The sequence below is a fragment of the Phocoena phocoena genome, chromosome 1, assembly GCF_963924675.1.
Source record: "Phocoena phocoena chromosome 1, mPhoPho1.1, whole genome shotgun sequence".
NCBI lineage: Eukaryota > Metazoa > Chordata > Mammalia > Artiodactyla > Phocoenidae > Phocoena > Phocoena phocoena.
The window spans coordinates 114,728,162-114,800,250 of NC_089219.1; the positions used below are offsets into that span (position 1 = coordinate 114,728,162).

Below are 72,089 nucleotides of genomic sequence, written 5' to 3' on the forward strand. Positions count from 1 at the left end.
AGTCTACAGTTTGTACATGGCCCACGCATTGACTGTAATGTTGTTCTCCGTGGAGGCGTGACTTTGGCAGTTTTTCCAACACTTCTGGTGGAGTACCCAGCTGGGAGTACACAGGGGCCTTGGAGCCCTTCTGCCAGAGGGCAGAGATTTTTCTATAACATCAACCTTCAGCACCCCCTGACTTCCTTGTGCAAATAGCATTACCCTCCCTAAGCTGGGACATCCCAGAAAAAAAAAGATTGTGGTCTTGAGAAGGTCAGAGCAAGACCTGCTCCATCAGCTGAGCATGTACATGTCACGTGCAGAGACTACTGTGAACACAAGCACCCTGGGCCCAAGGAGGCCGCTGTCATCTGTATACTGGATATCAAACAGCCATCCACAGGCCTCCTGCACTGGCTCAAGTGACAAGATACCTGCAGACCGTGAAGAAGAAAAGGAAGTGCAACTCACCAGTTGCTTCACAGAGTGGAGCTGGGAGAGAATTTAGCAGAGATCAGTACAGGGCAGCAAATCCCAAACATACCCAAAGTTTAACTCCCACGAAGGCTTTCCCAACAACGCACCCTCCTTCTTTTGTGCCCTTCCTCTCTTTTTTCTCTCTTTCCCTCTCTTTTTCTCTTTTCCCCTTCCTATCTTCTTATTTTCTCTCCCTTCCCTACCCTGCTTCCTTCCTCCTTTCTCTCTGTTCCTTTCCCCACATTCCACATCAATCACCTGCCTACAAAATGACACAGAGTTCTGTTTTATGATTGTAATTTCCAATAACTTCTCTCACTGTGGTTATGAGATGGTGCCTTCGTTGTATAACTACTTAGCTGCTCCCTTCCTCAAGCCCATCATCCTCATTCCCTCTCTCAAAAGTCTGATGATCCAGCTCTAGACTTGCTGACTCATGGTAACAGCAGTCAGGCAAGGAGAGTAGACAGGCTTATGCTCAAGACATGATGCCCCTTTATTTAACAACTTCAGGGCAGAGGAGGCATAGGTCCAGAGAAGGACTTCAGATTTCTCCAAAGATTCTCTATTATCCCAAGGATTTGACCATAATATTATGGCATAATGGTCAAGAACAGAAAATCCTGGGGAAAACACAGCCTTTGTAGCCAGATGACATAGACTTGAATCCTGGCTCTTCCTCTTACAAGCTGTGTGACTCTGGGGAAAATGCTTCACCTCTCTGTGCTTTAGTTTTCTGTAAAATGGAGATAATAATAGACCTACCTCACATAGTTTTGTGAAGATTAAATGAATTGATATCCACAAAATGCTTAGAAGAATGCCCGAAATTTATCTAGCATTTAATAAATATTATCTCACTATTATTATCTATTTTAGTTCAGTTCAGTCTGAGATGCCTACTGTTTATATTAAATGTTTATTTGAATAATCAGTTCCTCAGGAAGGAGAAGGGAATCAATGAGGGCTAGCATGAAAATCACATTTTATTTATTCATCCATACCACAAATAATTTTGAGTGCCTACTATATGCCAGGCATTGTACATCACAATTAGTTTGCAGGAATGAACATGAATGACAATCTTTTCTGTCAAGGAATTTACATTATAGTGGGAGAGAGCCAATCAAAAAAATATATATGTAACATGATTTTAGAGAATGGTCAGTGCTCTAAGAAAAATACAGTAGAAAAATAAGTTACAGAGTATCTTGGGATGGTCTTGACTATTTAGATATATGTCAACTGAGTAGAAACATGAATGAAATTAGAGAGCAGGCCTTCTGAGTAGAAACATGAATGAAATTAGAGAGCAGGCCTTCTGAATATTTGGGAAATAGCATTCCTGGCAGAGAAACAGCAAACACAAAGACCTTGAGAAGGAATGAGCTTGTCCAAGGAAGAATCAGAAGGCAGGTGCCCTGGGAACTGACTAGGTGAGGGGAACAGTGGTTGATACTGGTGTGTGAGAAGTAAGAGGGGCCAGTCACAGAAGGCTTTGTGGGCTTGGTAATAGCTTTGGATTTTGTTCATGATGTAATGGAGAACGATGGACAGTTCTGACTTAATTTGCATTTGTAGAATCATTCTTCCACTGTAGAAAGGACAGACTACAGACATGCAAGAGTAGCAGGGAGAACATTAGTGGGAGTTTAGTCTGGAAGAGTGAGGATGGTGGCTCAGGCTAGGCAGTATTGGTGCTGTGAAGGTGACAGATCTCAGTATATATTCGGAAGTAGAATCAATAGGAATTACTTATGGATTGGATATAAAGTGTCAAAGACAGAGAGGAATTAAATATAACTCCTAGATTTTTGGCCATAGCAACCAGAAGAATGGTGGTGACATTTACAAAAATGGAGAAGTGGTGGGGAGAAATAGGTTAAGTCCTATGGTGATGGTGATTCATGTGGAAGATCAAAGGATCTGTTAGGACATGTTGAGTTTAAAATGCATATTAGACAGTTGAATGGCAGTTGAATATATGAAAGGTGTTCAAAGGTGGGATCGAAGTTGGATAAATAAGCTTGATTTTAAGCTGTTTAAACTTAAAGTGACTAAAGTATATAACTTAGGGAATGAGTATGGATGGAGAAGAGAAGTCTACGTACCAATCTTGAGAAACTCAAACATTTCAAGGTCAGTAAAGCAGCAGGTATTAAGTTAGAAAGAATACCAGCAGAATACGGTATTTAGAAGCCAAGTGGAAAAGTATTTCCAGGAGAGGGAATGATCAACTTATGTCAGATACCCCTGAGATGCTGAATAAAATGAGAAATAAAAATTGAATCCTGGGTGAGGCAACAAAGAGGTGGTTGATGATATTAACAAGAGCAGTTTCAGTGGAGTGGTGAGGATAAAGATTGATTGAAGTGGATTCAATAAAGGATAAGGAAGAACAATAAGGACCTAAAACAGTTTAGCAGTTTCCAGGTGTTAGGAATGAGGGAGGAGTTGACTCTAAAGGGATTGAGGACATGAAGGAATTTTTGAAGTGATGGAAATCTTCTGTATTTTGATTGTGGTGGTAGTCATATGACGCTAAATCTTTGTCAAAAATCATAGACATTGCATCAAAAAAGTGTATCTTACTGTAATGTAAATTAAAAATGAATTTTGAAAAGAAAGGATGGGAGGAGAGCAAGTAAAGATAATGACTCACTAAAAACTATAAAAGGATGTGCAGAATGGTGAAGCAAACAGAGGTCACATTTCTATTATTTTAAGATAGAAGATATTATGGCATATTTGTATACTTATAGGAATAATCCAGGATGGAGAAATATTTTGATGATGGAGCAAGGGAGTCTGGGACCCAATGCACAAGTGGAGAGTCCTGTCTTCAATTCGGATGAGGGAAAATATATCCATAATAGGGAGAGAAAAGGCAGAGTATGTAAATGCAGAGGTGGGCAGATTGATAAATACAGCTGTATAAAGATGAGGAAATTTTCTTTTGATTGCTTTTATTTTTCTCACGTTATAAACTAAGAGTAAGAAGAGAAAAGTTTGAGGAGAAAGGAGTGGGTATGAGGAAGTGGTCATCAAGAATGGAAGAGCAGGACTTCCCTGGTGGCGCAGTGGTTGGGAGTCCGCCTACCGATCCTGGAAGGGTTCGTGCCCCGGTCCTGGAAGATCCCACATGCCATGGAGCAGCTGGGCCCGTGAGCCATGGCTGCTGCGCCTGTGCATCCGGAGCCTGTGCTCTGCAGCGGGAGAGGCCACAACAGTGAGGGGCCCGCGTACCGCTAAAAAAAAAAAAAAAAAAAAGAGTGGAAGAGCATTGGCTTTGAAGGAATAGGAGGATTGCATGGCACCCGAGATTGGTGGCCCTACATTTCAAGAAAGATATGTCAGCAGGATTGTACCTTTTGCTTAGAGTCACATTCAGCTGCTTAGGCACAGGTGTGAAGCATGCAGAAAAGTGTGCTAGTCAGAAAAGTGTTATGGGGAAGAGGGATGAAGGTATACCCAAGGGGAGTATTGTGATAAACTACAGAATCTAAGTACTGTGAGAAGTGAGGACATGGAGTGTAGTAATTTGACAGTGGAAACCTAAGCCTGGGGAGGGGAAGGCATGTTGAATATGGAGCATTAGAGAAAGTGAGCTGGAAATACAATGTAGTCGGGTAGGGAGGTGGATGCTGAAGTCAAATATTTTGGAAGTGGAACAGTCGTTGGTAATGATAAGTTCTAGGGTTTGATGGTAGAAATGAGGAAGTCAAGGAAGGATATAGGAAAATCATGTTGATTATAAGAAGGGCAAGGAACTGAGAGGCCAATTTGTTGTTTGAATTATCTTTGCGGCTATCAAAGCCACCAAGAACAAAGTCAGAATCAAAAGTGGAAAGAAAGAGAACACTTCCTATGAGATAAAAACTAAAAGGATAGTTTTCCTCCAAAATCTGGCTTTCCAGTATCTATGACTTTCTGCCCAACTCTAAGCCCTCAGTGGGAAGTAAAGATCTGAGCATGCCTGACCATTGCCCGGCAGAAACTTAGTTGTGAGAAGTCCCAGTGCTCTTCAGGAAGCCGGGCGCCAGGGAATGGAATCCCATACCCTTTTCTGAGTTGTCCTACTCACCACAGATCAACAGCAAGAGCCTCAGCAGCATGAGGACCGGGTCGGGGAACTGGAACTGGAGGTGCTCTCTCATCGAAAAAAGAATTCACCTTAGAATCAGGAGGCAGTGGCTTGTCAGAGGTTTGAGGAAGTCGGGATCAGAAGTCACACAATAGAAAGCACACATTTACAGAAATAGAAGAGGGAACAAGAGCCTTCTGATAGCCCATCTCTATTTCCTCAGCTCTAGAGGCCAAGAAAATTGAATATAATCCTGTTTATAGTTTGGTTCTATTTCCAAAATGTGAAGATAATGCATATTAGTACATCAGCTCCTTCTTCAAGAACACAGGTAGCTCAAAGGAAGTTTCCCAAAGGCAGTTTCTGACTTTGATGAACATCTCATCAGGCAGTGGTTCTGCTGAAATTCAGACGGCATGTCTGTCATCTTTGATAAAGATGTCTCCTCGACCATATCTAATCAGCACATCCTTTTGCCTCACAGCAGCCTCTATCGTAGTCACGCTATGTACAAGAGTCAGTAAGGTGGGGACCGATGGGCTGTCACCCAGGTTATGTGTAATGTCTGACAGTTGTTACACAGGATGATTTTCAGGGTCAAGCTATCCATAAAATACTAGCTTGCATATTTAAACGTTCACAGTGTACCAATAAGTGAGCATGAAACAGCTGAAAAATAAAATCATGGGAAATTACAACCTGGGCAACATTTATAAGTGAAATACAGGAAACAGGCATATGCAAATTATCTTCTGGGCATTTGGGGTCAGTTCACCATTATCACTAACCCTGGCACTTGCAATATTGTTCCCCCCCTCACCCAAAATCAGGATATTTATAATCTCTTCCATTTCTTCCTTGAGCACCTGTGGCTACCAGTTCTCCACACTTGAAGCCTGTATTTAATTCAGATTGTGGATTAGAGGGGAATAAGACATCTTAATTTTCAACATTTCTTGAATCTTTGAGTATCTAGGCATAAGAATGTGTAGAAGCTAAGATATTAAGGACCTGGGAAGAGGCTATTCAGTAATGACTTCCAAGTCCAGGTATCCAGTCCGAAGAGGAAGACTGAGAAAAGAAACAAACGGTCTTGTAATAACCTAAATGGGAGAAGAATTTGAAAAAGAATAGATATATGTTTATGTATAACTGAATCACTTTGAAACTAACACAACATTGTAAATCAACAATAGTTCAATATAAAATAAAAACTTTAAAAAGAAAGAAACAAATGGTCAGTGATGTGCACAGTTGGAGTGAAGAGGGAGCAATGTTGGGGACCAGACCAAAGACCCCTAGGAAATTGCCAAAAACAGGAAAAGTGTGCCACAGCTTTGTTTATTGACTTGGGAAAGCCTGTGTGGGGATGAGTTTGACTGGTTTAAAGTTTCAGGGCCAAGGCATAAAACTCAATGAGAAATGTGGAACCCTCTAAACTCAGAGCATAAGGGTATGTTTCTGCATATACTGTGCTGTTTAACACCTTTTCCTGTGCTCATGTGTGTGCCTTCACAATTTCTTCAGATTAAAATATCTGTTCCAGTATGAAGGTTCCTTAGAAAACTACAAATAGAACTACCATATGACCCAACAATCCCACTACTGGGCATATACCCTGAGAAAACCTTGATTCAAAAAGAGTCATGTACCAAAATGTTCATTGCAGCTCTATTTACAACAGCCCAGAGATGGAAACAACCTAAGTGTCCACCATCGGATGAATGGATAAAGAAGATGTGGCACAAATATACAATGGAATATTACTCAGCCATAAAAAGAAACGAAACTGAGCTGTTTGTAATGAGGTGGATAGACCTAGAGTCTGTCATATAGAGTGAAGTAAGTCAGAGAGAGAAAGACAAAAACTGTATGCTAACACATATATATGGAATTTAAGGAAAAAAATGTCATGAAGAACCTAGGGGTAAGACAGGAATAAAGACACAGACCTACTAGAGAATGGACTTGAGGATATGGGGAGGGGGAAGGGTAAGCTGTGACAAAGCGAGAGAGAGGCATGGACATATATACACTACCAAACGTAAGGTAGATAGCTAGTGGGAAGCAGCCACATAGCAGAGGGAGATCAGCTCGGTGCTTTGTGACTGCCTGGAGGGGTGGGATAGGGAGGGTGGGAGGGAGGGAGATGCAAGAGGGTAGAGATATGGGAACATATGTATATGTATAACTGATTCACTTTGTTATAAAGCAGAAACTAACACACCATTGTAAAGCAATTATACTCCAATAAAGATGTAAAAACAAAAATCTGTTCCTCCTTCTCCGTGGGTTTAAAGATTGCATTATTTATCAAGTTCTCACACTTTTATTTTTATAACATTAATACATACATATATACCAAGAAATGGAACACGCCTTTAAGTTATGCAATACTATAATGAAATGAAAAACCATGAACCAACTCACAAAGATTCTAGTGAAGTAAATGGGGATAAGAGCTGATTCAGGAGGTGGTAAGTGAACAGGTGCACCACTAGAAAGGAGAGGAATGTGAAATCCTCTGGGGGAAATCACTGGGGCTCCAACATCAGGATACGAATTTACACAAGAGGATGCTTCTGTTGGGAAATCAGCACCTTTTGCTCCATGGAGCAGTGATGAGGGCACAGAGGTGATTTGAACTCAAATGCAATAGTTTGGAGAGTGAAGTAACATAGCACAATGCAGAGAAATGATCTACAATGCTCATGGGTCATATCTAACAAACCCCACTTTCTGCAGGGGAAACTGTGATGGTTAATGTTCCATGTCAACTTGTCTGGGCTATAGTGCCCAGATGCGTGGTCAAAAACAGGAATCTTCATTCCAATATATTACAGATGAAGAAACTGTGATCCATAGAGGAGAAGAAATTTGTTTCAAGTCACTGTAATAGATTGGATTACTACTTCCAACTATTTGCTCCCTACTTATAAGAGAATTATATATGCTTTCTCATTGTCAGGTGACTTGCTCAAGCATCCTTTGGGAGAAGTGGACATCCCTGATTCACTGGCTTTTGGCTTGGCTATGGGACATGCCAAAGTGGTGTAAATGTACAATGTATTTGCTGCATCCATTCAGACACTTAATTGAAGTTTCATGGTTTGATTTGACTGCTCCTTCAACACACATCCTAGAATGAGATGACAGAGGAAACTTGAACCCAGCCCACAGCCTGTAGCCAAGCTCAGCTCAGCCCAGAAAAACCTCAGCTGACCTGCAGCCCTCAGTTAGCCTGGGTTAACTTAATAAAAGTTTACATTGTAAGTCATGAGATATCGATATGGTTTATTACCATAGCAAACGCTAACACAGTCACACAACAGGTTTGTGGCTGGGTACTACTAATATGCATTGTCAATTTGATTTCATCTTCAAATTAATATTACTCATTTACTTATTGGATCTCTGCTCTGGACTGTTAGGCGTACACACCTTCTATTCCTCTGTTTTCATAAAAGGAAGAGATTTTCTGTCCATACTTCAGGAAGAATATTATCAAGGAGATGTGATTTATTTGATTGATAAATTTAGGAGAAGCAATTGAGCGAGCTCGCCCTAGTGCCACCTGGGTTTTCTCTTTGTGCTACCAGTCTTCTCCACGCTCTACTCTGCCACTGTCCATACAAAAGGAGTCTGTCCCTGTTGCAGAGGCCCATAGGTGTCTAGACTGCCTGTGGCTGGCATGGTAAATCTGCCTAGTACAGCGGTGAGTTATCAGAGAACCCACTGAGGTCACACAACTGAAGCCACTTCCTCCAAAGTACTCTTTATTGGTGAGAAAGCTGAAGTTTGATTCCCTCTGTATGACTCTTGCTACTCTCAGTTTGTTCCAAAGTTGGGTGAATAAGAAAGGGGTATTACTTGTTGGTCTCTAAAAACGGTAATATATGCCATGCACTGTACTGCATGCTGGGTTTACAGCGATTTTTCTTTAAAGACATGTTTTTTAAGTGCCAGGAACCCACAGTATAGTAGAGAAGAGAGATATATAAGCAAACAAAACACAATGAAATGATTAACATGATGACTGGAATAGTCATGGGTATAGAGGTAACATAGTGGAGAGTCTAATTGGACTTATATCAGGAAAGGGGTGGGGTAAGGGAATTAAGCAAACCTTTCTAGAGCATGTGATGTGTAAGCTGAATTTCCAAGAATGAGTAGTAGTTCAGCTAGCTTCTAGGTAGGGAAGAACATTCTAAACACACAAAATCATCAAGTCATGAGTAGTGAGGCATTTTTGCTGAGATATTTGTAGTTTGATTTTTATTTATTTATTTAATTTATTTTTGGCTGCATTGGGTCTTCATTGCTGTGCACGGGCTTTCTCTAGTTGCGGTGAGCGGCAGATACTCTTAGTTGCGGTGTGCGGGCTTCTCATCGCGGTGGCTTCTCTTGTTGCAGAGCACGGGCTCTAGGAGCACAGGCTTCAGTAGTGGTGGCACGCGGGCTCTAGAGCGCAATCTCAGCAGTTGTGGTGCACAGGCTTAGTTGTTCTGCGGCATGTGGGATCTAACCGAACCAGGGCTCAAAACCTTGTCCCCTGCATTGGCAGGCGGGTTCTCAACCACTGTGCCACCAGGGAAGCCCTGTAGTTTGATTTTATTGGAACAAAATATGAAGAAGTACCAACATGAAATGAGGCTTCAGAGACACAGAGGATAAACCATGAAAGGCTTTAAATGCAATCCTAGGAATTTTGAATGTACTTTCCAGGTGGTGAGTTGGGCCAGGTGGGGCTATGATGAGCTGGAGAAAGAGTTCCTCATCCAAGGGAGCAGTTGCTACTCTGTTTCAGTTGGTCATTGCCAGGAGGTTAAAATAACATGTTGCTAGATCTTCTGACTGTCCAAGGAAATCAGAGTTTGGGAATTTTACGTAAAATCTACTAATTTTTAAATGTTTAAGACTAATTTTAAAAATTGTTTGAAAACAAGCATTTTTGTAGAGCCCCACAGCTTTGTGACCTCTGCTCTAGGTCATGGTCAGGGGACAGACACTACTAATCATACAGAAAATGAATTAGGGAGAGGATAACCTGGACATTATGAAGCTCTGAAGCAGGAGTAGGAGTGGAGAGAAGTGGACTTAGTTAAGGAAATGTTTGAGAGAACTTGGCGACTGGCTGGACGTGCAGGGAGAGAGACTTTTTTTTGTTGTTGTTGTTGTCTTTTGGCCTAAGGTGGAATGACAAGGCCACCAACTAAGAGAGTAATAGGGCAGTAACAGAAAGTTCAGGAAATAAAGAGAAGATATTATAAGTTTTAGATGTGATAAGTTTGAACATTTTGAGGTAGAAAAGTTACTCATTTTACTCATGAGGAATCTACAACTCAGAGATGTTAAGTAATTTTCAGAGTTTTACCTGTGATAAGAACTAAGGCTGATATAACCCCCAATGACTTTATCTTACACCTACATGTGCTGTCACACATAATAGTCACTAACGACGAATGTTTTATGAGCACTTGAAATGTAGCTAGTTCAAATTGAAATGCACTGTAAGTGTAAATTACATATGGGATTTTGAAAACTTAGTAAGAGAAAAAGAGATTGTAAAGTACCTTGTTAATTTTTTATATTGATTACCTGTTAAATGATAACATTTTGGGTATATTGAGTTAAATAAAACGTATTATTAAAATTAATTCCACCTGTTCTTTTTTTTATTACTTTTTTCTAGTGTGGCTACTAGGAAATTTTAAATTACATATGTGGCTCATATTATATATCTATTGGACAGAGCTGCCCTAGACCATGACCCTCAACAAGAAGGTGCTTTCTAACTCTGCCCACAGCCAGTCTATAGAGAACACATGGGCCATTAGGCACATCTATCCCATTATCATGTGTTAAGCCCCATGAGAGGATGCCTTCACCTCAGAGAAGAAGAAAAGAAATCCAAGAACGGGGGGACTTCCCTGGTGGCACAGTGGATAAGACTCTGCCCTCCCAATGCAGGGGGCCTATGTTCGATCCCTGGTCAGGGAACTAGATCCCACTTGCATGCTGCAACTAAGGATCCAGCAAGCCTCAACTAAGGAGCCTTGGAGTTGCAACTGAGGAGCCCGCCTGCCGCAACTAAGGCCCAGCACAACAAAAAAAAAGGTAAATAAATAAATAAATATTTAAAAAAAAAGAAGAAGAAACCCAAGGAGGGGAAAGCATGGGTTAGGGGAAGAGTAAAAGTGACATTATCTAGTTTCCCAAGCATCTCCAAGGAGCGTTTTGGATCTAAGTCCTGCATTAGGAGGACATCATGAGATGAGGACATTCTTACAACTTCAGAGCATCTTCATGAATTTAAATTAAATTGTGGGCCCATCTTACTGATTGCTTTAGGTCTAGGTGACCTTCCCCTCAGAATAGATTACTGGGTGGTCCTGATGAAGAAATACTGAGGACCTAAGTGAATCCCATGAGGCAAGATCTGAGCGGGACCCCTGCGAAGCATCTCGCAATGCTGGGGAGCTGGATATCCACCTTGGTCTCTCTTTTCCTACTGGAGAAACCACAGGCTCAGGGAGACCCTCTCAGTGTGGCACAGTGGCAGCCTAGGGGAGGGATGATGCAAAGTGAAACTGCTCCTTTACCCTTCTAATGTAGTCCCTCTCAGTCTCTGTGGTCCAGGGGTTCTTTTTCAGCCTCACCTCCAGGTTCTGGAATTTTCACAATGACGTTCTTATCTGTGGATAGTTGCTAGTTGTTTTTCTTATGAGGACTGAAGTCTGGAATGACCTATGTCGCCATCTTGATGGCAGTACCTCAATTCATCTGTGTTTTAATAAGGAGGGCATGAGCTATAAATGTCACCTGTGTAAACAAGTTGATTGGTCATCCAACCGATCAGAATCACTCAAGGGTAATATGTTGTAGTGGTACCTCTGTTATAGACCTTAGTCTTCATCTTTTCAGATCCATAAACTTGATTTTATAAATGCAGTGAGAATTGATTCATTACTGATAAATGGGCTTATCTAACTAAACTTACACAGGACAGGTGAATTACCACTTTATTAAGTTAAAACAGGAAAATTGGTTAGGGTTATTTTGGTTAGAAATACAAAAACCAATGAGATAGGGACTTCCCTCATGGTCCAGTGGTAAAGAATCAGCCTTCCAATGTAGAGGATGAGTGTTCAATCCCTGGTTGGGGAACTAAGATCCCACATGCTGTGGGGCAACTAAGCCCATGTGCTGCAACTACTGAGTCCACACGCCTCAATTAGAGAGCCCACATGCCACAAACTACAGTGCCCACATGCTCTGGAGCCTGTGTGCCACAACTAGAGAGAAGCCCACGCACCAAAATGAAAGATCCTGCATGCCACAGCTAAGACCTGATGCAGCCCCCCCAAAAAAAGAAAAAAATGAGATAATTCAATAAAAAATTAATATATATTAATATGTATGCTATAATATATATTACATATCATGATATATAATATACATATATTATAAACCTACAACAGTTTGTCACAGAACCGAAGACCAGGAATGCAGTTGGATTCCAGGAAAAGATGAGAATCAGAAATTGAAAATGTTGTTTGGGTTCTATGTCTCTCACCTATGTTCCTCTCTGTGCATCTCGTTCATTCATTTCATGTATCTCTGTGGAAGGGCTTCCTCTCATTCTCTGATCTATGTGGAAAATGGCCACCTACATCTCCTGGGTTAATTTGTTACAAGTCTAGCTACTTGGAGAAACTAACCTGATTTCAATCAGAGTTCCTGTCTCCTGGGAAGGGTTGATTGCTCTAGCTTGGACATAAGCCCACTCTTGGTATCAATCAACTGTAGCCAGAATGGCATGCTCATATTGTTGAAAAATACTCCTTAGTATTTACCCAAAAGAGTTTAAAACTTATGTCCACACAAAAATCTGCACACAGATGTTTATAGCAGCTTTATTATGATTGTCAAAACTTGGAAGCACCACGATGTCGTTCACTAGATAAATGGATACAAAAAAAAAAGTGGTACATCCAGACAATGGAATGCTAGGGCTAAAAAGAAATGTGGGCTTCCCTGGTGGCACAGTGGTTAAGGATCTGCCTGCCAATGCAGGGAACACAGGTTCGAGCCCTGGTCCAGGAAAATCCCACATGCTGTGGAGCAAGTAAGTCCGTGCACCACAACTACTGAGCCTGTGAGCCACAACTACTGAGCCCGTGTGCTCCGACTACTGAAGCCTGTGTGCCTAGAGCCACCACAATGAGAAGCCGGCACAATGAGAAGCCCGCACACTGCAAATAGGGAAAGCCCACGTGCAGCAACAAAGACCCAACGCAGCCAAAAATAAAAATAAATAAATAAATAAATAATTGAAAAAAAAATTTTTTAAGTAGATTGTAAAATAATATAAAAAAATTTTTTAATAAATAAATAAAAGAAATGAGCTATCAAGTCATGAAAAGACACGGAGGAAACTTAAATACATATTACTAAGTGAAAGAAACCAATCTGAGAAGGTTATATACTGTACAATTCCAATAATATGACTTTCTGGAAAAGGTAAAACTATGGAGACAATAAAAGGATCAGTGGTTGCTAGGGGTTAGAGGGGCATGAGGGATGAATAGGCAGAGCACATAGGATTTTAGGTAGTAAAAGTATTCTGTATGATACTCTAATGGTGAATACACATTTATAAATTTATCCAGACCCATAGAACAACACCAAGAGTGAACCCTAATGTAAACTATGGAATCTGAGAGAGAATGATATTTCAGTGTAGGTTCAAATATACTACTCTATTGGGAATGTTGAGAATGGGGCAAGTTATGCATATGTGAGAGCAGGAGGTGTATAGGAAATCTTTGTACCGTCCACTGTGTTTTGTTGTGAACCTAAAATTGTTCTTAAAAAAAAAAAATAAAGTCTTAAGATACACAACAAATAATGTTGGCAAGGAATTCTCCAGGAGCATCTTGCATAGTTTTTAGAAAAAAACATATGTGGGGGTGGGGGAGTGGGTCAGAAGACCATCAAAAATAAATATCCAAAATAAAATATAATTTATAGTAAAAATAAAGTGAGTGAGCCAAGTCTCACATTTCTTGACTAGCATGGAATATTAGATATCTAGGAGCTTTAGAGGAAGCCAAATGATCATCAGAATTTTTTTTGGTGAGATTTGAAGGAATGCAATTGATTTTTTAAAATACTATTTATATCTGTTTTAGTCCAGCTAAACTAATTGCTGTAAAAACCTCCTCAACACCTCAGTGACTTAACACGAATAAGCTTTATTTCTTATTCACAACACAGTCAGCAGAGTATGAGTCATTCAGAGATCCAGGCTCCTTCCATCTTCTGGGTCTGCCCTCCCCTAGGTCTTTGGGGTCTTCTCTAACAAGCCAGCAGGTAAGGAGAGAAAGAGCATTGAGAAGGCACGCTATTGTTAACTGCCTTGATATGAAAGTGTCATAAATTATTTCCACTGTGAGAATGGGACATATGGTCCCACCTAGATCAAAGGGACACCTGGGAGCCCTAGTTACTTGAGAAGCCTGGGACCATCAGGCAGCAAGTCCAAATGGAGATTGATTGTGGCCAATTTGCAGCTGCAGCCTCAGGGTAAACTCCCAGTGGCGGGTCCCCTCCCCACTGGAGATTATGTAGGTGCTTAGTGTTAGGCTCTAGCTCCACAGACCTGGAGGCCCATTGCTGCCCAGGACTCTTGTAAGAAGGTGTAGTGAGCAAGTGCATGCTGAGCACTTCGTGAGTAGCTAGGGATCTGGAACTGGGCAAGGGTCAGGAGATGTTGCTTACAGGACAGGTACTTGGAGGATAAGGTGTATGCCAACTGGCAACTCCTAAAATACCCAATGGGTAAAATTCTCATTGAATGAAGAGCTCCAGTTTACTGCACTTCCTTGCTAGGGTTGGGGCAGGAGTCTGGATGGGGTATCTTCTATAAGACAAACTTGGGATAGACTAGTGGCATGTCCAGGAAGAAGAAACAAACATGAATATTTGTGAGCACTGTCAGTCATTGTCACTATACTAACTTCTTCAGGCTCTGATGTACTATTTCATCCATGTCCACTTTGGAAATCAAGATAAACAGCCATATTCTTGGGTCAGGGAACAACTTTCTCCTGGACAGTGCTAATAGGCTAGTGTCAACTTTGACTTTCAGCTTCTCAGTTTCCTCTATTTAAGTGACACATTCTTATTAGATGTCCAATGCTACCTATTAGGCTACTGTCATGTTTGCTTTCTGCGTTGGATCACCCGGCCTCCTCTAAGAGGTATTATTTTTATCTAATTTGTTCTCAGGGGTCTTGTTAAGTAGGAATTTTACAAAAGAAATTTTAGTGTAGAAATTAAGGGGAAATCAAAGTTCCTTTTGTGAAATGCCAACCCTGTTCTACTCTACTTAGGATAAAAGAGCTTTTCAATGACTCAATCAAGGCAGTTCAGCAGGCCTCTAGATTCTAGATATAATACTGTGTAGTTTAGGGAACATGATACTAGTCTGTAGGGAAAATCAGGAGGACTTGAGATAACTGATCAGTTAAAGGCAAAATCTCTTTGAGTAGACAGGATAGATCTCAAAATGTCTGTTAAGGCATTTTCTTCTCTTCTATGAAGCTAGGTTTCTTTACATATTTTCCCATTACAGGAAATAGACAGGGAGAAAGTTCTCCATCCAGAGGAGAAGTCTATATTACACATAAGATTGCATCTGCTGGCAGATTGCATCTTCTACCTAATCCTGCCTAAAAGGTCATCCCTGTAAAGCTGAGACACCTGCTTCCTCTTGGGTAGAAAGAGTATATCACAGAGAGAGGCAACTGTTGAGACTGTGAGAACTACTTTATTAGAAAGCATAAAGGTAGGCATATTACAGGTACTCGACTTGGCCTCAGAATCTAAAGTTGTCAGTTTTTAGAATTAAGTCATGATTCTCTCCTTAGTATCATTCTATCTTGCCTCAGACTTGCAGATCCTAAAGTCCGAGTTGACAGAATTAAAATTATATCATCTGGTTGGCATGAGGCATGACTCTGGACCTCCCTAAACTCTGTCTGCATCTTTTCCTTTCCCTTCTCCTAGTGGCAGCTCCATAGCCAATACATTTTTCCTTGGAATAGTGAATTTATGAGATTCTTCTTGTTCAATGTACACCATGTTGGCAAGATGTACATGGATGGTCAACAAAGATATTTTATTATGGGCATTCAGGGAGTGTGATATTTTTTTCCAAGTGTCGTGAAAATGTCTAGGATTACAGGATACTGCACTGCTCTTGAAAGAATGGTCTACTCTCATCAAAGAGTAGGAGAATATTCAGATGTTAATTGTTGTGATCACCTGAAGGTTAAGAAAAACCGTTCAAAAAGACTCTAAGCTTTCCCCCAACTTTCATGTAATTGTTAACCCATATTCCCCTTCAAATGTTCTTTTGTTGTCTCATTCCTTTCATGTTCTTTACAGACATAGATCTTTTCTTGAAAAGGGCCTGTAGTGGTCAAAGTAACAAGCCTGGGGATGCCAGGCTGGTTGAGAAGAAGCAGGAGAGGCCAGAACCAATGCCAAAGGGTCAGCAGCGAGGAGAGGGTGACTGGGAGCTCATCTTCCCCAGCAAGAGAGAATTCAACAACTCATATCTCCAGGCAATGATAGGGGTGCTTGGCTCTGAGAGCAAAGTATAAGCAGAGTGTTCAGATTCCTGCTGAGGGGCTGAGGGAATGGTAGCTAAGCCTGCAGACTCAGTGCTCATGCCAGGCCATTCTGGCCCAGGAGAAATCAAAAGACACTCAGGGCCTGCAGGGATCAGGTCAAGCATCAAGAAGGCCAGGCTACAGTTCTGTAAAGAGAAGAAGAATGTACAGTAAGGATGGGGACACGCCAAGAGGGGATTATTTCATTCAGACCCAAAGAGGCCAAGAAAGAAGACTGGGTTCCAGAATAGGAAACAGAGACCCTCCCAGACCTAATCACACACATATCTCACTCTGATGTGGACCATGTCAGAATCTGGTACAGTGTCCCAGGCACTTAATTCAACCAGCTCCCCTATGAGTCACAAAGAGTATTCACATATATTAACACTTCTCACCCTCACACAATCACAAAACTCTTCAAGAGGAATGGGACAAGTGTCTCCCTTTTTAACAGTGAAAATACTGAGGTCTTGAGTAGTTAAGTGACTATCTAAGATTAACTAGCCTCAGAATGGCAGCAGCAAGGCTCAAACCCTAGTCTTCTGTCACTAAAGCCCTCCTTTTCTGGGCACTAGCTGCTCTTCATATCTTTGGTCCATTATCAGCTCTTACCCAGTTCCATAGCTGAGCATTTAACCAGGCAGCCCTGCATGCCAGTTTCCCACCCTGATTAAAAAGCTGGGCTTCAGAACTGTGACTCTCTTGAGTCAGTCACCCAAAGGCTATGCTTGCATTTCCGGACTCACATCGGGACAGGATTTCTTCCTTCACTCCCCCATAGAGGTCTACAGTTCAGGATTAGTATCCTGGCTTCTCTAGAAAGACACTCATGGGAATTCCCAAAGAGCCCCCTACCCCAGCCCCATTCCCACAGGTTAACTTAATATCTGGGGAGTCACAATAGGTAGAATGAGATGGGACAATTTTCTATAGTTTAAACTTAGAGTTTGAGGACTGAGGTCATCTAAGACAAGTAATCCTGAGTTAAGAGTCAATACTGGTCATCTTAGTTCTGCCCTATCATTTGGAAACAATTTTTATGATTTTGGAAAGTTACTTATTGACTGACTCTTACTTTCTTCATGTTTAATATAAAGGTGTTAATTCAATAATTTTCAAAATGCTTTTTGTTCTCATATTCAATAACTGTATGGTATGGGAGTTATTATTATTCTTATCAGTCTATTCACTACTAGAATGTCTCAATTAAATCCCTTGAAGAACACATAAAGTAGGTGACAATTATGGGCAGCTGTATGGCACTGGTAGAATAACTCTTATCCTCAGAGTTCACCCCCACCACACTCTTCTTCACCTCCCTCAATGTCAGTCCCCTTGGGTTCCATCTACAGGACTTACCTAAGCAGGTCACGGCCACATCTTCCTTGTGGTTGCAGTTGTGATGCCCCCAGAACCTGTGCCGACACTGTTCCAGGGACTGCTCCTTCCCTGAGCAATGAACATCATCTAGCCAGATGCGGCCAGCTCCAAGGCCAAAGTTTCTCCGGGCTTTGGCAGATAGCAAGATTGACTCCCCACAGCCCAGTTGCTTGCACACCACCTTTTCCTCCTTTTCTCCCCAGCCATCATCACAGACAGAACCCCATTCGCCCTTGTGCAGCACCTCCAGTCTCCCAGAGCAGCGGGTGTCTCCTCCTACCAGCCTCAAGTCAAAGGGATCTGCAGGGTCAGGGGATGGAGAGAGACATGAAAAGAAGAAAAAATAACATCATCTACATCCTCATTCAAATCCCATCAGCACTTTTGAAACTCTTTACCTGTGTTTCTGTGATTATATGATTAGTTTCTGTGATTATAACCCTTGCTCTAGGTTCCAATTCATGTGGCCCAGGACCGTCTCCTTAACTAAGATCTTTTCACTTTCCCATTTATTTTATAAAAGTCTAATATTTATGAATGACTTTCTAGTTGTTTTTTAAAATTGGAGACTTCAACAAGTACATGGAATGGTGTGTCTTTTCCTATTATATAGAATTCAATATAATAATAGTTCATATTAATTCATTGCTTAATATCATTTAAAGCATTTTCATATACAAAGGTAAGCATCATTATCTCCATTTTAAAAACAAGACAATTGATGAGCAGCACACTTAAATAACTTTGCCATGGTTATGTGATGCATGAGTAGTTCTTTGTAAACATTGGTTGAATAGAATTCCATTTAATCAAATTCATGAATGAACCTAGTCGCTGGACTTATAGGCATTACCTTCGCATTCGACACATGTGTCCTCATCATGGGTGCAGTTATTCTTCCCCCAGATCCCAGAAGGGCAATCTTGAAGGCTTTCTTCTTGTCCTGAGCATGACACCTTACTCAGCCAGATGGGCCCTTGGCCCTGTGTATCCTTGTTGCAGCATCTTTGGGTAAGTGTGGCCCTCCCACACCCCAGCTGCCAGCACACCACCTTCGCGGCTGAGAGATTCCAGCCTGCTTTGCACACGGTGCCCCATTGCTCTCGGTGCTTCACCTCCACTCGCCCTTTGCAGCGACCAGGGCCACCAACCAGCCGCACAGTCTCTGGAACTATGGGAAAAGAAAGATGAAGCATCTGCTCTTTGTAAGAACACATCCTTCCCAGAAAAGGGGGCTCCTAACACTGAATTTTTCTAAGAAATAAGAATGAGACCTCAGCATCAGGGCGCAAGCATTTAGTGATTGTTTCTCTGATAATAAACTGTGGGGTAACAAAGAGAAGACATGAACTAGTCCCTTAGCCAAATCACAGTCTAATGGAGGAGGAGATAGACACAGAGAGAGAAATTATTAATACATAGAAAGCAAATATATGAATGGCGCAAAGGAATACAACAACAACAATTATATATATATATATATATTCACATATATATGTATGTATGTGTATATAGATAGATAGATAGATATACACACAGTTGTTGTGTATTGGTTTCCTGTGAGTGTCTCCTGTCTACCTAGCTAGATGGTGGACTCCTTGAGAACTGAAAAAGCATGCATTATACTTTGGGAGCTCATTTCTTCCCCATAACTCCACCTGAGCTCTAGATGCAAATGTTTAGTGGTTGTTGGATTTGTGCATGTTTGTGTGTGTGAAGAAGAGAAACAGGTTCTCATATAGATTGAAACTAAGAGAAAATCATTAGCTCAACCAAGGATGAGTAGCAATTCTACCTGAGGATAATGTTTGTCTCCAGTGTCCACAATTGAGGAAGTGTAAGATGTGGAGGACAAGGAGCTAATTAGCCATTAGTTCATGGTGGAGAATAAGGACAAAGAGTGGTCATGTGGGGTGTGGGCAGCTGGCAGATAGTCCTTGAGCCCTGCCATACTCACTTTCACACATAGCCCCTGCATCCTCATTGTGGGAACAATCAAAAACATCTTCCTCTTGCTCACAGTGAATCAGTTTACTTTCCATCCCACTGCAGTTGACCGCTTGGATGAGGACTTTTTGGTCTTTTTCTGCCAATGGCTTATATAAAGTACCACTGGGTGTCCTTGTGGCTGCTCCACAGCCCAGCTCCCGGCACACCACTTCCACATCTTTCATGTCCCAGCCGTCATCACACACGGTGCCCCACTGGCCGTTCCGTTCCACTTCCACCCGCCCTTCACAGCGATGGTGACCTCCCACCAGTCGCGTTCTGGATGAAGACTCTGCAAAGAAATGAGATATTGGCTGGAGATCTGGGAGGAGCCCAGAGAGTAGTCAGGCATGTATGCAGTCTTCTTAGAACTCTTCCACCACTTCCAGTGCATGGAAAATTGAGGGATGAGAAAGGATGGGCCAAAAGAGAAGAGGAGGAAGAGGAACTTCAGGACTCCATCTCTGAGTTCTAGCCCTGCTACACTCTTAATTGTACCCTACCAAGAAACTCCACTTCAAGACACCTAGATATGACTGCTAGTTTTTGAAAACCAGCAGTCATATCTAGATGTTTGAAGATTAAGAGAAAGATGTTGGTTGAACATCCAGCAGAGTTTTTAGAATCTTTGGTGGTCAGGATAAGAAGGATCTATAGAGATCATCAAGTCTACCCCACCATTTCACTGATGAAGAAAATGATCCTCATGAAATTCAAGGTCATGTGGTCACACTGTCAAATAGTGGAAAACCCAGGTCAGAACAGGAGTGTAGAGATGATATCTGTTTTTGTCCTTTCTTCCTCATGACTCTGTCTCTCCCCATGGCAGCTAGATTGAGACAAGGTGTCTGGATATAATTTGGGCTGAACAACCTAAATCTCTCTCCCAGTATCAATGATCCACTACCACTCATCCTTGCTACTTCTATGACATTTTCCCATGTCCAAGAACCCAGCTCAGAAGAAATATAGAGAATACTGGGCAAAGGAAGAATCAGACCCTCAGAGTCTCAGGGCCCCAAAACTGAGTCTAGAGGATTCTAGGGGTTGGGAGTAGGAGATATGCTTCACAGAGCCTCCAGATAATTTCTGAGGAATCCAGGATGTGTTTCTGCTTCTTGACTACAACTGTGAGGTAGAAAAGACTAATAGAAATTATTTCCCTTCTACTAAGACTTAGACATGGAGTAGAGATGGTTGTGTATGGAGCCCAGGGAAGAGCCCATCAGGAAATAAACTTCTGGATACTACATTCCAGGTATTGTTTTATGAACTCAGAGAATAGTGATGACAAGATAGTTAGCATTGTTGCCCTCAAAGAGATTATATTTAATAGGCTTGAGGCAATCCCGCCAAGTCCCCTCAGCCCCAGAGTGATAGAGTGAGAAAGAAAACCTAAATTTGCCATGCATCCATGGAGAGGTCTGTTGAACCTGGAGGGGCCACATTCAGACTGGTGGTCTGTGATCTATTAGAATATGAACAGTATAACATGTGACAACATGGGTCACATGGAATGACCCAGATCCCAGCAAAAATGGAATACAATTTCTCAGGACAAGATTTTCCACTGCCTACCTTGTCTCAACTCTGCATAAACTCCCTAGAACTTGGCATCAACCCCAGAAAAAGCTGTTGGGTGAAAAAAGTCTGACCTGATTTTAAATCACACTGGGAAGTTTATGTTTGGTTTGTTCATTTGTTTTTGTTCTTCTCCTTTTCTTCCATAATTTCTTGAGGGAAGCAATATGAAGAATGGAGGTTAGAGATAGAAATTAAAATAAAACTATAAAAAATAAGAAAAGTCTCCATTTTTGCACACCAAAGTTTAAGGCATGTATATCTGAATACAAATATAATTCAAGAAGAGTCATCTAGAAATAACTTTTGGGTCATTGTAACTAAGATTAGAGCTTGGATAGGCATTATTGTGTACTCCAGCAAATATTAGTTATCAGAATCATGCATATGTTATTTCATTTTATTTTGAGTGATAAAACTCTGGTTTTAAATAAATGTTCATTTTCATGAAGTGGAGGACTAGAACACCTCCTAAGAAAGAAGAAATATGTTTTTAAAAAGAGACAGAGAGACAGTAAGAGAGAGAGAGAGAGGAACACAGAATAAGTATAAAAGAAATCCAGCTTGAGGGGAGAGAAGGTCTGAGGAAAGATTTGAAAGCTAGAGAGAAGAACAGAGGGGCTCATCAGGGCAGTGTGTCCTAGGCAGTGTGTTAGCTTACTTTATTAGCTGAGGTCTTGAAAGAGGGACCCCGGGGTGGAGGAGAAACATCTTAGGATGTGAGAAGGCTATAAAGAGAGCAGGTGTCTCCCGGCACTTGCAGTAAGGGATAGCCCTGGAGGTCAGAGAAGAAAGACCAAGTAATCTGAGTATTGGACTGAGACCCAGAAGCAGCACTCCTTTAAGGAATCAAACTGCATCTATCAGGGTGTAAAATCCTCTATATTCATAGAGGAGTTTGTAGCTGCCCCTCTCTGGTAAAGCCTCTACTATCAAGAGAAAGACTAGGCTGAAGGGATAATGTCAAAGAAACTCATAATCCACAGCCAATCCCCTTGATTTTGGGTCATCAGAGCCTTCCTCTCCCACAGACTAATTCTCTCTTTGCAGCCCCTTTCTCTCCTCAGTTGAGCTGTTTGTGCTCTGCCCAAAGACTCCTCACAGAAATGGCCAGTGGTGGCTGAAATCCAACCTGCACTCTGCTGGTGGAGCCATATGCTGCACAGAAGCTGATGCATTTCTAGTTCAATGGTACCATTAAAGCTAGCAGAGAGAACTGGAAATGGTAGAATTCAGCAGGGCAAAAGGAGGTTTGTTTCCCAGGGGGTGAGGTGTCTTCTGAGCCTGAAACAAAGCCCTCTGCTACTTAGATGTGGCCGAGAGCCTTGGGTCACAGAAGCCAATTGAAGAGGAATCCCCTTGCAAGATAAACCACCCAACTTTTTTCTTATGTGGAAATCTACCCACATAAGACTGAGTGGGTGGGTTGGGAAACCAGAAAGGAAATCTACTTGGGCTGTTTTGAACCAGAGGCTCTCTCCATGGCCCAGAGAAGTTTCAGAATTTCCACTCTCCAGAGCTTAAAGTCCTCCCTGTTAGGAACCCAAAAATCTTACCTGAGAGGCCAAGTCCAGTACAAAAGGCTGAGGAAAAAAGAGAGAAGTGAATGAGATCATGTAGTCAATTTCCAAGGCTTTGTTCAAAAATGCAACTCTCTAGAAAGCCTTTGCCAAACTTTGTGGGACAGTTAGAGTGGTAAATACACAGCCTCCAAAGTTAGTCCTTCTTAGGACCTTTTCTTCCTGGAATGACCAGTCTCAAAGGACACATGGGCACTGACTAGGAACCACAAAACCAGTTCTACCATAGCTAACTGACCCATCATGTTCCCTTTACATCTGATATTGGCTTTACCCCAGGCATGGATGGATTTGGTTTTCTATTCTAGTCAATTAGACTGATTGGTGATTACCACCTAAAGTAAAAGTGTGGTGATGCAACATCTGCACTCAAAAGGAAAGCATGCTAGAGGCCTCTGGGCAGACACACTGGTTGGGGAAGATAAAAATGTCATAGGAAGCAGCACAGAGCATAGGGAAAAATGGCAGGATATGTATGTGTTCACTGACACTGCATTTAGACCAGGGTCAGCAAACTTCTTCTGTAAAGGGACAGATTGTAAATATTTTAGGCTTTGTGGGCCATATAGTCTGTTTTAACTACTCGACTCTGTCATTGTAGCATTAGTGCAGCCATATATATATAAATGACTGAGCATGGCCGTGTTCCAATAAACCTTTATTTATGGACAATGAAATTGACATATTTTCACGTGTCACAAAATATTATTCTTCTTTTGATTTTTTTCCACCATTTAAAAATGTAAAATCCATTCTTAGTTTGCAGGCTGTAGTTTGCTGAATCCTGATTAATAGGTCAGAAAGCAGTTCTACATTGAGTTCCAAACTTCCAGGTTTAAGCACCAGCACATCTTTGAACCACCAGAGTTTCTTCCTACAGGATATCTACATGATCAGACTCTTCTATTCATTAGGCTCCCTCCTAATGCTGTAGAGAGAGTCCTGAAACCTGTTGAGTGTCAGTGGCCTTTGAACTGCAGAACTCATCATTCCCAACCCCTGCCTGTCATCCCATCTTATAGGATCTTTCTGAAGGAGTTAATATCTTTGGACTTCCAGCCTAGAGCTTTTTAGGTAAATCTATGTATTTCATTGGCTTGTCCTGGAACATTTTCTTCCAAATACTTGCTTTCCAAATAATTTCTTAATAACCCCATGTCCTTAGTTTTCAGGATATGGCCACTCCCAGACTCAACGAGACCTTGTGTGCAATTGTCTAAAACTCAAAATTATATTATACATAACACCCTACATGTCTAATAAAGAACACAAAACATGTGTACATGCAAAGGAAACTGAATGTGATGAACCTGATATGTAGGTGTGAAAGTGACATAGCCCAAAAGTAACTTGAATACTCTGTAGCAGGGTGGATGACTATGGGTGTCACAGATAAGGAAAGCTTCATGAAGGAGGTGTGACTGAAGGTAAGTCTGAGAAATTCAACAGCACCTTCATAATGGGTGGGACTATCTGTTAGGTGATATAAGGGGTATATAGATGTTTAAGCATGTGGCCAGCACCCTGCATAGAGCACACAAGTGTCCAACTGAGAAACCAGTGTGGGCTTCAGTGATGTACTGGATCAACAAGATAATTAAAATGGATGTGATTGATTAGGGAAGGGACCTAGCAGGCGCTGTTATCTTGTGAAAACGTGCCTAACAGACATCTGAGGATGTTTATCTTTATTTCATAGATGAGAATGAGATTTCAGAAAGATACAGTAACTTTAAAATTCAGACAGCTAAGAAATCAAAGAACAAGGATTGAAACTCCTATCTCTTTGATTCCAAAATCCCCATTTACTCTAAATTAATCTAAGCAATAAGAAACTGGGAAAAACTAGGGAAACATTATATGAAACACATTTGATAAATGAAACACAATATGATAAATGAAAGTTGTTTGTCCTGCAGTTCTACTTCCTTTTCTTGCTTTATCTGCTGCTAACCTTGGTCCATTTATTTGTCTTTTTATAAATAGTGCATTTAGGAAAATTTATGTACAAATTTGTTAGTGCAAATATAGGGAAATAGGAAATTTTTTGGTAATCAAGGTGGATTATAAATTGGGTATAAATTAAGTGGCTTTGGGGATTTAGAATAATTGCCAGGTATAGAGAAAGGAGGAGAGCAAGGAAGAGCCTTTCCTTGAATGATACCTAGATCTGCACCAGATGGGCAAGGAGAGGATTCCCACAATCAAAGTTCCAGAGTATTCTGAAGCCTAGACCAAAAGGAGCAGAAATACTCACCAAGGATCAAGAAGAATAGCAAAGCCATGACCCAGGTAGCTGGAGATGGTGAGCTGAATTGTAAGGCTGGCAGGAAGTCCCAGAACAGCAATATTCAGCTTTGGTTGCAAGTGTGCTGGGAGGAGGGAAGGAGGAAGGTCCTGCCTGTGGCAGAGGCTTTATCAGATGACCAGAAACCAATGGGCTCAGGGGGCAGAACTGATAGAACTGGACTTGCTGAATTCAGCATGTCCCCAGAGGAAGGGAGGTGGCCAGAACTGACAGAAAGATGCTGAAAACCAAAGAAAACAAACAAAATATTCCCAAGCTGTTATGATTTGGTTCAGCTGTAATCCCAGCTCCATCAGTCTCTGCTTCAGTCCCTTCACTATGTAAACAGGGGAAACAACTCCCATAAGGAAAGGCAAGTACCAAGAATGGGGTCACTTCACATTAGAATATCAAGCAATGCTTGTCCCCTATGTATGGTGTGTGGGGGGCAATAGGCCAATTTCAATTCTCTCCTTCCAGGTGGAAGTGACTAGAAAATATAGAAGCCAGATATCACAGAACAACTCCAGAGTTGCCCTTGCGGGCACCATAATCCAGAGTCAAGATGGTAATCCAGAGTCAAGGTGTCAGTCTCTGCAAATAGGGCTGGATTTATTTCCTTCAAACCAGGTTTTCCAGTGTTAAGCAGAGGGCCTAGGACTTGGATCTGCTTTTCTTCTATGCTTGTCCTCATTTATGCCCATCTTTGGAAGTTGAAGGGAAACAGGTCCTTATGGTAATGAAATCAAGTCGTTCTTAAGTCTAAGATATGGTGGGCAGGGATTGAGTAGCAAGACCCTCAGTATTCCCAGGTCCCCCTGCCTTGCTATTAAGTATAGCTTTTTTGTTTTTGTTTTTGTTTTTGTTTTTGCGGTATGCGGGCCTCTCACTGTTGTGACCTCTCCCGTTGCGGAGCACAGGCTCCGGACGCGCAGGCTCAGCGGCCGTGGCTCACGGGTCTAGCCGCTCCACAGCATGTGGGATCTTCCCAGACCGGGGCACGAACCCGTGTCCCCCGCATCAGCAGGCGGACTCTCAGCCACTGCGTCCCCAGGGAAGCCCTTAAGTATAGCTTTGCTTCAAGAGCTACTCAACTCTAGACTATTCAAGAACTCAACTACATATACTAACATCACTCCCTACTATTTCAAACAGGGTAATTTTGTCTCTCTAATGAAACATCTTAGCTTCTTTGTAATATTCGGATCACTCTATACAAAGATTACTTCATTATAGGTATTTATTTTTAATCCTGTTTTTCTTCCTATAATTTCCATATTATTATATTCAGTAGAAAGTTTTTAGCTGCCATATGTGTTAGGTGAATGCGATGGGTCAAGGGAGTACACTGATGAATAAGGGAGAGTTTGGTGCTGCAAAATGACATGGTCTAGTAATTGTAATAGCACATAAAAACAGCTGTAAGAGAGGAAAGTATAAGAAACTTTGGGAACACAGTGGAGGAAATGGTCACCTTTACTTGGTGCAAATAATAGACTTTAGAGAGATGATGACACTTGAACAGGAATTAAAGGATGAGTAGCATGGAGAATCAGAATGGGAAAAGACTTTGCTGTGCATAAACAGACAAATGAAACAGTATTACCTATTTAAGCAATGACAGGTAGTTTGAAATGGCTGGTCACAGCCTGCTTGGTGGTCAGGTGTCAGGAGATATTGGTGTTGAAATGTGAAGACTATGTAATATGAAGGTATCAATAGGATCCAGATGATGGAGAGTCCATTATAAATGTCTTGTAAATGCTAATTACTCACATTCCACCCTCGGCAGATTCTGAAATGTTGCAGTAAGAGACACAGAATTCAGAAAAGGCTCAAAACATCAGCTTTACTTTGAGGAATCTAGATTAGTTTGCAACTGGGATCCAAGATCCTATGTTTTTACCTTCAGCCTTCAGAAGTCAGACCTGCCCTACTGAGTTTACCCGTGGAGGAGAAAAGACTTCATGTGGCCTGTGGGCAGACAAATCCACCGGAGAGCTCAGGCTTCAAGATTGAGATATATTTCTCCACATATAATGTAGAAGATTAAGTGAAAGAAAAGGAGAGAAAAAAATAAAGACAAAAGCTTTCTCCCAACTATAGTATTTTATTAACAGAGTCAAGAACATGAAGAAAGGAAAAGGAAGCTTTTTCAATCAGAAAGAGCATTATGCTAAGGGAACAAAAAACTATTGAAGGATGGTATGCATTTTAGAGCATGCATTCTGACTGCAGCTTGAAGGAGAAATTGGAATGGGGGAAGTCTGGAGTCAGGGAGATTCATGAAGAGACCACTGCACCAGTCCAGAGAGCAAAAGAGAGTCTAAACTGCCAGGGTGCCAAAGGGTGTCCAGGGGAGGGGATGGATATGAGAGAGAGTTAATTGTAGAATCTGTAAGAAGACTTTGCTCTTTGGATGTGACCATAAGGAGTAAGTAGTCATTTAAGATGATTCCCAGATTTCTGGAAGGAAAAATTGTGACAGAAGGAGAAAATAAAAATAAATGTCAGCTACGGTAGGTAGAAAGTAGGGCACTACACCTCATAGTGTTTTGGGGGTGAAATGGAAGATAAGTTGCTTAATAGGAGCCAGGGAGTCTGGATTGGAGAGGAAGCTTCTGAAAAATGGTAAGGGTCTGAAATAATCACTGAGGGGGAAGGAGACCCTGGATAAAGACAAGCACTGGATTGAAAACCTGCATTTGCTAAGCGGCACCAACGTGCCCTGTCAAGCTACAATCAAGAGGTCAGTGTGAGATTATCAGCCTGACCAATTCAAAGTTGGAGCCTTGTAAGAAAAGTATGTTGGGAGCCTGACAGAGTCAGGGAGTTTGAGATGAGAAAGCAACTCAAGTGGCTGGCAAGACTTAGAGATCAGGAAATGGGTTGATAAAAAGTGAAAACAGAAATAAGTGGTAGGAAAGAGGATCTTACTGAGGAAGGGCTGGGGAAAAGGAAAGTGCTAGAAAGTTCAAGTGATGGAAATTTGTTCAGAGATTTCGAGAGGAGTGGTTAGGGTTTTAGAGGAGAAGCAGTTCTGGGCAATGACAAGTCCCAAGTCAGGGAACTGAAAGAGAATGAAGGTAGAAGTTTCAGAAGCTGAGAAGTTTAGGGAATTGAGAAGGGGTTATCAGTAGAAGGCTTATCCAGGTGAAGAAGATGGGGTGGGATGCAGGGAGTGGTAAGCCCAAAGCAGTGTGGAAGTAGATAATTGTCCGGAGAACATCAGTATATAACACACATAAGAGCATAGAAGACCCTCTCTGGGATACTGTAATGAAGGATGAGCTACATGCTCTGCTGGTTTAGCATCAAGGTGAAATCCCTCTGACAAATAACTGAATATGTCAATTATTAGTGGTCTCTGTGAGAATAGGAAACCATCTGAGTTGTTCCCCTTGCATTCCCAGTGTTTGACATGGAATAAATGATTGTTGACTCTGTGAATGAATAAATGATTATATTATCAGGCAAAGAATATCATTGAGCAGTTAGAACCATAAGAAACATCGTCTCGGGACTTCCCTGGTGGCTCAGTGGTTAAGAATCCTCCTGCCAATGCAGGGGACATGGGATCCATCCCTCGCCTGGGAAGATTCCACATGCCATGGAGCAACTAAGCCCATGTGCCACAACTACTGAGCCTGCACTCTAGAGCCCATGAGCCACAACTACTGAGTCCACGCACCACACCTATTGAAGCACACATGCCTAGAGCCCGTGCTCCACAACAAGAGAAGCCACCACAAGGAGAAGCCAGTGCACCATAACAAAGAGTAACCCCTGCTTGCCACAACTAGAGAAAGTCCACACACAACAACGAAGACCCAATGCAGCCAAAAATATAATTAATTAATTAATTAATTAATTTAAAGAGAAAGAAACATCATCTCTTGTCCATTATGTCCACATTGTCTTGTGTGGGCTGGGGGATAGAGACTTTAGAGTCCCTAAGAGAAAAAAATGGCATGAAATAAGTACTCTGTCTATCTGGGGTGTGCATAATCAAAGGATGATCTGAAGAGCTAATAGGATACTAAGTCAATCAGGTGTCTACCACCATAATAATGGGATAGATATTTTCCAGGAAGACCCATTTCAGTCACTCTTGGTGGGACAAGGTTTTTAATGGGCACCTATCTCACGCAGGATTGGCTTTAGAACTGGGTGGGGCTGAACTCACAGGTGAGAGTCACTGGCGTGTGCTTCCTGGGTGGGAGAAGGTAAAGACTGACATCCTGAGATGGTTGTCAGAATGACTGGGGCTCGTGGGCTGCCTTTCTATAATAATTGATCTGAAATCAGGCTTCTGGTCGGTATGGCTGTCCTTTCCTGTGTACATCTGTAAACCCCTGTAAATAGCACCACTGATTGCCTTCTGCTGCTCTCATTTGTTTATCTGCCTCCCTCTCCCATAGCAACCAGGATGGAGGAGGAGCTCAAAATAAGGAATAGATCCAGGACTTGGGATGGAGGGAGCATGAGCACAGTCTTCAGGTATTTAGAAGAAAATTTCTTTGTGGTGTTCCTGAGGAGATAACAAGACTTACATATGGACACTTCTGGAAAACATTTATTTTCAACTCATCATGAGGAAAATCTGAAGACAAAATAGATTGTCCCAGAGGACGTGATCTATAACTGCAGATGTTTATTCATATGGCCTGTTAATCGATTCCATTATTTATGGTTGGGTGATTATTATTAATTATTTTGTTGTCACCAAGTCTCAAAATTGCAAAAGTATTCTAAACATGGTCAGGGAAGAGATCCTAAATCCTTATTAAAATACCAGCATCACCTCTGTTGGGCTGAGGGTCCTTGTTCATGCTGAAGGACAGGCAGGACACCTGGGCTGTGGCCTCTCTCAGGATATGATAAAGGCTTTATGGCCTCTCACTCTTCAGGTACCAGAAGCAAGAAATCCAAGAGAGAGGAGAACGGGTGATGGCAGCCAAAAGAGTAGAGTATGCAGGGAGGAAACCCTGTAAACCTGGCTGTCCTGTGTGTATCCTTCCTGGCTGTCCACTTCCTGCTGGCAGAAAACTGGCCCTAGCTCTTCTTATGTCCTTGGTGTGTGCTCCGGCCAGGGCATTTCAACCTGCTTTTCTGGACTTTCCTGGAATCATCCTTAGAAAGAGGCATTACAGTGCAAAGGCTAAGAGCATGTGCTTTGGAGGCAAGTGGACCTAGTTAAAATTCCATCTCAGTCACTTAATAACCATGTGGCCTTGAACAAGTTACTTTGACCATTTGGGGTAGTTCTGTTGAAGAGGATTTATACCTTTTTTGCTAGAATGATCAGTTTTCATTTCTGCCTTTTATTGAATAAATATTTAACTAATTTAATCTTGCTTAATCTACTTTCATGTTCCTTTTTTAAATGGGAAATCAAAAATGACAGCAAAGCAAGTAGCTTATAGAGTGACTCCTCAGATAAGCACCAAGCACAGAAGGCCAGCTTATTTCCTAATAATAATTAGCCTTTATTAGTTTTTCTGTGCCCCAAAGTTGGTTCCCTGGACATCCCTGATCCTAAACCTAGTCCCTATGAAAGACAGACATTCCCATGTTTTAAAAAAAAGCCCATATTCTGGTAGCATAAGGATAAATGGTCAGTATGGGGCCCACGAGAAGACAGCAAGAGGAGCTGTCTGATGAACCAGCCACAGATTGGGCAGTTTCCCAGGGGTTACTAGACATCACTGCACTATGCTGCCTCATCACTATACTTCAGTAAAAAAAAAAAAAAAAAAAAAATTTAAAGTATATAACAATTGTAAATATCTATGTAGCCAACATTGTAGCACCTAAATTTATGATATAAATATCTACATATATGAAAGGAGAATTAGACAGCAAAACAATAATAGTAGGGGGGAATTCCCCAACAGTCCAGTGGTTAGGACTCCACTCTTCCATTGCAGGGGGCACGGGTTTGATCCCTGGTTGGGGAACTAAGATCCTGCATGCTGTACAGCATAGCCAAAAATAATAATAATAATAGGGGACTTCAATACCCCACTTTCAACAATGGATAATCATCAAGACAGAAAATCAATATGGAAATATCAGATGTAAACTACACATTAGACCAAATAGACCAAACCTAATAGATATATGCAGAACATTTCATTTAACATCAGAAGAAAGCACATTCTTCTCAATAGCATGTAGAATATTCTCCAGGATAGAACATATATTAGGCCTCAAAGAACTAGAAAAAGAACAAACTAAGCCCAAAGTTAGTAGTAGGGAAGAAATAACAAAGATCAGAGCAGAAGTCAATGAAATAGAGATTAGAAAGGTGATAAAAAAAGATTAATAAAACTAAGAGCTAGTTTTATAAAATAGATAAACAAAACTGACAAAACTTTTGCTAGATTAAGGAAAAAGAGAGAAGACTCAAATAAATAAAAACACAGATGAAAGAGGAGACATTACAATTGATAACACAGAGATACTAAGGATCATAAGAAACTACTATGAACAATTATATGCCAAAAAATTAGAAAACCCAGAAGAAATGAGTAAATTCCTAAAACATACAACCTACAAAGACTGAATAATGAAGAAATATAAAACCTAAAGAAACCAATAGCAATGGAAAAGATTGAATCAGTAATCAAAACTTCCCATAAAGAAAAGTTGAGGACCAGATGGCTTTACAGAAAAATTCTACTAAACGTTTAAAGAAGAATTAATACCAATCCTCCTCAAATTCTTCCAAAAGATTGAAGAGGAGGTAACACTTTCAAATTCATTTTATAAGGCCAGCATTACCCTGAGACTAAAGACAGACAAGGAAACTACAAGAAAAGAAAATTACCAACCAATATCACAGATAAACATAGATGTAAAAATCCTCAACAATTTATACTAGCAAACAGAATTCAACAAATTATTAAAGGATCATATACCATGATCAACTGGAATTTAGCCCTGGGATGCAAGGATAGCACAACATTACACAAATCAATAAATGTGATACAGGGACTTCTGTGGTGGTGCAGTGTTTACGAATCTGCCTGCAAATGTATACAAAAAGGGTTTGAGGCCTGGTCCGGGAAGATCCCACATGCCGTAGAACAACTAAGCCCCTGAGTCACAATTACTGAGACTGAGCTCTAGAGTCCGTGAGCCACAACTACTGAGCCCCTGTGCCACAACGACTGAAGCCCACACGCCTAGAGCCCGTGCTCCACAACAAGAGAAGCCACCACAATAAGAAGCCCACACACTGCAATGAAGAGCATCCCCTGCTAGCTGCAACTAGAGTAAGCCCGCACGCAGCAATGAAGACCCAACATAGCCAAAAATAAATAAATTTTAAAAAGAAATATGATACAGCTCAGAAACAAAATGAAGATTAAAAGTTGTCTGATCATCTCAATAGATGCAGAAAAATCATATGACAAAATTGGATATCCTTTCATGTTAAAAACTCTTAAATTAAATATAAATGGAATGTACCTTAACATTAAAAAGGTCATACCTGTCTATCTATCTATCTATCTGTTATATATATGTGACATATATATATATAAATATATATATATATATATATATATATATATATATATGAAAAACCCACAGTTAACATCATATTTAACAGTGAAAAGCTGAAAGTTTTTTTCTCTAAGATCAGGAACAAGACAAGAATATATAACTGCCCCACTCCTCACAGAAGACTTTGTCTTTTTTCATTAACTCTTCCTACCCTGCTCCTCCCTACTTCCTGAGGGGTCCCAAAGAGCAGCTAATGTATCGAGAAGAAAGTGAAGCAAAAAAGAAAAATGACACTGATTACATCTCATTTCCTTGCTGCAGACTTCCAAATGGGAGTCATCCCTAAGCTGAGAGAGGGGTGAGGAAGACACCATCAGATGAGAAAGTCAAGTTCTAGAATGGACCAGATATGTTCTATCATTTTCTTTTCTTTTTTTAAAAAAAATAAAAGAATTATTTATTGATTGATGTTTATTTTTGGCCATGCCATGCTCGGCGTGAGGGATCTTAGTTCCCAGACCAGGGATGGAACAGGTGCCCTCTGCAGTGGAAGCCTGGAGTCCTAACCACCGGACTGCCAGGGAATTCCCCATCATTTTCTTTTCTTCTCTTTCTTTTTTTTACTATCTGAGGAGACGACTACTTATTGATACCTGAAAGTGATTGGAAAATTTAGAAGATGTGCTAGAGATTTCTTTTAGTGGTGAAAAACCAAAAGATTCAATAAAGTTAGGGTAAGTTATTGGAAATAATAAAATTAATTTGTTTGCACCCTACCAAGAAATTTCATAAACTGAACTTTAATAAACTCAGTAAAGTTATACTCAATAATGCTTTGTGGAGAGGATGTTTACTTTGGAAATGAGAAGAAGAGATGAGTACTGTAAAATTGGGCATTGGGAGAACAAAGTTTGCAGCAGAGATGACCACCATCCAGGTCACAGGGGAGAAAAGGACAGGATACAAAGTGCATGCTGATCATAATGTGACTCCCATTCAAAATGAAAACTCTGGTTTATGCTAATAAATGTTTATTTTGAAAACACATATAGTCTGATATTGGGTACTTTACACTGAGTTTCAATATCAGACATATGTGAAGGATAGAATAAAACTTTCATACCGCAACTCAGCTGTGAAAGAATTTAAACCGTCCTTTTTATCTATATAACCGATCACATCTTAATTTTGAGTTCTCAGCCTTGATAAAGTCATAAGAAAAATTTATGTTTGATCCGAAAATCAGTGTGGTTTTGGTGAGAATGAGCCAACAGTGAACACTGTCTTCTCTATTGGGTAACAGAGTAGCAACAAATTTTACGTATTTCTGTAATTTAGCAAAGCAACTGGTTACTAGGGAAATCTTAGGAGAAATTTGTACCCAAGAAATTCTAAACATTTTCACCACATTAGGGCATGATGTGAATTGTAGATCCAAGGGAGATAATGGAGATGTTTTGGTGGCAGCTGGTAGCAACAGGGTAGTCTTTTTGCCTCATTTGTATGGAAAACTTTGCAAAGGCTCTGTGCTGCCTGCCCTGAGGTAATTCAGCAAGCCGGGGGACTTCAAATCTGAAAAAGTTCTATCCAGTCTTGGAGGCTCTGATATTAAGAACTGGAGATGGCAAAGTCCATTTAAGGCCCAAATCTCACTCAAAGTGAAGCACACCAACATAAGAACCACACCCTGGGCAGGGTCCAGCTGTGAAGGCTCAGATCCAGAAGATTGTTCCTAAGAACTAACCATGTCTGCACCTGCTCCAGGAGACTTCCTTCTTCTGGATCTTTTCTCCAGAAGTTGTGCAACACTTGAACAACTCTAATCTATAAATAGCTTATAATTGCAGAGCCCTTAACAAATGCCAGACACTGTTCTAGGAGCTCTATATGAATTAACTTATGTGGGTAATTTTATTACCCTATGATAAGCAAACTTGGTGTAGTAACTAACAGACCTTAATTAGATGAAAGAATTTCAAACCTCCTAAGGACCAAAGGGAAGATCTTCCCACATATTCAGAATATTGGAGCTGGAAGGAAACTTAGAAACTAACTGGTCCAGGGGTTTTATTCCACCAGTAAAAGAAGGACTAGGTTCAGCCTTGTAGAAAAGAAAGTGCTGATGATATTTTAGAAGTGGGGGAAGAAGAAAGAGGGAAAGAATAGGAGAGATTTTTGAGTCAGAGAGCCCTCCCAATGGCTTATACATTACTGTTTCACTTCTTTTAAGGGGACTATATGGTGGTTTTTAGCCTATAAACCATCCATTAAGGTCTCTTGGTCTAATTCAGGTCCCTTCTCTTCAAATGGAAACTGAAGGCCATAGAGGTGCAATGATGAGGCGAGGGTCACACAATACAGCAGTGGCAGAGTTGCCTCTAGAGCCCTGGATTCTGATTTCTTCTAGCACACTGTGGTACATTTTCCCCACGCCCTGTTACACAACACACAACTGTAGGTGGGTCTTCAACAGATTTGCATTAACTGACCAATGTAATAATTCTAACATGGAGGGAGTGTTCTGGGTCAGGGAGCACTGGTATAGATTTGTGGGACAGTGACCACAAATGTCCACTTTTTACTCTCTTCTCTGTTTATATTACAGTCTTGCATTTACACTGCTTCTTCTGAGGACATATCAAGTGTTAACAGCTACTGCGTTGACATGTATGATCTTGAACAAGTTAGATAATCTCTTTGGACCTTAGTTTTCTCATTTAAAAAAAGACAAATAATACAACAAGCAAAACTCTTGATGCTTCTCTCTGCTAAGGTCTGTTCACTTCTCTCCACCAGTCAGATCTCTCACATGGATGACCCATATGGGGTTCAGGGAACATAATTCAAGCATTCTTTATTCCCACACACTCTAGGAGAATAAGATCCAGAGAGTGGAATCCTCTCAATAGCTACGTCTAATCTCAATACATAATTAAAAACAAAACCAAAAACTCTCAGTAAACTAGAAATGAAAGAAAATTTCCTTAAGCTGATAAAGGATAACTTTGAAGAAACTGTAGTTAACAGTCTACCTTCACCACTTGTATTCTACATTGTACCATCTTTCCTAGCCAGTGTAATATGACAAAAATGATAAAAGGCATACAAATTAGAAAAATAAATCAGTAAAATTATTGCTTTTTTTTTTTTCCGGTACGCAGGCCTCTCACTGTTGTGGCTTCTCCCATTGCGGAGCACAGGCTCCGGACGCGCAGGTTCAGCAGCCATGGCCCACGGGCCCAGCCACTCCGCGGCATGTGGGATTCTCCCGGACTGGGGCATGAACCCGTGTCCCCTGCATCGGCAGGCGGACTCTCAACCACTGTGCCACCAGGGAAGCCCCAACTATTGCTATTTTTAAACAACATGATTGTGTCCATAGCAAGCCTATGTAACCTACAAAAGAAAAACACCTACTAGAACTAATAATTTAATAATACTAGAGGATTCAAGGTCAAAATACAAAGTCAGTTGCTTTTCCATATACTAGGAAAATAATGGAAAATAAAATTTCAGGGAGTGGTTAGGTCCATTGGTAGGGCTTGGTGTTTTCACTGTTGTGGGACTAGGTTCAATTCCTGGCTGGGGAACTGAGATCCCACAAGCTGTGAAACGTGGCCAGAAAAAAAAAAAAGAAAGAAAGAAAAAAATTTCGAACAACACCATTTACAATAGCATCAAAATACATTAAGTACCTAGTAAATGATTTAATGACATATATAGAACACCTCTACACCAAAAACTACAAAATATCACTAAGAGAAATTAAAGGCCTAAATAAATGGAGAGGTAGACGGTGAAAGGGTAAGCTTTACACTGGTAACATGTCTATTTTCCCTAAAGAAATAGAAACTTGAGATGTGTCACAATCTTAAACATAAAACACAATCTGTCAAACTTCTGAAAGAAAACTTAGGAAAATATCTTCATGACCTAAGATCTGCTTAGAGACTTCTTAGGACACAAAAAGCTCTAACCACTAAAAACATTTGATGTTAGACTTTATCAAAATTAATTTTTTGCTTGTAAAAAGACACAATTAAGAAAAAATAGACAAGGCAGAATAGGAAAAAAATGTTTGTACCTAGACTCTACAACAAATTGTCACAAAAAATTAAAAATGAGCAATCCAATTAAAACTGGGCAAAACCTTTGAGCATGATTTGACAAAAGAAGATATATGAATGATCAATATATGCATGAAAATGTGCTTAAGATCATTCATTAATCATTAGGTAAACTAAGGCCACAATAAAATATACAATGAAATACTTATCAGAATGCTAATAATTTTTAAACTGATAACATTAAATGTTGGTAAGGATGTGGAGCAACTGGAACTCTCATACATTGCTAGTGATAGTATTAACTGATCTAATTACTTCGAAGGACCATTCAGCAGTTTCTAAATTTAAACACACATCTACCTTTTCACCCAGCAATTATGTTCCTTGATATTTATCCCATATTCCATAAAAATATATGTCCTCAAAAAGACTTGGGGACTTCCCTGGTGGCGCAGTGGTTAAGAATCCATCTCCCAGTGCAGGGGACACGGGTTCGAGCCCTGGTCCGGGGAGATCCCACATACCACAGAACAACTAAGTCCATGTGCCACAGCTACTGAGCCTGTGCTCTAGAGCCCACGTGCCGCAACTACTGAAGCCCACGTGCCACAACTACTGAAGCCCACATGCCTAGAGCCTGTGCTCCACAATGAGAGAAGCTACCGCAATGAGAAGCCTGCGCACTGCAACGAAGAGTAACCCCTACTCGCTGCAACCAGAGAAAGCCCGTGCACAGCAACGAAGACTCAACACAGCCAAAAATAAATAAATAAATTTATTTTAAAAAGACTTGTACAAGAATCTTTGTAAGGATCTATTCATTATAGCCCCAAACTGAAAACAACCCAAACATTTGTCAACAGGAGGATGAATAAATAAATGATAATATATTCATATAGTGGTAAAATACTAAGCAATTAAAAAACACAAAGTACTGATATATGCAGAAACATTTATTCTTCTCAAAAATATTATGTCAAATTTTTTTAAAAAAGAAAAAATAGAAGATAATGTATGATTCTATAATATCCAATACCAGGCAAAACTAATTTGTAGTGGTAAATCAGAAAGAGATTGCTTTAGGATGGGGATTGTACACTGATCAGAAAGAGGTATATGGGAACTTCTTGGGGTGATGGATATGTTCTATATTGGAGGGGAGATGGATATATAAGTAGATACAATTGTCAAAATACATCAAACTGAACATTTGAGATCTGTGCATTTTATTCGTCACTAATAAGTTTTTGTAGATTCTCATCATTAAAACAGAACTACGTTCATGTATAAATGAGTGTCACAAATTATAATGTAAAAAATCAAAAATACATGTGAATTTAGTATATGGTAATGATGTAATATTAATGGGGGAAAGATTGATTACTCAATTAATCAGATTGGGAACTCTAGTGGAGACCTGAAAAGAATAAAATTGTGTCTAAATTGGGGGGGGGGAAGCAACAAAATTAAGAGACAATTTAAAAAATTAAAAATATCTATGACACTCAGCTTCAGTCATATTAGGAAAAATGTAAATTAAAATACATGAAATACTATCAGATTTGCAAAGATAACAATCTTTTGCACATGGGGAGAGGGAAGGGTAAGCTGAGAGAAAGTGAGAGAGTAGCATTGTCATATATACACTATCAAATGTAAAATAGATAGCTAATGGTAAGCAGCTGCATAGCACAGGGAGATCAGCTCAGTGCTTTGTGACCACCTAGAGGGGTGGGATAGGGAGGGTGGGAGGGAGACGCAAGAGGGAGGAGATATGGGGATATATGTATACATATAGCTGATTCACTTTGTTATAAAGCAGAGACTAACACACCATTGTTAAACAATTATAATCCAATAAAGATGTTAAAAAATATATGCAGTAATATCTTGAAAGGACTCTTTTTTCTGAGCAGAAGGTCTCAACAGTGAGCTTAAAATATTCAGTAAACCATGTTATAAATAGATGTGCAGTCATTCAGGTTTTGTTGTTTTATTTACAGAACACAGGCAGAGTAGATTAATCACAATTCTTTTTTTATTATTAATTTTTATTGGAGTATTGTTGCTTTAGAATATTGTGTTAGCCTCCACTGCACAACAAAATGAATCAGCCATACACATACAGATATCCCCTCCCTTTTGGACTTCCCTCCCATTTAGGTTATCACAGTGCATTAGGTAGAGTTTCCTGTGCTATACAGTATGTTCCCATCAGTTGTCTATTTTATACATAGTATCAATACTGTATATGTGTCAATACCAATCTCCCAATCCCTCCCTTCCCACCCCTTCCCCACTTGGTATCCATACATTTGTTCTCTAAATCTATGTCTCTATTTCTGCTTTGCAGATGAGATCATCTATACCTTTTTTCTAGGGTCCACATATATGCATTATTATTATTATACGATATTTTCTTTTCTATTTCTGACTTACTTCACTCTGTATAACACTGTCTAGGTCTATCCTTGCCTCTACAAATGACCCAATTTCACTCCTTTTTATGGCTGAGTAATAGTCCATTGTATATATTTACCACATCTTTATCCATTCCTCTGTTAATGGACATTTAGGTTGGTTCCATGTCCTGTCTATTGTAAATAGTGCTGCTATGAACATTAGGGTGCATGTGTATTTTTGAATTATGTTTTTTTCTGGGTATATGCCCAGTAGTGGGATTGTTGGGTCATATGGTAGTTCTGTTTTTAGATTTTTAAGGAACCTCCATACTGTTTTCCATAGTGGCTGTATCAATTTACATTCCCACCAACAGTGCAAGAGGGTTCCCTTGTCTCCGCACTCTCTTCATCATTTATTGTTTGTAGATTTTTTGATCATGGCCATTCTGACTGGTGTGAGGTGATACCTCATTGTAGTTTTGATTTGCATTTCTCTAATAATTAGTGGTGTTGAACATCTTTTCATGTGTTTGTTGGCCATCTGTATGTCTTCTTTGGAGAAATGTCTATTTAGGTCTTCTGCTCATTTTTGGATTGGGTTGTTTGTTCTTTTGATATTGAGCTGTATAAGTTGCTTGTATATTTTGGAGATTAATCCTTTGTCAGTTGCTTCATTTGCAAATATTTTCTCCCATTCTGAGGGTTGTCTTTTCATCTTATTTATGGTTTCCTTTGCTGTGCAAAACCTTTTAAGTTTAATTAGGTCCCATTTGTTTATTTTAATTTTCATTACTCTAGGAGGTGGGTCAAAAAAGGTGTTGTTATTTATGTTGGATTAATCACAATTCTTATGGGCCCTAGGATTTTGGAATGGTAAATGAGCATTGCCTTCAACTTAAAATCACGTTACATTAGCCTCTAACAAAAGAATCAGCCTGTTCTTTGAAGCTTTGAAGCCAGGTATTGACTTCTCCTCTTTAACTATGAAAGTCCTTTATGGCATCTTCTTCTAGTATAAGCCTGTTTCATCTACATTAAAAATCTGTTGTTTGACTAAAAATAGAGTCACCATATGATCCAGCAATCCTACTTCTGGGCACATATCTGGAGAAAACTATAATTCAAAAAGATATCTGCACCACAATGTTCATAGCAGCATTATTTACAATAGCCAAGACATGGAAGCAACCTAAATGTCCATGGACAGATGAATGGGTAAAGAAGATGTGGTATATGTATATGAATATTACCCAGCCTAAAAGAGAATGAAATAATACCATGTTGAGGCAACATGGATGGACCTAGAGATTATCATGCTAAGTGAAGTTAGTCAGACAGAGGAAGACAAGTAATATATGATATTACTTATATGTGGAATCCAAAAAGTGATACAAATAAACTTACTTACAAAACAGAAATAGACTCACAGACATAGAAAACAAACTTATGGTTACCAAAGGGGTTAGCAGGACAGGGAGAGAGATAAATTAGGATTTGGCGATTAACAGATACACACTACTACATATAAAACACATAAAAAGCAAGGACCTACTGTATAACATAGCAGTCCATTTCCTGATCTCTAAGCCTGAACCCATGGTAGGAAACTTGAGTTGCTCTCTCAACTTGATCCCAACTTATGGGGTATTTGCTTACGCAACATCCTACCTTTTAACATCCTTAAGAAGGCAATGAAGTAACATCTGCATCTAGACTCTTTTACTCTTAATTCAAAATCTGATGGAGCCCAAAACTGGCACCTACTCATCATTCCTAGCCTTAAATCAGAGCCAAGTGTTTCATATATACTCAAATCTCAAGATATCAGTCCTAAAGCAAGGATATCACTGACATTTCCTACACTGCACTTGGTTAAAACACTACCTTTAAAACTCCCATAAATGTAATACTTACTCTATTATTAGAGTTTACCTGAATCTCACTGAAAAGTTGAAACCCCATTCTTACATCTGCAGTGATCCTTGAGTTGTCAGCAACATAAAAGTGAGTTTATTCTGATACTAGACTCATTTAATTCAAAATCACATGGAAAACTTTCTAATGATCCTGTTCATTAATATCTTCTAGAATAGATTTTGATGCCAATCCAAATGCTAATCTTAATTACCATGAAATATACTGACACCAAAATGATTTCTGGATGATTCCTTTTCAATTAGATTTGTAACCAGATGTACAGAATAAAAATAGAATAAGTAATAAACTAAAATGTACAACAATGATAATTTTCTCTTATTTTTTATAATTTAACTTCTATTTCTAATCTCCATTCTGCATACTGCCAAATAAATAGTCTTTAATCTTGCCAATTCTGGCTAATTTCAGATATATCAGTTTTCTCACTCAACCCAATACTTCCCCCTTCCACTTATCTCTGAGAATAATTCCAGGATCAGGTGTGTGTGTGACACAGTGCAGAAAGGTGTATATTGGTCTAGTCCTTTTTTAAAAGTCCCTTTTTAATCCATGTAGACATCTGGTTCATACCATTCGGTCTTCAAGATCATTCCTCTATGTTGGCATCTCTTAAGGTGTCCATATTTCTATAGGTTTCAGATCATCATTCCATGCACTTTGCTTCTTTGTCTCAAATACGGTCCTTGCAGGATACTTAGTGTGCTACCTTAAGCTCACTAAATATAAGCTCCTGAGGGGAAGGAATGCTGTCTATCTTGTTCTCAGAACATAGAATAACACCTCAAATAAAATACATGCTCAATAAATGTTTGCTAGCTAAGGGACTTTTTGTTCCTTGATGTCCCCACCCAGCCGTCTCTAACCTACTTTCGTGCTTTGGTAGAATAGAGAATTTCTATCATATTACTTATATGTATGTCTCTGGCCATGAATCAGCCATGAGTATTGGATTTCCCACAACTTATCTGGAGGTTTATGGAATCTACCCCACAATTGTGTCCTCACTGAATTCCCTAGAACAGATGTTGGGTACTACAAGTCATGACACTAGTGTACCCCAATAAATTGGGCTTCTAATATCTCTCAATATCCATTTTGGCAATTTGGCACTTTCAAAAAATACAGAAATTTAACCGCTCAAATTATCAAACAGTAACACAGACCTTTATAGACTATCTCTTGAGTAGGTGGCAAGAGTGGGGAGCAGTAAGACGTGATGGATATTGCAACATACAGCACACAGTAAAACTTTCCAAAATTCCCCTTTAGAGATCTCTCTCCACAATGTGCATTAATCACAGCATCTGCCTACCCCATAATCTTTAGATTTTTCCCAAATCTCTAGTCTCCTGATCTCACTCATGACCATCTTTCCCAATTTCCTTACTTCTCTTGCCCCTTGTCCTACCTTCTAGAGCTTTTTTCTATATCTTACCTTTGTGTACCTTCAAGTCTCCTCTTTTCATTAGAAAGACTCTAGAAGCTGTGGTTTCAGATACAGAAGCTGACATGTAAGACATACTGATTACAATCATATGCTATCCAAGTATCTATGAGAATTGTACTCCTGCCAATTAAAAACATAGAGAGAACCTGGAATGCAATTAGTTGAATCCAATCTAATGGCAAAGAGGCCTGATGGAGGACCAGTGGTTGGGGGTGGTCATAAACCCAAATTAGGCTTGAAATTTTGTCAAGATGAATTTAAGGACAGTGAGCTGCAAGACTATCCCATTTATAGGGCATGGATTTGAAGTATCTATTGGCATGGAGAGTGTAACACAAGGTTTGACTAATTTTTCACAGTTTTGAGAAAATTAAACCTAGAGGTCTGTTCCATATGCAATATCAGTTCACCTACACCATAAAGCTAAGGTGCTTGACAGGTTATGGCAGAGACTGCTGGATGCCCACCAAACGTTCACTCTCTCCTTATTCAGTAACAACATGGGGCAATAATGTGTCCAGATGAACATCCAGATTCCCCACCCACTCCCTTTGCAGATAGGAGTAGTCATATGACTGCAGTTTGGGCAATGGTATGTAGGCAGAAGTTGTTGGGTGGTACTTCTGGGAAAACTCTTCAGAGAGGATGAGGCTGACTCAACAGGGAAGGCTTTCTGTTCTTCTTTCTTCCTACTTCAAATGGGAAAATTATTGCTACAACCCTGATGCAACCTTTAGGATGGAGTCCATGTGCTAATCATGACAGAAAAGAAAGCTAGAAGGAACACAGAACGTTGACAATTTTTTAAAAGTCAAATTCAGTAAGAGGAAGATAATATCATGAGTGAAGGGTAGAACTTGAAGTGGTAGGGACCCTTCATGGCCCAATTAAATTTTGTCAACCCCCTTGCAAAGACTTAATTTTTGCAGGGATAAGCATCTTTTAGGTAAAGAAAAACAAATTCCTCACATTTTTAAGCCATCATAATTTAGGTTTCTGTGACTGGCAATTAATCAAATTCCTAATATTTAGTAACTTCAAATTATGTCAATATGTTAAAATTGTTTCTTTAATGGATATGGGGCTTTATTCCAATAAAAAGAGAAGGATTGATATGATAAAGTTAAAAAAACATTATTTTCTCTGTTGAAAAATAATCTTTAGCTATTTAGTGTTTAAAACATTTGTAATATTTAAGATAATATGTATATTGAAATGTCTAACAACTATAAGACTTCAATATTTAAAATGTGTAATAAGTAAATGATTTAGAATTGGAGGTGGTGAGAAAAAATAAATATTTATTTGAGTTCTAATGTGTTTTGCACCTAATTCTCTAAACATTTTCTAATTAAGGAAGAATATTCATTATAATCTTAGGAAACAGCTCCAAATACTCCTAAATAATTGGCATATTTTCTTGAAGACAGCACATTTTTTTCTAATATTCCATGGATTAAATCTGATGATCTTGAAGTGATGACTTGTGTGTGTTCTTTTTCTCTTCATTGTGGTTCTCATTTGTCTCTTCATTTAATAATTTATACAAGCTGTCATTTTTCTGTTTTATATCATAAAGAATGGAATCCATAGAATAGCCAAATTCAACAAGAGCATAAACCTTACCTCTGAATTTATAAGAACACCCAGTGGAATGCAATCAGCAACTAACATGCCAGATGTATTAAATGCAAGGGATCCAGGGGACCTTTAGAGAAACAAGTATCATAACAAAGTGTGTCAGAGCTCCAAACCTCTATTAGAAATTTTCTTTGGGTAAACATAGGGTAAGCATGATAAGTGGCAGCACAGGATCTGACCAACCCAGCTTGATAATGCTCTGGATTTAGAGAAACAATAACACAACCATTTATTTCCTTGATCAGACCTCCTGGGAGACCAGTTAAGTAAGACAAACCACTGAATGATTGAGAGAGAATTTGTTTAATAGAATTGTTGTTTTAAGTTGAATGTTATGAGAGAATTTTACTGTTGTAAACATCAATGAGGAGAACATCAGAGTCACCATACTTTTAAGAGCAATTTATTTGATTTGTGATTACTTAAGTACATGAGAAGTTTTGTTAGACTGACCATTTACTAGGAAAGAAAAAAGAATATAGTACATTAAATTTATCAATGCAGTTGAAAATGCCTTGGAAATATAATTAACTAAGCTATAAAAATCCCACTTAAAAATACTTGTTAAATTTTCATTAACATAAAGTTACATTGTTAAGTATCACTTTTGTTTTTCTGTTGCTTTTTTTCCCCTATTGTTTGGGTTTTTTGCTGTTGTTGTTACTCAGTATATTTAAAATATCTAACCATAAATATCTACAAAGTATTTTATGTGTCCTCAAGCTACTTTCAGTAAATTCCAAAATTCACATTGACACTCTCCTTGGATTATATTGATCAGCCCAATAGAGCAGTGCAAACAAAGAATTTCTCACAAAAAGCAAGGATGAGGGAAATGCCAGAAACTGCAACTGTAGGTTTTGTCCTGACAAATTTTCTACCCAGGAAAACTATTATAATCTTTTTAAAGAAGTTTAAAAAATCTCATTGGGTCTCTTAGAGTCCCTTCAATTTCAAACTTCATTCTCATCCTTGATATTATCTTGCTCTTATTGGGTTTTCATGGATTCTCTCTATCATTTTAGGGGTGGTTTTGACTAATTTAGCCCAGATTTGTCAGCAAAATTTGTTTTAGAAAACTTTATATTTTGGAAATTTTTAACAGTCTGGAAAAAATACATTACCAGGGAGAGGGCAGACAGCAGAAGCAGGAAGAACTACAATCCTGCAGCCTGTGGAACAAAAAACACATTCACAGAAAGATAGACAAGATGAAAAGGCAGAGAGCTATGTACCAGATGAAGGAAAAAGATAAAAACACAAGAAAAACAAATAAATGAAGTGAAGATAGGCAGCCTTCCAGAAAAAGAATTCAGAATAATGATAGTGAAGATGATCCAGGACCTCGGAAACAGAATGGAGGCAAAGAGAAAGAAGATGCAAGAAATGTTTAACAAAGACCTAGAAGGATTAAAGAACAAGCACCTAGAATAATTAAAGAACAAATAAACAGAGATGAACAATACAATAACTGAAATGAAAAACACAGTAGAATGAATCAATAGCAGAGTAACTGAGGCAGGAGAACTGATAAGTGACCTGGAAGACAGAATGGTGGAATTCACTGCCACAGAACAGAATAAAGAAAAAAGAATGAAAAGAAATGAAGGCAGCCTAAGAGACCTCTGGGACAACATTAAATGCAACAACACTCACATAATAGGGGTCCCAGAAGGAGAAGAGAGAGAGAAACGACCCAAGAAAATATTTGAAGAGATTATAGTCAAAAACTTCCCTAACATGAGAAAGAAAATAGTCATCCAAGTCCAGGAAGCACAGAGAGTCCCAGACAGGATAAATCCAAGGAAAAACACACTGAGACAAATAGTAATCAAACTGACAAAACTTAAACACAAAGAAAAATTTTTGAAAGCAACAAGGGAAAAATGATAAATAGAATACAAGGGAACTCCCATAGGTTAGCAGCTGATTTCTCAGCAGAAACTCTATAAGCCAGAAGGGAGTGGAATGACATATTTAAAGTGATGAAAGGGAAGAAACTACAAGCAAGGTTACTCTACCAGGCAAGGATCTCATTCAGATTTGACGGAGAAATCAAAAGCTTTACAGAGAAACAAAAGCTAAGAGAATTCAGCACCACCAAACCAGCTCTACAACAAATGCTAAAGGAACTTCTCTAAGTGGGAAACACAAGAGAAGAAAAGGACCTATAAAAACAAACCCAAAACAATTAAGAAAATGGTAATAGGAACATACAAATCGATAATTACCTTAAATGTGAATGGATTAAATGCTCCAACCAAAAGACACAGGCTCACTGAATGGATACAAAAACAAGACCCATATATATGCTGTCTACAAGAGACCCATTTCAGACCTAGGGACACATACAGACTGTAAGAGAGGGGATGGAAAAAGATATTCCATGCAAATGGTAATCAAAAGAAAGCTGGAGTAGCAATACTCATATCAGTTAAAATAGACTTTAAAATAAACAATGTTACAAGAGACAAGAAAGGACACTACATAATGATCAAGGGATCAATCCAAGAAGAAGATATAACACTTATAAATATATATGCACCCAACATAGGAGCACCTCAGTACATAAGGCAACTGCTAATAGCTATAAAAGAGGAAATCAACAGTAACACAATAATAGCGAGGGACTTTAAAACCTCAATTACACCAATGGACAGATCATCCAGACAGAAAATAAATAAGCAAACAGAAGCTTTAAATGACCCAATAGACCAGATAGATTTAATTGATATTTTTAGAACATTCCATCCAAAAACAGCAGATTACAGTTTCTTCTCAAGTGCACACAGAACATTCTCCAGGACAGATCACATGTTGGGTCACAAATCAAGCCTCAGTAAATTTAAGAAAGTTGAAATCATATCAAGCCTGTTTTCTGACTACAACGCTCTGAGATTAGAAATCATTACAGGGGAAAAAAACCGTAAAAAACACAAACGCATGGAGGCTAAACAATATGTTACTAAATAACCAAGAGATCACTGAAGAAATCAAAGAGGAAATCAAAAAATACCTAGAGACAAATGACAATGAAAACATGAGGATCTAAAACGTATGGGATGCAGCAAAAGCAGTTCTAAGAGAGAAGTTTATAGCAATACAAACTTACCTCAAGAAACAAGAAAAATCTCAAATAAACAATCTAATCTTAAACCTAAAGGAACTGGAGAAAGAAGAACAAACAAAACCAAAAGTTAGCAGAAGGAAAGAAACCATAAAGATCAGAGCAGAAATAAATGAAATAGAAACAAAAATCAATAAAACGAAAAGCTGGTTCTTTGAAAATGACTATACTACCCAAAGCAATCTACAGATTTAATGCAATCCCTATCAAATTACCAATGGTATTTTTTACAGAACTAGAACAAAATATCTTAAAATTTGTATGGAGACACAAAGGACCCTGAATAGCCAAAGCAGTCTTGAGTGGAAAAAACAGAGCTGGAGGAATCAGACTCCTGACTTCAGACTATATTACAAAGCTACAATAATCAAGAGAATACGGTACTGGCACAAAAACAGAAATACAGATCAATGGAACAGGATAGAAAGCCCAAAGGTAAACCCACGCACCTACGGTCAACTAATCTATGACAAAGGAGGCAAGGATATACAATGGAGAAAAGACAGTCTCTTCAATAACTGGTGCTGGGAAAACTGGACAGCTACATGTAAAAGAATGAAATTAGAACACTCCCTAACACCATACACAAAAATAAACTCAAAATGGATTAGAGGCCTAAATATAAGGCCAGACACTATAAAACTCTTAGAGGAAATCATAGGAAGAACATTCTTTGGCATAAATCACAGCAACATCTTTTTTGATCCACCTCCTAAAGTAATGGAAATAAAAACAAAAATAAACAAATGGGACCTAATGAAACTTAAAAGCTTTTGCAAAGCAAAGGAAACTACAAACAAGACCAAAAGACAACCCTCAGAATGGGAGAAAATATTTGCAAGCGAATCAATGGACAAAAGATTAATCTTCAAAATATGTAAACAGCTCATGCAGCTCAATAATAAAAAAAAAACAACCCAATCAAAAAATGGGCAGAAGACTTAAATAGACATTTCTCCAAAGAAGATATACAGGTGGCTAAGAAGCACATAAAAAGCTCCTCAACATCATTAATTATTAGAGAAATGCACATCAAAACTACAATGAGGTATCACCTCACACCAGTTAGAATGGGCATCATCAGAAAGTCTACAAACAACAAATGCTGGAGAGGGTGTGGAGAAAAGGCAACCCTCTTGCACTGTTGGTGGGAATGTAAATTGATACAGACACTATGGAGAACAGTATGGAGGTTCCTTAAAAAACTAAACATAGAATTACCATATGATCCAGCAATCCCACTACTGAGCATATACCCAGAGAAAGCCACAATTCAAAAAGACACATGCACCCTAATGTTCATTGCAGTGCTATTTACAATAGCCAGGTTATGGAAGCAACCTAAATGCTGATCGACAGACGAATGGATAAAGAAGATGTGTTACGTATATACAATGGAATATTACTCAGCTATTAAAAGGGACAAAATTGGTTCATTTGTAGAGACTGGATGTATCTATTGACTGTCATACAGAGTGAAATAAGTCAGAAAGCAAATAACAAATACCGTATATTAATGCATATATGTGGAACCTAGAAAAATGGTACAGATGAACCAGTTTGTAGGGCAGAAATTGATACACAGATGTAGAGAATAAATGTATGGGCACCAAGGGGGGAAAGTGGTGGTGGGCGGGTGATGAATTCGGAGATTGGGATTGACATATATACAGTAATATGTATAAAATGGATAACTAATAAGAACCTGCTGTATAAAAAATAAATTAAATAAAATTCAGAAAAAAATTACATTACCAGATATATCTGGCTCCTATTGTATGAATATCTGACAATATCGGGCCTCTTGGTGAGTGAGGAAGAGGATCTGTTCACTTTTTTCTTCATGGGTGCCACCAAGTGTCGCTCTTCTCCAAAACTAAGGTTAGTGCTAATGCAGGTACCCTTAGCTTCCCAAATCCTGGGACGTCCAGGATTTGTTACCAAATCTGTGCCAGTCATGGGGGGCATTGCAGGCATCAACAGGGCCTTGCAGAATCTCACTTAATCTGCAATATTTCTTTACCTCCAAGGTTGGCCAACCTGTAAACTTCAGCGGGGTACTTTTACCACTACTCCGTGTCTTCCTCTACCATCTCCCTCCATGAGTTTCTCTCGTCTATGGTAGCACATGGTCTCTACTTGTGGTTCCAGTATTTGTTTAATGGTGCACACAACAGCCATTCAGTCCCCAGAAGGCTTGTCTTACATGGTGCAGAAGGGCAAAGAGGTACCCAAAATCTTTCTCCTTATAAGAAAGACTCTATTAGGAAATTGTATTGCCATGGTAGAGAGTTAAAAAACAAATTCCTGTAGGGGGAGTTACTTAGACTTCATATGAAAGAACTCACTGAACACTGTAATTCTGGTTCTCCATCTCATATAAGCAGATCTAAACTGCAATTATTTCCTCAATGAGCATTATTAAGATATCTTAATTTTCTCTACAATATCCTTTTAAATTTGAGGGTGTATTTTGAAGACCATTGTAACTTAATGGGGATATATTTCTATTTATTTATACTATAAGCCAAAAAGTGTGGGAGTCATGATGAAGGTTATCTCTTTCCTAACTACATTTTTAAAAATTTCATTGCACAACACAAAGTCAGCCTTTCCTCAGTATCTTGTTTCTATATCTTTCTCCCTCAAAATTGCACTCAGCATAACAGCTATTCCTTCCAAAACTTTTCAAATATCTCTTCCAACCCTGTTTCCCCTAACTCTTCTATTTCATCACCTCTTCTCCTTTCTCTAACCTCCCACTCTCTTTTGTTCAGAATGTTTTTTCTACTGTGTTCTTTCTCTGGAAATCAATCACTTCCCTCTCAGCTTCTTCTAGTTCCTGTGACCTCAATCAGGCCTAGACACTTAGCAAAGCAAGCAATGAATTTTACTTAGAAAGAAGAACTAGAGGAAGGGCATGTATAGTTATATTTCAATATCTTCCTAGGCACAATGTAGTTAAATTAACAAAAATCAACATAAAGAATACATTGCAGTGATAGCAGATTGTTCAGAAACACATATATCACTAGTGGCATTGGAAAATCATAGTTTTTCAGAAAAATAATCTTACAATATGTGAAAGGATTCATGCAAATTCTTTCTGATTCAGTGATTCCATTTCAGAAATATGCCCCCAAGAGGAAAGTAAATGTCAAAATGTATAATGATGTTTGAAGCCGTGCACTGTGAAGTGAGGTAACAGAGGGTGTCATAAATACGATACCTGATTCACTGTCAAAATAATAATAGGAGCTGTCTATATAGGATGTGGCCCCAGAATCTGAATAAAAATAAAGTACTCCCATGCTGTGAAATGTAAGCAAACAAGATTCAACATATAACAGAAGGAATATGCCATGGTCTAGTTCTCCCCAACAGGAGTCCAGAAGAGTCATTTGTAGATTTGTTTTGATAAGGCTTGGTAGTTCCCAGTTCCCAAGAGGGCGCCTAAAGTGTACCAAGTGGCAATCAGTGAGCTATAATGTTGGAAACCATAATATCAAATAGCAAGTAAAATATCTGGATTGACTATCAAATAGTTCTCAATCATTTTTGCTCCCTAATACTTTTAATGGATATCATATGCTCCAATCAAGCAGAGAAGCTCACTAGAACTAGAAAAGTTTTTCTCAATTAGTTGGATGTGGCAAGGATGTGCAAAGATGGGTAGTAGGTGGAAGGTAAAAAGAGAAGAGAGCAAATTAGTCTCCTTGAGCTTCTAAGACCTGTGTAGTCAGAAAAATCCACTTTCTTCCAAGATTTTGATACTGATACAAACCCGCAGGTCACTTCACCACCACCCTACTTAGCCATGGAGAATCACTGTCCTACGCTAGGATCAAAGTTTAAGCATGTGTATACGCATCTCCAGTACAATTTGTAGAGAAGAAACATCCTTCTCAACTGATACAAGACAAAGTTAGAAAAAACTTGTACTTCCAGTCAATACTTCCAAAAGTATTCCATGTCATGATATTTTGGGGGTAATTTGGTATAAACTGGAGGGGATCTGAAGGCCCTAGTGAGGCTGCTGCAGTAGGAAATGAGTGGTCTAAGGGTTCCAACAACTTCAGGCACCACCCCAATCAACTAAGGGCTTAGGGGATCAATATCTCACCTGGAGCATTGGGTCACAGTATAACAAAAGTTGGGAAAGTCTGTTTAGAGGAGAGAGGATCAAGATCTACCACAGTCCAAGTGACTTATCTATCATAAGCCCTTTACTCTGATTCTATGTCTTTTAAACATTCCAATGGCTGGATGAAACACCCCAACACAGGGTGTAGGAGGAGCAGGTAAATCCTCCATCCCTCGTTGTTCTCACAGACCACTTGGTAGCAAGATGTTTCACTGCAGCCTCTCCAGAGAAGTCTTGCCAGCCAAGTGGCTGTACCTGTTTTGTGACCTTACTGCGTTTCTTCACGCCTTTTTATGATCAAGACCAGGATGACAATGTACCACTTCATGGTCTCACATCTCTGCTGGTCTCATGCCCTTCTCCCAAGCCCTTGTCCACTTGACTTAATGCTGCTCAAATAAAGGGTCAACAATTTAATCCTTGCCTCAGGTTCCAATGTCTAGAAACCTCGGGCTAAAACAGCCATTACACTTTCTCTCCTGTTTTCTCTCTTTTTACCTAAGCTGAGTTGTATTTTTCTCACTTGCGATCAAGAACCCTGACAACTGTAAGCTCAGTACAAATGTTTACACCACTGGATTTGCTCCTAGCACCCTATAATATTTCTTTGATCACTTTATCTCAATTTTTAATGTCTGTCTTCCTGCATTAGACTCTAAGCATCATGGGAATAAGGACCATATATTTTTTGTATATTACTAAAAAGTCAGCATCTACCACCGAATTCAGCATAAAGTAGGCAATCAGTAAATATTCAAATTTTTTAATGAATAATTGAATGAATGAATTAATTCTATCTTTCAATTACCTTGGGACTAAGTTATAATAGTTCAACCAAGTGGGGCTTCCCTGATGGCGCAGTGGTTGAGAATCTGCCTGCTACTGCAGGGAACATGGGTTCGAGTCCTGACCTGGGAAGATCCCACATGCCGGGGAGCAACTAAGCCCGTGCACCACAACTACTGAGCCTGCGCGTCTGGAGCCTGTGCTCCTCAACAAGAGAGCCTGCGACAGTGAGAGGCCCGCGCACCGCGACGAAGAGTGGTCCCCGCTCGCTGCAACTAGAGAAAGCCCTCACACAGAAGCGAAGACCCAACACAGCCAAAAATAAATAAATAAATATTAAAAAAAAAAAAAATAGTTCAACCAAGTGTTCTAAACCTTGAGTGATATATTCAATACACAAAACTTTTAAAAATTGATATTTCGGTTTGTAAATGTGTCTTCTGTGAGTCTGGCCAATGAGAATTAATCAAGCTGTATGTGTTTAGCTCTGAAACTAATAAATTTGAGTTACTAAATCTAAGACATACACAAACATTTTTTAGTAGTTACCAGCTCTGAGATTTGGGGTATGTCATTGAAACTCTCGGATATGATCTTTTCATTCACCAAATGATAATGAGTGTTTTCCTCTGCCAATCTTATAGGCCGTTCTGAGGACCCAATACTTCAAATGATGTGAATGCTCTTTATACCTGTGAAACGCTGCATATATGTTGTGTTTGTCATGAGTATGACTACAAAGGACAACCACCACATAAGGAAGTTCCAGCCTGAAACAATGATCTCTGACTTTCTAACCCAGCAATGAGAAAAGCAACTGTATAATTTTTTGAAAATGATTTCCATATTGCTTAACTTTTTATTGTAACATTCAGAAGAATTTTAACTGTTCTGTCTACCTTCTACTACCTGGATGTGGCATTAGGGTGGAAGTGGGGAACGTGATAAGTTTCTTAACATAATCAAGGAGCACAGTAAAGTATTTTTCTCTAATAAAAGAGCTGTTATCTTCCTAAGATAAATTTTGTTTCCAATCTCTAGACTAATTGATATAAGTTGATAGTGACCTTAAGTTGAAATTAAATAGTAATTTCTTCAAAGGCATGTAATAGGATCAGACTATAATGCTGCTTTATAATCTGCTTTTGTTTGCTTAGTTACAAAACAAACATGTATAGCTCTACATCAAAAAAAATGATTTTTACTTCATACATAACACCACATTTTTTTTTTTTTTTTTTTTTTTTTGCGGTACGCGGGCCTCTCACTGCCGTGGCACCTCCCGTCACGGAGCACAGGCTCCGGATGCACAAGCCCAGCGGCCACGGCTCACGGGCCCAGCCGCTCCGCGGCACACGGGATCCTCCCGGACCGGCATGTAGGATATTCCTGGACCGGGGCACGAACCCGCGCCCCCTGCATCGGCAGGCGGACTCCCAACCACTGCACCACCAGGGAAGCCCCACATTTCATTTTTTTAATGTACAATAATTAATCTAACCAATTCCCTAAAATTAGACAGTTTCATTATTTTTAGTATGATTAATACCCCAATAATGAAGTTCTTTTGCAACCACCTTAGCTTGATATATTTTGGATATTTTGGGATTAAATGCAGCACGTATAGTAGTTTAGATTTTTTAAGTTAGGAATTTACAAACATAAAGACACTGTATTTAGGGGCTTCCCTGGTGGTGCAGTGGTTGAGAGTCCACCTGCTGAGGCAGGGGACATGGGTTCGTCCCCCAGTCTGGGAAGATCCCACATGCTGCGGAGCGGTTGGGCCCATGAGCCATGGCCGCTGAGCATGCACGTCCGGAGCCTGTGCTCCGCAACGGGAGAGGCCGCAGCAGTGAGAGGCTCGTGTACCGCAAAACAAAAAAACAAAAAAACACTGTATTTAGCATCAAGTTTTTAATCAGTATTTTTCCATGAAGGGAAAGCAATGATAATTACCTATTCAGAAGTATCTCCCTAGGAAAAGATACAACTCATCCCTGGAAATCCCATCTACCCAGTTACTAATGCCTCTCCTAACCCATGGTTTCTGTCTCTAGATGACAGTTTTCAAAATTTATCAGTCCTGACCCAACAAAAACCCTGGCTCCAAGATCATCATGACTACTTTTTGTTAGAGTGAAGAGGGAAGAAGTAGAGCGGCTGCAGGGTCCCTGAGCTTCCTCCTTCACACGCAGCCTCTCACAAATCAGAAATGCCCTTGTTCCTTCTGGGAAACTACAGAAGCTTTATTCAGAAACACAGAAGTTGTGTACTGGTTCTGTATCCAGATATTTGCTTCCTGTGGGGTAGAGAAAAGGAAGTGGTTTCAGCAATACCTCCTGACATCTGTGCCTCTAGTCCAATCTACTCTCTTGTGCTACACTAGTCTCTGTCAGCAATTCATATGTACTGTCCTTTCTTCTCCTGTCTAGGCCCAGAACACCTCCCAGGTAGAAAGAAAAAAACAGAGACACCCTGCATAGGGCCATCTGAAGTAACATATGGAGTTTAACATAGCTGAAGTGTAATCCTTTTCCAAGTCAGTGAATTGAGGGTACAATAAGACTAAACTCTCAAACACTGATATTATTCATTCTTTCCACTGATGTTGAGCATTTGCATGTAGGAGGCACTATCAGGCATGGATGATATAACAGGAAACAAAGGAGAAAGTCTTTGCCCTTGTGGAGCTTATATTCTAGTGGGGAGAGAAAATGTAAACAAAATATATAACACTTCATATATTGATAAATGCTATTTTTAAAGAATGTAAAGGAGATGGAGGAGAGAGTTGCTATTCCACATGAGTTAGTCAGGCAAGGCCTCACTGATAATGTGCCCTATGAACAGACATGTGAGAAAATGAAGGGCTAGACCACACGGTTATCTAGGGGGGAAATAGTCTAAGCAGAGGGAACAGGCAGTGCACAGGCCCTGAGACAAGAGTGTGTCGAGCATTTTCACAGAATAACATGAAGGTTCCTGTGGCTGAAGTTGAGAGCATGAGGGGAAAGCATTAGGAGATGAGGTCAGAAAAGTGGATCTGGATAGCTAGATGACATTGGTAGTCTAATAGAACACTGTGAAAACCTTTGTACTCTTTCTCCAATGTGAGATGGAAAATCACTGGGTGCATTTTAAGAGAAAACAAACATAATCTTTCTCAATCCCTTTTCAGCTGCTTGAGTGTAGGCTTTCCTGCATGCCACAACTACTGAAGCCCACATGCCTAGAGCCTGTGCTCCGCAACAAGAGAAGCCACTGCAATGAGAAGCCCACGCACTGCAACTAAGAGTAGCCCCCGCTCGCCACAACTAGAGAAAACCTGCACATAGCAACGAAGACCCAATGCAGCCAAAAATTAATTAATTAATTAATTTAAAAAATAATAATAATGCTGACAGTTCTAACCACTGCAATAAGACAAGGGGGAAAATGGCATACACATTGAAAAGGAAAAAATAAAACTGCCTCTGTTTGCAGATGACATGATTGTCTACATAGAAAATCCCCAAGAATATACAGATAGAAAACCCAAAAAACAAACACACAAACAAAAAAACACCTCCTAGATCCAATAAATGAGTTCTGTACAGTCAATGAATACAAGATCAATGTGCAAAAATCAACTGCATTTCCGTATACTGACAGCAAACAGGTAGAAATATAAATTTAACACATGCTATGTACTTACTAATTTGTTAATAAGTACAATTTGTTAATTGTTCTGGGATTGTTTTTGCAGGGTTTTTTTTGTTGTTGTTGTTTCTTTCTTCTTCTTTTGCTTTCTTCCCTGTGGTTTGATGACTATCTTTATTGTTATGTTGGTTTCCTTTCTCTTGTTTGTGTGAGTATCTATTACAGATCTTTGGTTTGTGGTTACCATGAGGTTTATATATAGCGAGATTTTATATATATATATGATTATTTAAGTTGCTAACTCTTGAGTTCAAATGCATTTTAGCCCTTCATTTTTACAACCTGCCACACATGTGTTTACTGTTTTTGACATCATATTTTACATCTTTTTATTTTGTGTATCTCAAATATTTATTACAGATATAGATGATTTTATGACTCTTTAACCTTCCTACTAGACTTATAAGTGATTAATTTACTACCTTTACTGTATATTTTACCTTTACCAATGAGATTTTTCCTTTCATAATTTGTATATTTCTAGTTGTGGCCTGAACATCAGTTTAAATTTTATTTTGGTATCTCTACTCTTGGAAGTGGGACTTTGATACCCCCATATTCCAACATGACCTCATCTTCTTGGACAATATGTATATGACACCTGCTTCTGCAGCCTGACTCAGAGCCTTTGGGCTTGTACTTATACCCTTTCCTGATTGTCCTCAGTCCTGGAGAAAGACAGAAATTCCTACTAGTGCAAGGAGGCATCAGAACATTGAGGATTTAGGATATTACTATAAACATGACCTTGCTATAGTCACTGAATTCACCAAGGGTCTCCCCATGTTTACTTTAGGTTAATGGCCAGATCTAGAATACAACCTAGAATACATCACCTACTGGCCAAAGGTACCACAGATTCCAGGCTGACCTTTCACATTCTGTACTAGACCTTGAGATACCACTCCAAAGGGAAAAGGAAGATTTTGAAATTACTTCTATGTCAGCATCAGTGACCTGGGTTAGGTGGAGGACAGGAGACCATTGTAGGGAAAGCACCAATAGAGACTGGACATATCACTCGTAAAGTCTGCCACCTGCAGTATTCCTAGATCCTAGGAAAGATTACTTCTCTCTCAAATTTCCCTAGAACCTGAGAGGAGGTTATTTCACATTTAATTGGATCTTTTCCCTGAAGCTCCACAGTCTCTCTGCTCCAGTGGGTATGATAGACCTGCCAAACAAGGTCTGCTGTCAAGAGAATTGACTCATTGCCTTCATGACTCTTCCCATTCTCCTGGCAATCTCCTCCATTCTGGAGACGTGGAGGCAAGACAGGTAAACATTCACAACATTTCTCAGAGCATTGCAAGATTTAAAGTTTGAAAAGTCCTTCCTATGCTAATTGCAGAACCTTCACCCCCTAGTGTATAAATAGTTTCATGAGTTCCCCTCCTCTTCATTCTTTTGAACCTCTGGGTACTATGGCACCATAAGACAGAAATCTATCAGATGCCTCTTTCAGTGACAATTGACTGTCCAGTTCCTTTTGCCAAAGTTTGCAGGAATAAGCTCTCCTGCTCTCCAGGTTATGATTGCTCTGAGGACATACTAGTCCCTACCTCTGACATTTGCCCATTCTCTTGGTTTTAAGTGAGGTTTTCCTCACCCAGCCTGGGAGGGTTGCCACATCTATAGAGAAGATGTTGTGTGTGGAGCTGGAGGATGTGGGGCTAAAAGATGCTCCAAGATCTCTATTTTCCCTAGCTGGGTGTCCTTACCAAGAGGGATGAAGGATGCTCTGGAGAATAGGAGCCATGGCAGCTCTGAAAGCTTAGGAGTCCTATGTTCTCTTATTTGGATAATAAACTGGCAAAAGCAAACCAGGTTTCTTTTCATGTCTTAAAATTCTAATTAACAAAGAGAAGAGCCAGCTTTTACCATCCACTAAGAAAGTTGTATTTTTCAGGAATTTGTCCTTTGTGTAATAGTCCATCTCTATCTTGGCTAGCCTTTGTGCTGCACAGCAGTAGGCTAGTGGCTCTTAATCTGATGTCCCTGGATCATTTATGAAAGTTTTGAGCCTCCCAAGTTATCTGAAAATTTTCTACCTTTGTGTCTTTGTATATTTGAGAAGATAAAGTGTCCATATATTATAGTAAGATCTCAGAGGAACATGTAATAATGAATATCCATCAAGTTTGCAGTTCATCTGCTCCTTAACTGTCATGTCTTACTATTAAATCCTTGATTCATGGTTGGAATGTTCCAGTGGCACCATTTCTTCTCTGTCTCTGGTTCTGTCATTCATGCCCATTTTTGTCATATAATCTTGTTCTTTCTCAATCATTTTGACTTAAGCCACCTTTATATATCTACCTCTGAATAAAAGCTTACCTAGAACATTTATTTGTCACTCTTCTAGAGGGTGAAATATCAAAGGCGTTATAAAACAGAATGTATATGTATCTATATGGATGGAATTTCTTTGTTACCCTCTCTTCTTCCATATATTCAACAAGGCAGGGCTGGAGTCTGTGCCCTCCAGGCTGGAGTCTGTGCCCTCATATGCTGCCTCCTCCAGCCTCCTGATCCTCACAGTTGCTAAACATAAACAAATCAACAGAGAAAGACCTGTACCTAGTAGCTTAGACAAGCTCTAGCTTGTTTCAACACTTATGCACACATCTGTATTCCAGGGGTAGACTGGCTCAGGGAAAAGGCTTTGTAAAGTCATAAAGGTCTATAGCATAGGCTAAAAAGAGCTACCTTTGGAATCTGGATCTGAAATTGTGTTGGAGGAGGTAACCAAGAGGACGTGACCTCCAGTTGACCTGAGACCTGGACCTGGGCAATCAGAAGCTCTTCATGCCCTCCACTGTATTTGAAGTGTACGTCCTGCCCACTGTCTTCACAGTGGGAGCTGTTTTCAAGGATACAGCTTTGACAGAACAATGTGTTGTTGAGAGCCTCTGGAGAGTATACATGACTGAACCCAGTTAAGGCCTCTATATAAACTTATAAGATTTGGCGAGAGGGTGCAGAAATCTACTCGTCTTGTAGCCATCCAAGACAAGCCTCCTAAGTAAGTTTCCTTGCTTGTTAAACTTGCCACCTACCAGTCTGGAGTCCTTTGCCTCTTTCTTCTGTCTCTCCTTGCCTTCCGTGTATGGGGGTCAGTTTGTGAACCAACAATTGGTGAGCCAGCCAGGAGACCAACAAAATGGGCCTTGGGAAACTGACATCTATGGGGGAAATCCTGAGTTGGCCATCGACCTCTATATGTGGAGGGGTGGCTTCTGTGTTAGATGTGTGTGGACTGCCAAGTGAGTACAGGGATGCCCTGAAAATGCCAACTGCTTTAATACATTTGTTTGAGAAACTACACACAGTGAGTGCACTGTGGCAAGGAAGAGAAATGAATGGCTGCTTCAGTGGGCTGGCCTCTACTTGGGCAGTTAGGCTGGCCACCAATACCCAACTGGAAGCTGAGGCCTGAATTAGAAAGTTGGAACAAGAGGTGAAGTTAGAAAAGAATGTGCTGTTGTCCACTGCTCTGCTAGCTCAGGGCTGGCAGAAAGGTGGAAGAGCAGAATAATCAGTTGGAGAACTTGATGCACTGTTTTACAAAACTAGGAGGGCACAAGCTGCCACAGGTTAGGGTCCAAGTGCTTGTGACAAAGCCTGATTAAGATGCTAAGAGGTAAAATCCCTGGGAAAGTGAACAGAACAAGGGGAAGGATATTATGATGATTGACCATAAAACAGACCATGCCATCTGAGCCCCCATACAAAGGAAAATTTTAAATAACAATTACTCTAGACTTCCAATAATAGAGAAATATAGCCCAAAATACCTAGGAGGAAACTTGCATTCTTTCTCTGTCCCTTGAAGTTGTAAATCTTATCATGTCTTTAAAATATAAACACCCAGGAGATAACTAAAACACTGCCCAACACAGTGGGCAAATACTGAAAGAAGGCTGGGGAGGGGGGACAGAATTTTTAAAATACTGAAAAAAAGCGGGGGGACAGAATTTAAAAATTTTTTTAATTCTACTGCTATAGAATCTCTCTTGCTCAAAATCTAATCCACAGCCTCCATAAGGTTATTCATCAAGGACAAATACAAATCTTAAAAGTCTTCCCCAAAAATACTAATAAAAATCATTTGCCATTTAAGTGGGTACCTGATTCATGGCTAAAGTTTTTGAATAAAAACTGTGGGGTCTATGTTTAAATTTCTGTGTATGTTTACATATATCTATGGCTATATGTTATGTATATGTGGTATTTTTCTACCTCTGAAGGATATTGCCAAAATTATTTTTAAGAGCTCTATTTAACTGACATAAAGAAAAAATGAAACGATGTCAGTAATATACTTACGTAAAACTGAAACTTCATTTTATTTCATCTACTAAAAGGACAAAATTTTCTTATATTATTGGTCAAATAAAAATTGATGCTAAACTTTCTTTAGGTTTATTTTATATAAATATATGTTATTAACATAAATGTTCTTACAAAAGTGCTTCATCTTCAAGAGACTCATGAGAAAGATATCTTACAAATAAGGTTTCTGATAACGAAGATCATTTTGCTTTCACATGGACCTTTCAAGAACTTCCTCAAGGTTACCTGCACAGTTCCACAATATGTCACGGGATGATAATTCAAGATCTGTCCTTCCTTTTCTTCCTCACATCAGTAAAATGGGCCCAATACATTAATAATATAATGTTCACATGAAGACTTGCCTCTGCTGCAGGACACTCTGTAGGCTTTGCTGAAACATCTGCAAGACAGAGGATAAGCAGTGAACCTGCAAAAATTCAATGCCTAGGCACTACCATGAAGTTTTGGAAGTTGTCTGGTCAGGTAAGATGTGCGCTGTCCCAGAAGCTGTAATTGATAAGATGCAAGCCTATCAAACTCCTAAGAATGTAAATGAGATGAAAAGCTTTGAAGGGATTTGGGGGTTTGGGAAGAGTTTTATTCCACCTGGCACAGTGCCTCTGTCCCTTATACTTCCTAGTAAAAAGAAGGCATAAGGGGGGCTGAGGATCAGAGCAGCAAGCCACCTTTGAGAAGGCAAAAATACTAATGAAACAAATTAAAGCTCTGGGCATCACCCAAGCAGGGCTACCATTTGATTTAGATGTATCGGTGATTCTGGAAGGTGTGAGTTAGGCACTGTGGCAGAGACAAAAGAAGGAGAGAGTATAGTTAGGATTCTGGAAGGGGGCAGAAACCTGATAGACTCCCACAGAGCAACAGCCCCTAGCAGTGTACACAGCATTCCTCAAGGTACGGCATCTCACAAAGGAACAGCACATCATGGTAAGAACTTCCCTTCCTATCAGGGGGTGGATTAAAAATATGTTCCAGCAACCCACCTCCGCCATGGCTCAAACCCCCACTCTAACTTAGCTGCAGCCTATTTGCAGCAAAGGAGCACCCTATCTGCCAGCCCACTGTCTCTAAAAATGTGGGCACTACTAGGCCTTGTAGAGTATGTAGATTCTCCAAATACCACCCCTCTATTCCTGTGGTAGCCCCCTGAAGCCTATAAAAAGTGAATGAAAAACATTCCCTCTATGTCTGGTATTCAGATGCCTGCAAACACAGCAGCCAGTGGGCTAGCCTCAAGCAGTTTGGCTGGCGGAACTCGGGCCATTAACCCCTTGTACTGACTGTTGGGCTTTTCTAATGGGGTTAACCCTATGGCTTGAACAATGGGGAGCCGAGGGGTGGACGATCATAAATAAGCCCTTCGGGGTCAGAGTATGTGGAAAAACATTTGGGTTCACCTGCAAGAGCCTGAGGCCATCCTCACTGTCTTCCATGTTCCAGCTCATCAGACACTGACATCTCTTGGCAATCAGGAAGCTGTTGCCCTAGCTTAGGTACAAGCCCTACAAACTGACCCTTCAGTAGATACAGCAGATTGAGTGCACAAAAAGAGTGGCCACCGCAAAACCTGGATAAGATGGCATAGTGTCGAGGATGCCAGGTTGCCTTTAAAATATAGTGACTCGGTTAATCCAGTAACAGCATGTTTTGTGTACTCTAAACAACATCCAAGGCAACTGCCAAAGTAGTCTGGAACCATCCAGCAGAGTTCCCAATTGGTGAGGGATTGACAGATTTCTTATATTACCCCCTCCCTCTGAGTGAGGCTTCTAAATATGCCTTGGTGAGTGTGTATACTGTGTCTGGCTTAACTCAAGCTCTTTCCTGTTGCCAAGCAAATCAGGCTACCACCATTAGGGGTTTAAAGAAGCTGAGAACCATGTAAAGGTACCCTCATCAAATAGACATTATTTAAGGGTCACATTTCAAAAGTCATGATATGCAAGACTGGGAAGAAGAACAAGACCTTAAATGGAGGTTCCATCTCCCCTATAACCTGCAAGCAGCAGGTTAATAAAAAAGAAAAATAGAATATTAAAACAGCAGAGCTTCCCTGGTGGCACAGTGGTTGAGAGTCCGCCTGCTGATGCAGGGGACACGGGTTCGTGCCCCGGTCCGGGAAGATCCCACGTGCCGTGGAGCTGCTGGGCCCGTGAGCCCTGGCTGCTGAACCTGCGCGTCCAGAGCCTGTGCTCCGCAACGGGAGAGGCCACAACAGTGAGAGGCCCGCGTACCGCAAAAAAACAAACAAACAAACAGAAAACAGCAGAGTAAATTACTAACAGGTAAACCCACCTTGGCTGGGTGGACCAAAGTCATGTCCCAGGCTTTCATACGTTTGAATGATTAACCAGCAGAGCCTGTTGCCCTATATGCCAGATTGGGGACCACTGCTGAGGCACTAAGTATCGTAAAGGTATGGGAATCACAAGAAACAGCCATTGGATCAATGAGCTATGCTGCTGAGAACATCAAGCCCCATCACGCCTAGGTAAGGAATTGTCTACTGAAATTTTCAGTGGGACATCCTGTCATCGGGGCCCTTTCCAGATTCTTAGACAGCAATATCATAGAATTGAATCTGGCCTCCACAAGATTCTTAGGCAAGCAAAGCTTTTTATTTAAAGAGATAACTTGCACGGAAGGGCGAAGGCAGAAAAACAGTGCCAGCTCCCCCAGTAGAAGGGCCGAGTTGCTTTTATAACAAAAGTGAGGTTTTGTCTCATTTCCAGAAATCATCAGACTTCTTTGATCTGCAGCAGGTGATCAAAGGGTGGCTATCAGGAATAGGCAGTGCTTCTGTGAGGGGAAAGAAATGCATGAGACTCTTCTGCAAGAAAGCACAGGAAGAGGTAAGTTTAAAATGTATAGTTGAGTTTTTTGTCTTGTGGCAACCAGGTATACTCATTAGTGTAACAGAGATAAAGCTAACTTTTTATTCCTAGTTTTTTTTCTCTGGAACTCTGGCCCCCAGGGCCTTTGTTCCTTAGCTGGCAAGGCCTGTTTTGCTCAAGGCCGTTCCCTGGTCCTTTTCAAAACTGGCTGCATTCTTGTCTTCCTGTCTCAGTCCCACCAGGATGGGTGAGATACTTCACACCCCTGGGTGAGGGAGAACTATTAGATCTCCATTGGGGTCCAACTGCCCTGCTACAAACTGGACTTGCTGAAACACACTGCAACTGGAATGGGATACACACCATTAAAAGAGGAGAAAAGGTAAGGGTTCTGGTCTGGCATATCCTACCCCCAGACCATGTCCTCATGCCTGACCGTGCTGCCTCACACAGGGCACACCCGAGTCAAATTCCTAAAGCTGCCAACCTCATTCTCCTCGAGGTCGAGTGGGCATGTTCTGTTTTCCATTAGTACGGTCAGTTTGGCTGTTGTCTTTGTTCCCTCCATTGGCCTGGAAGACATTACAGCATATATAGAAGTCCTCACAAAGTTGACCCAGCAAGCCTTAAATGACAGCCAGCAAAGCCTGTCCTTACCAAACTGAAATGCTCTCAATGGAGGAGAAAAGTTGCTCTCCAAAATAAAATAGCCTTGAACGTTATTATTGTCTCACAAGAAGAAACCTGGTGCCATGATCCAGAAAGTGTTGTATGTTCAGAGCTGAATCTGCTAATGTTATCGTCTTTAAATCATATAAAAACACAAGTAGGGCTTCCCTGGTGGCGCAGTGGTTGAGAGTCTGCCTGCCAATGCAGGGGACACGGGTTCGTGCCCCGATCCAGGAAGATCCCACATGCCGCGGAGAGGCTGGGCCCGTGAGCCATGGCCGCTGAGCCTGTGCATCTGGAGCCTGTGCTCCGCAACGGGAGAGGCCACAGCAGTGAGACGCCCGCGTACCGCAAAAAAAACAAAACAAAACAAAACAAAAAAAATATTCCTCCTTAATGTGGCTGACTGAGGATCATCAAGGTGCTCAGTTGTGCCTCACCCAAATATCTTCTTGGTCTCACCTCAACAACCCACACATTGACAGTATCAGGTGGGGAACATGGACACAGAAAGGTTTTTGCTGGGAAGGAGCTTCTAGTGCTGGTATAACCTTTTCCCCCCCATTTAGATCTACACTAGTTGCTCTCAATTTGAGCCACTCTCACCCCACCCCACCCCCAGACCCATGCACTGCCCTTCTCTGCTGCTCTGTGCCCTGGGATGCTGACTCCTGCAGACTGCATCAGCCAGCCTCTCTGGTGTACAGTAGGACTCCATCAGTAGGAGGTGCTAAGGGGAGACCAGGCAGCAAGGAGAGGCCAGGGCATTTTCCTCCTCCCTCTCAGTTTCAGCGTCTCATCTCCAGCAGTAGCTTCATCCTTCCACAGTCACAGCTCCGCCTGGCGGCCCCTCCTTGGTAACTCCAGTTCTCACTAGGCTCTTGTAACAGTCCTTCCTCCCCTTGCTTCTTCACACTGCTTCTTCAGCTGAAACAGTGTCCCACTGTGACTGGCCTCGGGGTGACCCATCATGTTTAGTTTGTTGTTTCAACCCTGTCCCCATCTCTGTGAGTCAGTCCTTTCATTAAAGTCGCTTCTTTTAAACACTAGACTGATTCTATTTCCAGTCTGATATAAGAGCTCTCTTTCAAAATTTATTCTTGAAATTTAAAGTGTGAGGAGACAGAGGTGACCTGCTCTGTGTGTGTTAAAGCCCTTTAGACCACTGTAAAGTAATTTGGGGCTAATGCCTCAAGGTTAATACCATAGAGTGTATTACTTCTTCCATTCTGCTTGTACCAGTCTGGAACATCTCATGGGCAGGGATGACTTGGGTTGGGTAGAATTTGTATCTTCCTGAGTCCCCGGAATACATAATACCAACTAATATCATCCTAATCCACCATTATTTTTTTTTGTTTTGTTTTGTTTTTATTTATTTTTTTTTTTTTTTTAAATCTTTATTGGGGTATAATTGCTTTACAATAGTGTGTTAGTTTCTGCTTTATAACAAAGTGAATCAGCTATACATATACATATGCTCCCATGTGTCTTCCCTCTTGCGTCTCCCTCCTCCACCATTATTTTTAACAAATGCTTATTTATTTCTTCATGTGGTCTGGGCAGATCTCCAAAGGGCAGCATCCATGCGGTGTTAGCATGGTGTCACAATATTAGGAACTGCATAACAGACCATGCATTCTGAGTGGTAAAGGGGATTTCCCTTTGAAAGAGACCATGCAGGTAATTTGAATTTTAGCAGGTATGGAAATAAATCAGCAAAGTCAAAACAAGTTAGAAAGCTTCCCTAGAGGGACTTTAGCTATAAGGTGAAGACATCTTACATTTTAAGGAGAATTTCTAATCAATACACACATATCTGAGAAACTCTGTAAAGAACATTTATTTTCTCAGCATATGTGGGGCTGGGGGTGGGGACAATGCTGATTGTCAAGCAGAGAGCTTTCCTACTTCCTTTTTTTCTGTTTCTATAAAATCCCTGCTGAACCACAGTGCCCAATCCTGGCTTCACAGTCCATGGGGATAGACTGTGGATTCTGCTCTAGGACCTGATCTGCACCTGTCACTGGCAGAACTTCTCACTTCCAACCTTATGTTGCTGTGGCCATTGCTTCTGGTCCTTGGTGGGTAGGATGCTGGAGCAGGATTTGGGGGCAGCCAGGGCAGAACCCCCTGTGCCTGGGCATCCCAGAACCTCTTCTTCTGCTGCTGGGATGAGTAGGAATGGGCTTCAGCTTCTAACTCAGGACCAATAGGTAGTATGCAGATGGGTACTGAGCAGAGCAGGGTTCTCAGGAAAAACAAAGTACTGTGAGTTTCTTTTCCAAATACTGATGCCTTCTCCCTTTGTTTAATAACCATTTCTACTTTGATCTCTAGGAAAATTGGAAAACTTCTTAAAAGGACAGCAAAGGAATTTTCTGTTAGGGTAAATTCTATTTCTAACCCATTTAAATCGTACTCTGTCCCCAACCCCACTTCCACTTCAAGCTACCACATTTTCGGCTAAGCTCTAACTTTCCTAGACTTAAATTTTGGAGAGGCTTCAAAGATGATGAGATGAGATTGTGGTTTTTGCTGATTAATATGACTCTTGTGTATGGATGCAAATACAGTACTAGATCTAAACAGGGAAAAAGGGAGAAACAGTGTCAACTAGATGTGAGAGGACACCTCCATTTCCTTCCTGGTCCTTCCTGGCTTGTGTGTTGCCACCAGGCAGGCAGAATGTCTCAAAAAAAAAAAAAAATTCTTAAAAAGAGAAGGTGGAAGAGGAGAAAATAAATCACAAAACTTCTGAGATTTTACCTACAAAATAACCAACTTCTGGTAAATGAGATGGACTGTGTTTATAAACTGTGGGTCTTACAAAACAAGTATTTGATTCTACGAGAGTGTTGCTTGTGAGTCAGGGAAGAAGGAAAGATGGAGGGGAAAAATAGGAGGGAAAATAAATAGAGGAACTGAGGGAGGGAGGATAGAAGGGAAGGGAGGATGAGGATAGAGGGAAGAAGGGATAGAAAGAAAGGGAAAAATAGAGTTGTTGGGAAGGTTCTTAGAGGGTTATAACTTTTTTAAAAAAGATCTTTATCCTGGTCCTGTGGTAACTCTCTGACTCTATTCTCTCACAGCTCCTCTCAGGGTACAGTCAGGTGAGTTACTTGCTTTTTCGTTCTTTTTAGTCTCTGGGAATCATACTTATTCTTCCATGCAAGGAAGGTACCGCCTCTCTCAGCCTCCCAGGGATCAGGGCCTGGACTGGGGTAAAGAGAGCAGGAGGCCAGTGTCTCACCCTAGTTCCAGCCAGGGTAGGAATACTCCAGTGTCACATTCATCTTTGTTACCCGCCTGTTTGATGGGTGAAAGACCCTACCCTGACCCTCCAAGGCAATGAATTCTTTTCCCTTTACTCTTAAGCCCTGGGACAGGAAAGAAGTTAACTGTGAAGGAAAAGCAAACAATGCAATGTACTGTTGGGAAAACGTTCTCCTGGTTCTGGCCACAGGAGCTCAACGGCCTCCACGAGAAGCACTGGAGGCAGTGATGGAAAAATATTTATAACAGAGAGAAAACCAGTGGGCAAGGGAGATGCTCTGAGTCAAACAAGAACTTCCCTCAATCTTTTATTTGGATTACAAACTATCTGTGCCTAACTTGTTTTCCTTTCTTTCTTTTTTTTAATTAGAATTCTAATGTAATGAAATAAAGAGGAAAGCTTTGTTTTATATTAGACTGGAAAGTTACATTTTCTTCCTGAATCATTCCTTTGAGACAGTATTCATTATATTATAGGGAGGGGAAGTGATACTTATAAATCTAGTACTTTTATGTCTGATGATATAAATTACATTATATCTGACATAATTTTAAGCAAGAGTGTTCTTACCACATTAGAGGGTCTCTGAATCAGCCTCATAGGGTCCAGTGAACTCCCTGAAATCATGGTAAAATGTGTGCATATGTACAGTTGTACCTTCCTCTAAGGAAAGGGTCTGTAAGTAATATGTCAAAGTTAAAGGCCACTTATGGTCCAATCCTTGTTCCAGGCTCAGTGTAACCTGGAGTCATCATTTCTTATTCTCCCTTGCCCTGTCATTATTACCAAGTTGGTCACATAAATCTTATTTCTCAAATATTTCTTTAATCAAATAGATTTCATCTCTATAATCTTTACTGGAAAACTTACCCAGTCTCAATGTGGAGGAAGAAAACTTTTGGCCTCCAGGAGGGCTTAAGACTTCTTTTTCTTTATCAGCATTTATGCCCCCCTCGCCCTCCACCCCAACCTCCTAGTCTAATGGTGGAACTTTCAAAGTGGCTAAAAGGTATAGAGTAGTTGTCTCTGAACTTATTTGATCACTTTGCTCTATCAAGAAAAAATTTTGCAACATGTACTTTAAATATATTACATAGATATAGATCACTATATTGATGGTGAATGTTGTAAAACACACACAAAAACAGAACATTTTGGGGCTTCCCTGGTGGTGCAGTTGTTAAGAATCCGCCTGATAATGCAGGGGATATGGATTCGAGCCCTGGGCCGGGAAGATCCCACATGCCACAGAGCAACTAAGCCCATGTGCCACAACTACTGAGCCTGTGCTCTAGAGCCCCCAAGCCACAACTACTGAGCTTACATGCCACAACTACTGAAGCTCACACGCCTAGAGCCCGAGTTCCACAACAAGAGAAGTCACTGCAATGAGAAGCCCACGCGCCACAACAAAGAGTAGCCCCCGCTCACTGCAACTAGAGGAAACCACACGCAGCAACGAAGACCCAATGCAGCCCAAAAAATTAAATTAAAAAAAAAAACAGAAAATGTTTTGATGAGGAAAGATGAGACAATGTTTAATATAATATGAAAGTTCTAAATGCTTCCTCTCCACCTCCTTATGGATCCCACTTTACATGTTTTAAAGTTGAAGTATAGCTGATGTACTGTTTTCTGTTACATTCTGGTTTTCAGCAGAGTGATTCACTTATACATATATAACTGAATATATGTAACATATATGTTCTTTTTCATATTCTTTTTCATTATAGGTTATTACAATATATTGAATATAGTCCCCTATGCTATACAGTAGGACCTTGTTGTTTACCTATTTTATATATAATAGTTTGTATCTGCTAATCCCAAACTCCTAATTTATCCTTCTCTCCCCTTCCCCTTTGGTAACCATAAATTTGTTTTCTATGTCTGTGGGTCTGTTTCTATTTTGTAAATAAGTCCATTTGTATCATATTTTAGATTCCACATACGTGATATCATATGATATTTGTCTCTCTCTGACTTACTTCACTTAGTATGATAATCTCTGGGTCCATCCATGCTGCTGCAAATGACATTATTTCACTCTTCTTTATGGCTGAGTAGTAGTATCCCATTGTATATTTTGTATTGTATATACGACATCTTCTTTATCCATTCATCTGTCAATGGACATTTAGGTTGCTTCTGTGTCTTGGCTATTGTAAATAGTGCTGCTATGAACTTTGGGGTGCATGTATCTTTTTGAATTAGAGTTTCACAGATCCCACTTTGAAGACTGGATCTTGACACAATGAGAGAAGACCTTGAGGGCTGGCACTCCTTCCTTCCACCATAAATTTGTGGCTGGAGGGGTGAGCTGGGCAGACAACCTAAGCAAACCCTCTCAAGTCCAGTCTCTTTCTCCATTCCATTCCTTCATGTCTGACACCACCTCTGTTTTACACTGAAGGGGAATGATCCAAAGTTCAGGCCTGGGATTAAGATTTTTTTTTAAACATCTTTATTGGAGTATAATTGCTTTACAATGGTGTGTTAGTTTCTGCTTTATAACAAAGTGAATCAGTTATACATATACACATGTCCTCATATCTCTTCCCTCCTGCGTCACCCTCCCTCCCACCCTCCCTATCCCACCCCTCTAGGTGGTCACAAACCACTGACCTGATCTCCCTGTGCTACGCGGCTGCTTCCCACTAGCTATCCACTTTACGCTTGGTAGTGTATATATGTCCATGCCACTCTCTCACCTCGTCACAGCCTCCCCCTCCCACTCCCCATATCCTCAAGGCCATGCTCTAGTAGGTCTGTGTCTTTATTCCCGTCTTACCCCTAGGTTCTCCTTTTATTTTCTTAGATTCCATATATATGTGTTAGCATATGGTATTTGTTTTTCTCTTTCTGACTTACTTTGCTCTGTATGACAGACTCTAGGTCCAGCCACCTCACCACAAATAACTCAATTTCGTTTCTTTTATGGCTGAGTAATATTCCATTGTATATATGTGCCACATCTTCTTTATCCATTCATCCGATGATGGACACTTAGGTTGCTTCCATGTCCTGGCTATTGTAAATAGAGCTGCAATGAACATTTTGGTACATGACTCTTTTTGAATTATGGTATTCTCAGGGTATATGCCCAGTAGTGGAATTGCTGGGTCATATGGTAGTTCTATTTGTAGTTTTTTAAGAAATCATACTGTTCTCCATAGTGGCTGTATCAATTTACATTCCCATCAGCAGTGCAAGAGTGTTCCCTTTTCTCCACACCCTCTCCAGCATTTATTGTTTCTAGATTTTTTGATGATGGCCATTCTGACTGGTGTGAGATGATATCTCATTGTAGTTTTGATTTGCAGTAATGATGTTGAGCATTCTTTCATGTGTTTGTGCAATCTGTATATCTTCTTTGGAGAAATGTCTATTTAGATCTTCTGCCCATTTTTGGATTGGGTTGTTTGTTTTTTTGTTATTGAGCTTGTAAATTTTGGAGATTAATTCTTTGTCAGTTGCTTCATTTGCAAGTATTTTCTCCCATTCTGAGCATTGTCTTTTGGTCTTGTTTATGGTTTCCTTTGCTGTGCAAAAGGTTTTAAGTTTCATTAGGTCCCATTTGTTTATTTTTGCTTTTATTTCCATTTCTCTAGGAGGTGGGTCAAAAAGGATCTTGCTGTGATTTATGTCATAGAGTGTTCTGCCTATGTTTTCCTCTAAGAGTTTCATAGTGTCTGGCATTACATTTAGGTCTTTAATCCATTTTGAGTTTATTTTTGTGTATGGTGTTAGGGAGTGATCTAATTTCATAATTTTACATGTACCTGTCCAGTTTTCCCATCATCACTTATTGAAGAGGCTGTCTTTTCTCCATTGTATATTCTCGCCTCCTTTATCAAAGATAAGGTGACCATATGTGTGTGGGTTTATCTCTGGGCTTTCTATCCTGTTCCATTGATTTATATTTCTGTTTTTATGTCAGTACCATACTGTCTTGATTACTGTAGCTTTGTAGTATAGTCTGAAGTCAGAGAGCCTGATTCCTCCAGCTCCATTGGATTAAGATTTTTATCAGAGCAACAAACATTTCTCTGCAATTCATCCCAATGTGCTACAATTCCAAATTGATTTTTAATAATTTCTAGCTCCATTGCCAACTGAAAAATTTCCCCCAAAAAAGCCCAAGCTGTAGGGCTGGGTCACAGAACAGTGTGGTGGCTGGCTACTCCTTCTTCAAGGATGGCCACACCCTGAGGTCAGACTGGAGCTCACAGAGTTTTGGATCTCATCAATACGGAAGGAAGACTCAAGATATTACTGGTGTGAAGCGATGACAGCATCTCACAGTATCTCAAAACAGAGTCACCAATCCTATATACAAGGGTAGATTGAGCTTCAGTGCTGGACTGCCGGGCTCGGTGGCACAGAGAACAGTAGCTCCCATTCAGACCTGTGGTTGTCTTTTCAACTGTGCTTCCCCCCATCCCCGTGTGTGTGGGGGCTACAATGACCCATCTGGGTTCTGCTTTATTAACTGCTACCATGGCACCATTTCCCAATAGCTTTGCTCTCCCTGTCAGAAAATAATCCCTCTCTGGAGAATTTATGTATGCCTAGCACTGAAGTATGCTCAGTGAACCAAGAGATAAATAAATCATGGTCTCTGTCTCCAGAGAATGACTCCCAACTAGGAGGCACATTTAACCCAGGTAGAGCAATGAAGGAACAAAGTGATGATGGTGATAATGATGATGAGGTGATGATGATGATGATGATGATAGAAAAAACAATAAGGATCCCCAGCATTTATAAACAGTTTACTAAATGCTAAGCCTGAACCCAAGCTGTTGTATTCAATTCAGAACCCCTCTGATGCTCAGAAATATTTGCAGAGGGGAAGACTTGTAGAAAGTTTACCAAGTACTAGGAAGGCACTGCTCAGAGCAGTTTTATGTTTAGTCCTCACAGCAACCCTGTGAGGTAGGGTGAAAGTGTCTGTAAAATGGATACTACTGTCATCCCCATTTTACACATGAGGAACTGAAAGCACAGAGTTGTTAAATGGTCTGCCCAAGGGAACCCAGCAAACAAATGGCACAGCTGGAATTTAAACCCAGGCACTCCGGTACCAGTGTTTGCCCTTTTAACTACCTTGTTACATTTCCTACCTCAGCCAGGCCCGTGGAGG

The 72,089-nt window shown here is 40.2% G+C and overlaps 2 protein-coding genes across 2 annotated transcripts in view; one reads left to right on the forward strand and one right to left on the reverse strand.

The window, feature by feature from the left end:
* Nucleotides 1-276: 276 nt before the first annotated feature.
* Nucleotides 277-23,002, reverse strand: CD5L (CD5 molecule like). The gene is made up of 5 exons (XM_065897620.1): nt 22,996-23,002; nt 19,565-19,888; nt 18,461-18,778; nt 17,587-17,907; nt 277-416 (listed from the first exon to the last, which is right to left on the reverse strand). Exons 1-5 carry the CDS (start codon nt 23,000-23,002, stop codon nt 277-279), a joined length of 1,110 nt encoding a protein of 369 aa, XP_065753692.1.
* A 42,341-nt stretch (nt 23,003-65,343) lies between these two features.
* Nucleotides 65,344-72,089, forward strand: part of LOC136138841 (Fc receptor-like protein 2) — a 12,007-nt gene continuing 5,261 nt past the window's right edge. Inside the window, 5 exon segments of the mRNA XM_065897734.1 lie at nt 65,344-65,349; nt 66,759-66,779; nt 71,107-71,170; nt 71,173-71,284; nt 71,802-71,812. Of these exon segments, the coding sequence (XP_065753806.1) occupies nt 65,344-65,349; nt 66,759-66,779; nt 71,107-71,170; nt 71,173-71,284; nt 71,802-71,812 (214 nt within the window).

Coding starts and splice junctions, on each gene's coding strand:
- CD5L (XM_065897620.1), bottom strand. Junction 18,779..19,564: donor TGCAGGGGCTATGTGTGAAA/GTGAGTATGGCA, acceptor CTTTTCCCATAG/TTCCAGAGACTGTGCGGCTG. Junction 17,908..18,460: donor CACATGTGTCGAATGCGAAG/GTAATGCCTATA, acceptor CTGACCCTGCAG/ATCCCTTTGACTTGAGGCTG.